Below are 68392 nucleotides of genomic sequence, written 5' to 3' on the forward strand. Positions count from 1 at the left end.
CCCACATGTCCTCTAAAATACTACAATGATTTGATCCAACCTTTAGGTAGGAGAGGTAAAATAAAAGCAAAATTGTCTTCCACCAGAGATAACTCAAAAACAGACTGGTAGTTTGTGTTAATTCACCTCATTAGTACTACAGGTAAAAGAGATTTGCTTATGTATTAATATCCAACAGAAAACATATGTGCTTGAATAATCTTTTGCTTCTTTCTATACTACTACAGGTTTCTTTTGGATTCACTGTGAGATCTTGCTTAGCTGACATTACCGGTTTAGCATTTTCTGTTTTATTTGAAATAACTGACTTCCATGCAGTTTGTTTGATTTCATTAACTTGTTGGAAAAGAAGGACATTGGCTGCAGACAATTTGAAGCTGAGCTATCTTGGCAGATTTCCCTTGTGATACAGGCTAGTTGCTCACCTTGCTCTGAATGTCTGTCCCTCTCTACTGCCAAAAAAAATAATTTACCAGCACTGCCCTACTTTTTCAATGACAAGGGAACAAAGAAGTGAAGTGGCCCACCCACAACTGAGTGTGTTTATTTCCATCTTTCACTTGTAATGATTGTAATTATCCCCTAAACTAATGTCTTAGAAACCATATATGGTCCACAAAAAGGGACCAAATTCAAAATAAGGAAAGCATGCCTAAATGTGATGTCATCAGAATACAAAAAAAATGATTTTATATGACAGCGTTGGATGTAGCTCTTCAAAAACTTTTTATATTCAGATAAACATGCACCAGTATTTCACTGCATGTGTGTTACGAGCCAGCTCAAGGCACGAAACAAGAAGGGGAGGCCACGCAGAATTTAGGATAATGATAATAACAATAATATATTTATTAATGATTTTACAAGTTTATATAGTTATCTAATAATTATAGCAAACGTGTGGTGAAGATCAGTGTTGTGGAGAGAAACAAAAGATGTACTGTAAAGTCAATTAACTGGTAATATTAACAAACGACGACGATAATCCAAAACCAACAACAACGACAATCCCAAATCCAATTCACTATCCAAAACCAACGATAACCAAAATCCAACGACCAATCCAACGCTCTCCCGACTTCCATCTGAGCAGGGCTTTTGTAGCCCAGCCAATCACCCATACACCTGGATCCAATTACCTGTTGTAACGACAGATAGAGAACAGGCATGCAAATCTCATGGGGCGGGGCCTAGACCCGCCAGGGTCGTAACATCCCCCCCCTTAAGACAGAAGCCCACCTAAGTGGGATTCTGCACCATCCAAAACCCCCATTCACCTAAACCATCTTCTTCCCCTATTTCCTTATTCACCTATTCACCTATTCACCTATCCCCCTATTCACCTATTCACTCACACGCTCACCATTCATCCAGCTCACCAGTCACACAACCTATTTTCCCCTCAGCAATCCCAGTGGGCCTGGAAAAGCAGTCTAAGAGGGACAGGGGAGGAGACCGGAGAGGAGATAAAATAGTTAAACAGGCAAGCAATAACACCACACAACTTATCCCCACATCTGGAGCGTGGGACAACGCATTAGTCCATGCCAACTGGACCTCTTTTTTATGAGGTGTAAAACCACTGTGGACCAGTTTAGTCAGGCCATTCTCCAATAAATACTGGGCCTCGCCCTCCAGAACTTTATTTTTCTGGGTCAGTAGCTGCTTTTTCAGATCCTCAATCTGAGTGTCTTTCTCTGATATCTGGATGTTAAGCTCTTTTACAAGGCGCTCATAGTCTGCCAACTCCATGTCCATGAGAGAGCTCTGCTGAGCATCCTTGCAAAGCGGCTCGAGCTCCTGTGCAGTCTGCTGGAGATGCTGCTCCTGTTGGCACGGCTGATCCTGGAGTTCCACTAGCTTTTCCCTATGAAGAGACCTCTGTTGCTCAATTATTTTCCCCGATTCCCCTTCTTTCTCATTCATCTGAGCTTGAAAGAGTTCCTTTTTATGTTCCAGATCATGCTGTACCTGATCTTCTCCAGACGCACAGCTCACTAAGCGTGTCTTGCCTTTTTCCTCTTTATTCTCTGTTAGCTGTGTCATTAGCTGGGAATTGTGTGCCTGTACTACACTCACCATTTGAGTCAACTCCTTAACTCTCTCTGAATGTGCCTGTTTAAAAAAAATCAAACAATAATATTCTATGATGGCATTTAACAGCAAAGTCAGTAGTAATCCTGGTGCTAATATGACGTTAAGTGCAACAGACTAAGCCCTGACAACATCAGTTCACAGGCGTTGTTTCAGTGCCCTGGTGAAGGAGACAGTGACGCACTGTTGAATGCCTGGGATACGACTGTAATAACACACTGCCCTAAAGTGCTGAAATTAGAATTATTAATAAGTCATTGATTTATCATTCTGACATGTAGTCTAATTTCCCCAAGGAGTGGAGGGGTTCCAAGGGTATTTGAGAGGGATGAATGCACTTCAATTAAAAGGGGATGTAATGTGTTGTGTAGAGCATTGGGTCGTTCTCTGAAGAGGACTTTATCAGCTTACTCCTCGAACAGGGGAGCTTGTCAGGGTGAAAGCAGGATGGAGCACACCAGCTCAGAGCAAGATACACTCTTAACCATTCTCACACGAAGTACAGAGGTAGCCTACAACATAAGAGTATATCTCTTTTCTTTTCCTTTAACTTAGCCCCCAGGAAGTGGGTTTATAAGGTTTTATTTGTATGCACTTGTTGTAGGCTAAGCAGAAGAATTAAATGTTAGGGTCAGCCTACAAACACATATTGATAGGCTCGCCTAAGATCTAAGAATTATTCACCCAAATAGCAAAACCTCTACTCAAAGTCAGATTACTTCAAGCAAATGTGTTTGCCTGATATGGACAACCAGAGACTTGACAATACTGCCACCCACTTACCACAAATGGCGTTGCAGGTAAAAACCGCTCAAGTCACTCAGAGTTAAGTGTGGAAAAACAAATTAAACAAGATGCATGCATACAGGCTTGAGCATGTTAAAACAATATAGAGTACCTGTTCAGTGACTTCGACCAGACAAATACACGACTAACAAATTATTTGGATTTGTTGTCCTTAACGTTAGCTGTGTTGGCGTTTCAAACATCAGATGCTGCAGTTTTAAGGGGAAATGACGCAATCGGTACGTTTGCATTTTTTTTGGATGCAACCGCGGCACATTGGAACTCTATTTGGTGATAAATGATCATCGAACTATTTCCTAAATTAATCGTGCCAAGCTACGTCTGTGGTAAGACCAATAACTATTAACGTAACCTATTTATAAAATATTTATGTTTTACATTTCAGATTAGGTTAACTTACATGTGAGTAGTTACAAGAATACTGAGATCCTTAACGTTAACATGAGCTTCCTGACGTAGTGCCAGCAGACAGGGGACTAACTTCGTTAGCTAGCCAACTTGCAGCAATTTAGCAAGCATCTGACCATCAACAAAGCCTGGTGTAAGTAACATGTAGGGATAGCTAGCATACCTTACTATTGCGTTTACTCCAGTCTGCTTGCTGGCAAGTTAAGTTAGGCCATAGGGTTACTTCATAGGGGAGCGATATTGTGTCTAGACGGCGAGTTAGCTAGCTAGCACACCACCAAGGCAAGTTCTGGAACAGACTTGCTATCGGTTATCACTTGCTAACGTTAGTCCGGCAAATAACGTCAGCCGCTGCTAGATAAGGTTTGGTATCTTATTTAAGGTATGTGTATTTAGCGTGTGTTCGTATGTCTCTGTACTATATATTAGTTTTATGTTAGCTCACAGCTGAAGGATACCTCATTTGGTCACTCAGGTTTTTAGTCCGCTAGCTAAAGACGTTGGCCATTAACAGTAGCTGGCTAACTTAGCAATGTTATTCGTCATGTTTGTATTATGGAGTTTGCAGTTCATCTTACGGTCTTGGCGTGTGGCTTAATGTACCAGTAGACTCTGCACTATTGTTGTGTTCACCAAATCGACTTTTTGAGACTATGACCCTTCTGCCCATCCAGGTGTCCAAGAGTGAGTTTCTGACATCTAAGTTTCAATGGCCGGTCCCGTGCTGCAACAGCCCAGTTATTTACTGGTATGTTTTTTTTGTTCCTGTTGGTTTTTTTTCTCTCTGAAAATGTTATGTCTTAGTGTACATGATATTAATGTCGTGGTCTCTTTGATTTCACAGGCCAATTTGAGAGCTGACTGGACCACAAAGCCTTTATTACAACGATGCCAAGAACTGGTAAAGGTGATAGATGATTACCCTGCAAAGGTATGCCATGTCTAATTGCCTTCTGGTCAAATGATATGACTCATGGACCTATCATGGTCATGGATGTTGAATTGAGTGGATAGGCAGTGGATCCTAGTCACTACAACACTTGGTCCTAGTTCAAAGTTATTGTTTTTTTTCTTCTACATTACCCTTTGACCATTCTGAAGATTTAATTCCTGTGTAAGACATTTTTTGTCACACATGCAAACCTCTAGGATTACCGACACAACCGTCCTTTGCATCCCGTGCTTTAAATAAAACACCCAGTCGGGTACATCACTGGCAGATATATGACAGATTTCAAGGCATGTCAATGCCACCTCCTTTGAACAATACTAGACAGTAACAGCTGAGAGGGTCGGCAGACGCCTCTGTGTGTTCATGCGTGGCTCAACTGCCTTAAAGCTGACTGTCTGCTCTCCAATCTCACGCTGTGCTGTTGTCAATACCAGTCATTCTGTTGGTTTAACCTCTGCCTTGGCAAGTTGATGCATATGCTTGTGTGTGTGCGCCAGGAAATTCAGTTTAGTTATTGCAGAACCTAGTCTAAGGTTCCATTATCTAGCTAGGTGTCTTTTTTTTTTTTTATACGTTTTCACATTGGTGTGAATGTGCTGTAGTGAAACAGACGGTTATAGTTGTCTTATTTTCTCCAAATCGGCTGGTGAAACAGTTCTATTGTGACATTATTATTGATGGGAGTGGGCTTTCTAGCATGTCCTGATGCTTAACATGGCTGTTTAAGCTGTATTATGTTCTTGGATATTTGTCTGATCCCATTTAGGAGCTGCATCTCATCTTTCCTTGGTTGGTGGAGAGCATCTTTGGCAGCTTAGATGGCGTCATTGTTGGCTGGAACCTGCGCTCTCTGCCGCTCCGCACCAATGAACATGGGATTGTCATGGACTTTCTGGACCCGAGGTTCATAATGATATTACTGTGCTATTGTCTGGAAAAACTATTCGTTTTGGATATTTCATTGTAGAAAATCATTGTGTAGGATACCTTCTCAATGCATCAACTCTTTCCATTTAAACTTAAGATTATTTATGTATCTCTGAATGTTCATTTACAGCGGGCCAATGATGAAGCTGGTGTACAAATTACAAGCAGAGGAGTACAAGTATGAAATGCCTATCAGTTATCTCCCAGTAAGTCCTCATGAAATGACCACTGCTTATAATTATGTTGTGTTTGTATGTGTACCATATGTAGGATAGTTCTCTCAGTTAGTGCAGTCTTTGAGCTTGATCATGTTCATGTTCCTTGCAGGGCCCTGTAAAAGCATCTATCCAAGAAGGCGTCCTCCCAGACAGCCCTCTCTTTCACAACAAGCTCCAGTTCCCTGTGTCTGGCCTGCTGACATTCAGTATGTCTCTCAGTATCCTTAAAGCCTCCCGAACACTGGGATCAGAGTTGAAGTGTCCACACTTTTTTTTAGGCCAGATTGCCATACAGATAGCTTACTAATTTTGCTAAAGCAGGTAGACCGAGAAGCCATTGACTGCAGTGTGCAGTTCGGGGCCGTGCTCAACATGGGTGGACAGCTGTTGGAGCTGAAGTTACAGCAGTTACAGACTCTGGTTACAAGTCAAGTCATCCTCGGCTCAATGTTAGTCTGAAAACACAGTCTGTTAATGCATAATATTCATAATTTAAAGGTAAAAAAAACACATGTATAGTATATTTCAAGTGAGTAGCCCTCCATATAAATTCCTACCCTTCAGGTAGCCCTCGGTCCCAACAAGGTTGGAGACCCTTCAGGTAAACTATTGCATTTCCTTAACCTTTCCCAGATCCTTTTGAATACTACATGTTCAATTTTGCTTCAAGTTTACTCTCACCAAAGGTAAGTAGACACACTTTTCTGTTCAGGAATATAGCAAAAAATACTATTTTGATTAAATATGAGCCTTTAGCAAAACCCTTACAAACTGTTCACCAATTCAATGGTTTCAATTGGATCTTGCTGAACTCTTTTCCAAGACAATTACTTGTTTTTCGCCTGATTTTCATGTCCTCCCCTTATCACAGACCTACGCTACTACGAATGCCACCACCACAGACAATGCATACTTTGTGCTGGTGGACACCTACCTCAAATATTTCCTGCCTACAGAGGGCAATGTGCCACCTTCACCGTTCTCTGATACAAGAGGCACTGTGTCCCCTCCTGCGCCAAGGTAGCCGCTGGGCATGCTTACAATTATCTCTCCATCTCTCCCCCTCGTGTTTTCTTTATTGTGATTTCTAGAGCAATAGCCAAGTAACGTGTATACTGTGTATTGAGACGTTTTCCCCATAACCCTTAGGTCTCCCAGTGTTCCGTTTGTCGGGTATGGTGCACACAGCACCAGCCTGCTGAAGCGGCACATTTCCCATCAGCCTTCAGTCAATGCTGACCCAGCCGCCCAGGAAATATGGCGTTCAGAGACGCTTCTGCAGGTGAGCTGCTTTCATGATTCGTAGTTCCATTATGGTTCAATTGGTTGACTGTGTATTGATAAACAGAGGTGTGTGTGTTGTGGCTGTGTCATTTGCAGGTGTTTGTAGAGCTTTGGTTGCATCACTACTCTCTGGAAATATATCAGAAGTTGCAGTCTCCACAGGTGAAGGTAAGCGCATGATCAAACTCTTCACCACCAGGTCCTGCCCCGCCTGCTGCACTGCCCCACGCACGGCTGATTGGCTGAACACTCCATAGACACACCCCTAGCCCCTTACCGCCCAAAGCTGTCCTTAAACCTCTGCACAAGCTTCCCGTCCAATCCCCTGTGCCCTGCTGCTGACTAGTTCACACATCACGCAAACACATCCTACCAAGTATGGAGTTTACAGAAACATACTCGGTATCCCATTTAAGTCTTAAGTATACTCCTGCGGACGTGGTTACGTTTAGGTCTTCGCATGATGCAAATTTTTGTCACCGGGATGGTCCGCGCAACACCAACATTTTCGTCCACGTGGACAAGTTATAAAGAACTGGCCAAGGATCAAGAGAAAACAAAATCCATTTACGCTCTTAATTCATTTAGCATACGCTTTTATCCAAAGCAACTTGCAGTACAGACACACATTTTCATTACTAGGTTTGCTTCCCAGGAAATAACTGACTCACAGACCCGCTGATCAAATGAGAATTTCATGCTTCAGCGAATCATAGCTGATCAGATTACCAGCGATGGTATTTTGCGGGTATATGGGCAGAGAAAACTGTAGACCTATAAAACATTTTCATTAGTATGTTTGCTCCCTGCCACTGCTATTTTAAGGTAGTTAGCTATTGCTATTTAGATAGAGGAGTAAACAGTTATGAACAAGCAGAAAACCATAGACCTATAAAAAGTAGCAGTCTTTGCGGTAGATTCACACGAAGTAGCAATATTATTTCAAACATTGTGATTAAGCTGTTGTGCTGAGAGATGTTTCCGCAAAAGCAGACTAGTATACTATGGAGACGCCCATGCACACATCCATGTCCGCATTGCACAAAGCCGTGTCCGCAGAAGCATACTTGAGCCTTTAGCCATGTCTCTTCCCCAAGCACACTTTGTTTTCTAAGGTGTGCATACACTATCCTGTAGGAGGAACCTTCTCCCACACTCCTACAGTGTGTGACCTACACACGTAGCAGAGCTATGTGTGAGCCGCACACACTGTACACTGATGTGCACCAAAGTCGGCTCGCATTCCTTGAACTGTTGATTTTTTGCTTCTCCCTTTTTTGTTGCTGTAAATTTCTTTGGTAAAATGGACCGCATATGACTGCCATCTGCAGTCTGTCTTGGTTGTGTATATCTTGAATGAATTCCTCCATCTCTTCTTTAGTAAACGGGGTCATGTTTTGACAAAAAGGGCAATGCGTCTATGAATCACACACCTCTCTAGGCTTCATTTCAGTGATGTTCAAGCCAACCAATCCAAACTAGAAACATGGGAACTTCCTGGCTGAAGATGTTTTTGAATCACCTGACCGCGCTTTGATTTGGAAGATGGCTGGCGCTTTTATTTTGTATTTAATTTTTTTGGGGGTCAAAGTGCAGAGTGAAGGGACTCCACCAATTTGGCATGTGAATCTGGTAGTAACGCTGTGGCTCTTTCTGTCTCCATGTCTGTCTCTCATCCATCTGCTGGTCCGCTGTCCCTTGGTGTGTGTGTCCTCTCATCCTGCTCTCTGATCATGCATGCTGTGTCTGTGTGGCTACACGGTCTGCTCTGTGTCTCCTCTGCTCTGCTGTGTCTGCTGTGGTCCCCTGCTTGAGGAAGGCTCTCCTCTGACTCTCTCTGAGTTGTGCAGCTTACGAGCTCCTGCCATTTGACCGCCCCATTCCAGCTTCGATCAGTCACGATTTGTCTAGCACCCTCTCAGCAAGCACAAGTCCTAGTTTTTTTCCTGCTTCTCGCTAAGTGAACATGAAAAACGATGTCATGATATCCATTGAGCATCTTGAAGATGTGGTGTGTTGCCATGGTGACTGTGAGGTGCAGTAACCCCTTTATTCATATGTAGCACATCTGCCACTGCTTAAAGTAGGTCTTTGACATATATTTAGGATCTTGGGCCTATCATTAACTGGTTTTCATTACTGTTCACATAGAATAGATAAGCCTTTAACGCTAGGATGGCCTACAGCAGCAAATATCTGCTCCACAGTATCAGTGTATTATGTTGCTCTGTAGTAAAGACATACTCTTAAAATATTTAGCAATCACAACCACATATGAGGGAATTGAAATGCCGTAGAAATTTAAGAATCGTGACCACATTCAAGTTAACATTCAGTACTTACACGCTGTGCCTAAATTGCTTAAAGGTGGACCACCACTAACACCGGCATAAGGGGGTAGCAGTGGACAACCATTACCCCTACATAGTGCCAGGCTCCGTTTCAGCTCCAGGCTCTTTACAAATGAGAATTTAGTACTATATGTTTTTCATTTGAATTTCTAATTAACAATTAATTTCTTTCTAATTACAAAATGCAGTAATTTCAGTGGGCATCAGCCTTAGCCATTCCAGCGCTAAACATTCACTTATTGCCATGCCTTAGATTTTGGCCACAAAGTTGGCCAGTGCAATGTAAATATGGCCTAGAAGTCTGGCTCAAGAGACGAAGATTGAGCAGAATGATTATGTCTGCACGCTTTATCAATATTGATCAAAATAGTCTTGTAAAGTACCAGTCATAAAGGGGGGAGGCCTTCTTCATTGCACACCAGCTCCAATGCATTTTGTGTGGTCAGGATTGTTTTTGTGTTATCTCTGTTAAGTGTTGTGTGTTTTGTTTGCCGACATTTTTTTTGTTTAAGTTCTGAATGTTTCTTTTCTCTTCTTTTGTGGATTTGCACTCTTATTATCGATCTATCCTTTTTTTCCTTTTTCTATTCTCATGTTCAACCTCCTCCTCGTCCTCTTCCTCCCCCCACTCCTTTCTTCTCTTTTCCTTTATTTCTCCTTCCCCTTCCTACCCGTTTCCCCACCTCCTTACCCCTATCTCCACCCCTTCTGTGTTTGTGTCCTCCTCTCCCTCCTGTTATTGTGATGGGCGTGCTCCTTCAGTTGGCGTTGCTGCAGTATCGCCTCAATATGTCCAGCATGCTGTGCCAACCCCCTGCCCTGCCGGGCCCTGGGAGCCACCACACCTACCAAGTATTTTAACCTTTTCATTCCTCTCCACTGTTTTTGCCAACAAGCGGTTCGGGAGGAGTGCTTTGCTCACAGTGCTGTCGCTGTAACATGAGTGATGTAGGGTTTGTTTTTGACCCTGCTGGCTAAAGAGGTTTCAGAGATTGTGGATGGTGCAAGAGTAGAGAAAACAGAGTGTTGCCAGTATGGGTATTGCTATGTTTGTGGGTTTGTTTTCCCCTTTCTGAGTGCTTTTGTCCATTATTTTCTTTTTTCTTTCTTTTTTTGCTTTTAAAGAGCCACAAAATTGCCCATGCTGTTTTCTGTCCATCAATTGTAGTTATGAATTGAACTTGATATTGGCCAGTCCCAAGTTTAAACATCACTTACTTTTATTAATGGTGATGTGAAGGTTGAAACATGTGATGTGATGGTGAAAAATCTAATTTAGAAACTGCCAATGTGGTTTATTGGTTTAAACGTGTGTGGAGTACAAAAATAACTTCTTAGCTTACACTGGTTTTGAAGACCGGTCATGCCCAAGACACAAATGATACTCTGCTCTGATAAATGTGCATCTTCAGCAAATTATCCAACCCATGTGCTACAGATATACTGTATCACTGAGAGGGCGAATGCTGTCAATGTTTTGCAAAGCTAATTCTTGTAGTTAGCTGTTGTATGAAGAGGAGTTATGTTGATATGGTGGTCGCCTGTTTATTTGAACATTGGGGAGAGTTGTTTTGGGGCATTTGTGCAATTTATTTTTATTTCGTTTTTTCTTTTCGATGTGCACTGCTTTTGCCATGTGCAGACAACACACAGGTTAAATCCTATCAAAAAATAATGATAAAGGACTACACTTGTCCTCCTGTAAATTGATCTTTCTCGTGATCATGTGTGTGGTTGCAGGAGCCCTTCAGCCCCACGGAGGAGCACGTGCTGGTGGTGCGGCTGCTGGTCAAACACCTCCACGCCTTCTCCAACAGCCTGAAGCCTGAGCAGATCGCATCCTCTCCCTCCACTCACTCCCACGCCAGCCCTCTGGAGGAGTTCAAGAGGTGAGCAGCTAAAGACCGGCACTACTCTCCTTTAGTCAGTAGTTAGCACAGCCTCGTCCATAAAAGTAGTTTATTCTGAAATATTCACGATGCATGTGTTTATCTCTGAAAACTAAAATGTATTTGACTTTGTCAAGATGTCTTGTATACACCAATGCATGCATGAAATGTCAGTTGTTAGCCAACATACAGATTGCAATGTTGTACCTTGTGCCATTTCCTGAGTATTCCTGCATCTTTTCACCCTGTGTTCCCAGGGTGGTGGTCCAGCGGTTTGTTCAGCAGAAGCTGTATGTCTTCCTTCAGCATTGCTTTGGGCACTGGCCTTTAGATGCCTCCTTCAGAGCGGTAGGTCTTCCCTCATCCTTATGGAAGGACCTCATCATACATTTAGATGTTAGGCATATTACTCAGTATATTGTATTGATCGTGTTTGTTTAATTGTTTTATGTTAACATTCAATACTTATATGTTGAAAATATAACAATATATGGGACATGTGACCTGCTAGTAAATCAAGAGTGGTGTACTTTGAAGAAGAAATGTATTAATGTAAAATAAACATTTGGGTTCACTGTCTCTGAAGGTATTAGAGACGTGGCTGAGCTACATCCAGCCCTGGAGGTACCCAGGAGAGAAGAACCAACCAGCAGATGGCCTGATCAGAAGTGTTCCAGAGAAGTGGTACTTCAGCTAACTTGGCACCCACATATTATAACAGATGTATAAATAACCACATCAAATGGCTGTTTATACAAATGACAGCGTTTGGCTATTTCTGTCATGTGTGTTTATAAATAGGAGTTTTTTGATGTCTTGATATCTGTTCCTGTCAGGAATGAATGGATATGCAGGTTTGGAAGAGAGAGATTGATCTGTGGCTTCTCAAAGATTATACCTGTAGAAAGACTTTGAAGTGCTAATTTCCTCTTGTTGACTACCATCTTTTGTGAATAAGTCTGTATTTGCTGTTTTGAACTCGAGCACTTCAAAGCAATCCAGTCCACAAATATTCAAACTCCTGCAGCTGATCTTCTATTTTGATTATTAATGGACCCGCTTGCCTAAGAAGCCTTACCGATTGTGCTGGAGCCCTAGTGTTTGTTACCGGTTGGATATTTTTGATGAAGATCTTGAATTTCTCATCTTGAGTGTGTGACGTGGGTTTATTGACCTGTGGGTCAAGGTGAATGCTAGCTGTCAGATTAGCATCTCCTGTCATGTAACCATCAGTGTGGTGTGTAATGGCCTCCTCCATGTCTGTCCTTGGCAGGGCCTCCTTTGTGCAAGAAAATCTGCTGATGTACACCAAGCTCTTCCAGGGCTTTCTGAACCGAGCCGTACGCACAGACTTGGTCAACGCCAAGAATGCTCAGATGGTCTTCAGGGTGGCCAAAGTTTTTTCCCCTCCCAACTTGGCTGACATGATCCAACAAGGTCTGTAAAGATTAATGTCGTAATCACACATCAAATGTATTCAGTCCAAGTGAAACTCCCGAGATAAAATTCTCTCTTAAGTGGTCTTTAAACTTCATACTGACTTTAGACTTGTGGTTGGCCATTACAGGCAATGCTCAGTAAATATTTAGTACAGCTTATGAGAAGCAGTGTTGAATCAAGCATCATCACCTAGTTAATCTCTAGCCTTGCCCTTTAGTTTAGTCCTGCAAAAGACACAGAAAAAGCTGCATGTTTTGTGGCCGAGTCTTGGAGTCAGAAATGGTTCTCTCACTGGTACAAACAGAGTGTTGTCCTCCTCTTCCTCCTCCCCCCTCAGCTGAGCAGCTGTTCCTGGAGCCGGAGCTGCTCCACCACCGGCAGCACCGGGTCTTTCTCACACCGTCGCACGGCGGCAGCTTCCTGTCCTCCCGCCAGGCCGTCACCACCGACACCGTCTTCAAGGTGAAGAGCCACGTGTACAGCCTGGAGGGCCAGGACTGCCAGTACAAGCAGATGTTTGGCAATGAGCTGCGGGGCACGGTGAGTGACGAAGGGTAGAAGGATGATGGGCCATTGGCTGGCACCTTGAGATGTATCTGTTGGGAATGCTCTCACTGAACCCAGTAGAGGCATAGTGAAGTCAGTAGGAGATTCATCTGAGGAATTGAAAGCTAAGACATAGATGGATGGCACACGTTTTGAATTTCAAAAGAGAATGAGATGACTATGTCAGAAGACCACACCCTGGAACACTGGAACACAAAGACCTCCTGTCCTCTGTCTCATCAATTTTTTTCTTTTCTTCTCATTACCTGTATCAGGTGCTTAAGCTGGTGCAGATCATCGCTCAGGCGCGGCAAACGGCCAAGAGAATATCAGATCACTCTGCCGAGGTGGCTGCCAACAACTCCTTCTTGTCCTGGTTTGGCATGGGCCCATCGGAGCTCAACAACACCTTCAACGGGGGCGAGGTGGACGACATGGGCGAGTGCGTTAAGAAGACGCATGAATTCCTGGACAAGGCGCTGGACTGCCTGTGTCAGATCTTCAGAGTAAGTCCTTGTGATAGCTGATATTTCTTTGTGTTGAGTTCTCTGCCCCTTTACACAGTCCGAAATGGGCCTCCGTAAACACATGATCACAGTACTGTTGTATGTGAATTTGATTACTGTTGATTGTTCTTAATGAGAAATATGTACATGACATATTCTTTTATCTTGTAGCTGAATGCTGGACAGCTGTCTCAGGTTATGGCCAATATGGCTTCAGCAGAAGACGACATGGGATCCAAACAGATGCCCGACTGCATTGTGGGAGAGAGTGGCCCCATGCTGACGGACCTGGGCAGGATGCAGGTGAACCACTGAAGGAATATCAAGCTTAGTCATCACCATGCACGTTTCTTTCCCCTTTTTTTAAGTTGTGTGCATCTCTCGCTGCTAAGTCACACTTGATTATCTATGCTGCCACATCCAATGCGTCTTTTTATTGCACACATGCATCCAAGTGACTCGCCTTAATGAAGGACCTTTTGAAACCAACTCTTGCCTTTTGGAAATCTTGTTTCTCATCACAACACTCTTTACTCAACACACAACTTTATTTGCTATCATTGCCTCCTGGCTCTTCCCATTTTTACCATGGCTAATTAGAAATAACAGTATTTTATGGTATTGTTGGTATTGTTTGTACCAACTAGAATTTGAGAAATATAAACACTAGGTGGCCCAGATACTACCCTTACATTTTATAAAAGAATTATTCAGCCATATTTAATTATTAACCATATGATTTTACTAGATTCAGTAACTGTTGAAGTATTAATCACAGAATCTCAGGGACCCATTTGCAACCACGTTGAGCCTGGTTCTTTACCTTCCATTTAGGATTTTCTTTGATCTTTTCTTTTAACAGCAGACTCGTCATGACTTGTCGTATAATTTTGTGGCCATGAATACTGTTGAATACTGTTGTGTACAGTGATTCCAACCCCCCACCTCTGTTACAGATCATCAACGGACAACGCAGATTTGAGATTGAATACCAAGGGGACCCAGAACTTCAACCTATCAGGAGCTATGAGAATGCATTCCTTGTTCGCCTCCTCTACCAGATGTCCTCTTTCATAAACAGTAGGGTAGGTATTACAACCAAATGTCCTGTGTAAAGGTCCTGAAATGTATTAAAACAGATTTGTGCAATAGCCAGGCTATAGGTAATAGCCCCTACAATGTGTCTCCAATCAATATGCTGATTTGATGATCGTTTAATGGAACAGAACTGAATTGGGATGTGGTTTCATCTATTACCCTCGTGTGTTTTCTTTAAACCTGCAGTTTGGTAACCGCATGGCAGCGCTGTGTTCGCGGACGGATTTCCTTGGCTCTGTTGGACGCCACTACCTGAGATGCTCCCCGGCCTCACGCCACAGCCCACCCACGCGGCGTAGCCTGGAGAGTCACACGCGACCGCGGCTCAGTCTGCGCGGACTGGCGAGCTACCGCACACTGCTTTCAGTCCTGCTCCTCTACCTGCTGGCAGCCCTGTTGTCATTCGGCCCCCTCTCCAGCACAGCCCTCATCCTTGTGGCTGGCCTGCTCTATGAACTGCTCACCCACCTGTTGGTGGAGAAAGTCAAGTCCCAATAAACGTTAGCGTGTGTAAAAAGAGCCCAAGACAAACTGTGTAGACTATCATACACTGCACTATTGTGAGTGTGAGGGTCTAGACCAGTATGAGAAGCTAGAGTTTTTATTTATTGATCTGGGGGTTAGCTCTACCAGAGGAGATATGATATTTCCTCAAACTTTGGTCTTGTACAGTTTATTTTCATTAAAGGCGTTCCCTGACTTTGCTTTTTTTTTAAGCCACGTCTTCTAATGAAACCAAATAAGTGGTTCAGTTAATTTTAGCTCATTTTTAATCAAGTGAAGAGTGTTAATCAGTTTTGCATAAGAGGAGCTCATGGCTGATTGTTGTAAATTTAATACCAACTATGTGTTATTTGCATTTGTTGCTGAAACTGAAGCCTTTATCTTGACTGCCAAAATTTGCACTCACAATTTTTATAAACAAAATGAAAAAAACTTTGCAATAATGTTTGTTTTTGTGATGTCTAGTGTACTACAAATAATTTCACTGTATTCCAACTGCAAGGACATTACAGGTGTTAATGTTGACCTGAAGAGTGAACCAGATAGTTGAAACTATTTAAAGAGGATCTATTATGCTTTTCTGGTTTTTAGATTAACTCTTTCATGGAAACCACTTTTCTCAGCTGCCTGAAACGCCTCGTTGGAATACCAACCATTTTCCTTTGGTACAAGATGGCACAATCTCGTAACAAGCCTTATTACCCGCCTAGCTGACGAATCTCAGCACACCAGGCTCATTGGGAAGAGAGGGTGGGGGGGCTAAAAGATGCAGGAGCTTTAACAGTATTTCAGATAGGGTAGACAGACATGTACAGAACATGAGAAAAATTAGTTTTTGGAACACTGAAGTATGTAAATATTGTCTAGTAGACCCCAAAAATAAATTAATGAACATAATAGGTGCTCTTTAAATGTCCACGAAATTATCATGTCAGGGAAATGTGTCAGGTGTAGTGTAAGGACAAATCTGGACACGGATCCGCAACATAAACACGCCTGAAAAGAATATTGTGACCGTTTGTCTCCAATGAGGTGATTGTATGGCACCTACCCTAACACTGGAGTGACACTATTATGAAGTAATAGTCACGCCTTATAGATCGCTCGAGTTCAAGAAATGCTGAACAGCAAGATGCCGCCACCGGGGAAATGCTCTTCCCGGGGCCGTTTTTCTAGTTCTGTCATTGAATTAGACATGCTATGCCAGACAAGATTACCATCATCACGAACTCTGCTTTCTGATAGGCAGCTGGCAAAGTTGAGTTCTCGTGGCAAAGATTCGGGGGTTCAGCCTGGTCCAGCATTCAGCGACACGGATATGAGAGTGTCATCACTGGAGAGGGATATTCAGTTCTTAATCCAGGAGCACAGCCACACCCTGAAGCAACTTCATGCTGAAATAGATAGTCTTAAACGTCAAAACAAAGGTAAGACACTTACAGATAGTGATGAGATCGTACACCCTCTATAGCCTAATGTTACTTAAAGTGCAGCGTTTTCTCATGTGGTTCTTTGTGTGTGTCTATCTGCAATCATTGAATTCTCAATGCTGCGTTTTAATCAGCCTAAGTGAAATAATGTCAGTAGCCTATTGTACGATTGCGCTATGTTGGAAAGAGAAAATGCCCCTCTAAGCAAACTTAATGTCCCATACATGCTTAATGGCGGATAGTTCCCAAAGTGAACTGAGGATGAGACGGACGCTGAATGAAGTGACACCTTATATTTGCTGTTCACGATGGGTTGCCTGGTGACGAGAAGTTATTGAAGGAGGGAAACCACTGGTGAATGCAGTCAATTGTGTCTGTAAGCCCCCATGTAAGCACTGTGGGTGGCAAAGACCAGTATCACTTTACCTAACAGGCCAGCCCTCTCTCAGTATGGCTTCAGCTTTCAGATCCATCAGGAGATTTTTTCAATCCAGTTTAAAAGAAGCAAAAGGATTATCTTCCTTGGGCCGTGATGAAGCATTAATAGGCATACATGATACTGTTGTTCAGCAAGAGTGCTTTTACAAGAGATTAAATGCTGTTGTGTGTTTTATACACCAAGTCACAATGACATGTCCTCTCTCCTGTTACTAACAACGGGTCAGAACTGCAGCTCAAGCTGATCATGGAGCCCCTGAAGTCATGCAGAAAAGGTAAGTGATGACGCATCCCCCTCACTAGATTTTTTTCTGCATTTTAATCACTGTCCCACAAGTGTGGTACTGGTTACTGCTTCTCCTTCCATAATACTCACCTAATATAGGGCTGGTCTGATGTACTTCTCAGGACGTCATGTTTGGGTGATCTAGAATTTTCCATGTTAAATAGCTGATTATGGTAACAGAATATGACTCAGTAACTGTTGCAGACTTCGCATTTATCTTCTATGCTTGAGCCTTTTATGTTAAAAGTAGTCAGATATGAAACTTTCTTATATATAGAATAAACAATGTTTAGAAGAAACCCCTGTTTCCAAATTTTAACAGTGGTCCAGTGTTGTTAGAGCTCATAGACGCCTTCTGTACAGGCTCAAGCCACAGAGGTCCAAGGCCTCGACCAGAGGGCCAGAGGTTCCTGCCAGAGAGAGGAATCATCCTGGAGCAAGATCCTGGTCTACCACAAGACAGGACTGCTCTCAGGTACCACGAGGGAACTGCGTTTTATCTAGAGATGGGTGTCTGTTTTCTACACTTCAGTGGTTCTCAATTCAGCGATTGGAGTCCCCCCTGCTCTGCATACCTGATTTAGCTAAATAAGACCATTTAGAGCATTTCTATTACACTTGATTTTGATAAGGTGTGCTTGAAGCAGGGATAGATAGAGGATATGCAGGACAGTGGGGCTCCAGGACCCTATCTCGAGACCCTATCTCTTACGAAACCTAATCCCAAAGGGAAAACCGTGATAAATGTGTTCAAAGGTATATAGGCACAAAGCATGTAAGTTATGAATTTGTCATTACATTTTAAACTTTCATCATGACTGCTTAGCTGTTTCATTAAATATTAAGTTGTTTGTGGACATACACATGCTTATGCCAATACTTCTGTGTTTTCATTGTATACCTTCAACCTTATCTATGTCAGTGTTCCTGGAAATTCTGCGGTTCCCCCTGGAGGCGCTGAAGGCCCCAACCCATCCAGACATGGAAGCGGTTCGGAGCTGATGGGGGGTCTCATCACCTCCCTGCAGCCTCTAATGATCCACTGCAGCCCCTCACAGCCCCCACGACCCCCCACCCTGCAGGAGTGTGAGGTCATCATACGTCAGCTGTACAATGCCAACAGTCTGCAGTCCCAGGAGGTCAGTACCACGTCTGTCCAACACTAGTAACCCAGAGATACCGTATATTGTACTTCTGGGGTGAATTTGGTTCAGATGGAAGTTAGAATGGTTGGTGCTAACTGTGACTGAAATGGCTAAACCAGTGCAACTCCATCTGAAGGCAGAGTATGTATGTCTGACGGTGGTTCAAGCAGGAATCAGCAGCTTTGCTCTTGTCAATGTAGGGGAATGATTTCAGGACACAGAATAAACAGATACAAATATGTTTAGTCTGCATTTACTTACTTAGATAGAATGAACCTAACATGCTTGGTAACAGGTCAAAGGTGATAGTGTCAGAAGTTCAAGACACTGCCCAGCCCTACTTCTAGGTGATGGACTATCCTGCAGAATCAACCCCAATGTTTCTCACCTACCAGATATGGAGATGCTCCTGAAGGGCTTAATTAGTGGCACTTGTAACTTAACACTGCTACAAAGTAGATCCCTAAAAGGAGAAAGGAAAGACAATGCAATAGGTTACTCCAACAATAACCTTTATCATACATGCACCATGTGCTATAAATGTAGATTATCCTAAAGGTCAGATAGATTGTTTACATGGAACTCCCCCTTGACTATAGTGTTGTGGTTATTGTAGTCTTCTCAAAAGTCCCGTCTTGCATGCTACTAAAAAAAAAAAAAAAACCCGCTGCTGGAAGTACACTGACTTTGACATGTCATCTTCACTGAATACCAGTGCAGAACAGAATCCATAACTTACTGAGAACTTGTAACTCATTGTGGTGTGCATTCTGTGGTTTGTTTTGTGTCCTGTTCTCAGATTTTGCACATCAAGGCAGTCCTAAGAGATATCATCTTCAGTAGGAAGATCAGCCCAGAAAACTACATCATAACAAAAGCCTACCTTGGCAGCGGTGACAGGTAATGTAAGTACCACCATAGTTTTATTTCCCTGCTGTTAGATCTAAGAAATGAGGAGTTATCTTTTCAACATCTCTTCCAACAGAGCTGGCGACAAAGCAAGGTTTCCAAGTCTACCTCTCCGACAACTCCCAAAGAGAATGTAAGCCATTTCTTTTTAGAAAACAGTTACCAGTGAATTGCTCCCAGCATCCTTGTTAGAAATATTTTTCAGGACAAATCAATAACAATTTTGAGTAATCCTAGTGTGCCCCTCTCTGACTTAATTTAAGATTACAATTTATCCTTTTTTGTACAAATACATTAGTCCCTCCAGGATCTTGTGAGGGTTTGTCGTGGCCAAAAACATTTGTGGTAATTTTTTGAGTTAAATCAAATCAATGCGAATAATGCCATAATTCCATGACTTTGCAGCGATATTGTAGTAATAAGAGAAAACTGCAATTGTAATGGTGGGAAATACTTGTGTGAATTTGTAAAAAAAAAAATCTCAATGTCCTGGAGTGACTGAATTGAAAACTGTCAAGTATATACCTCGGAGAGACTACATCTAATCTTACATTACTAGTAATCCCTAATTATGTGGGCAAACTGGCGTCTGTTGGTAATGTTGTTCATGTGGAACTTATAGACCTACAAGTGATACTCATTTTGTGGCATTTTGAATGACACACAACGGAACATCCAGTTAAATTCCCTGTAACACCTCTTTCTCTCTCTCGCCGGGTAGCCCAGTTACCCAGCTAAGTTTGGCTAAGAGAGTGATCCTTCCTGCCCTGAGGCAAAGTCAGGGCACCAACAACGCAGAGAGACAGAGAAGAACACAAGCTTTCAGGGGACATCTGAAGAGGACTGTGCACAAAGACAGCACCCAAAGGGCAACAGCTGCCTTAAAGTATCCATACAACTTCAACACAGGCTAAAGGATGCCTCAGGCTATCATTACAGATTTTATGCATGACTGATATTAAATTGCATACATCATGAATGAATTAATGATTGTACAAGTGACTTTGTCAGCAAAAAAATTACCTGAAGTGAACATATAAGTATTTATTTATGCAAATAAAAAAAGAAAGGAGGAAAACGAATATTTTTTACACTCCAAAGTTTACACAGCAAAATGGACCCAAATAATAATACATATTTTTATCACAATTCCCTTGTGAATCACCTCTTAAGGAACCTGTAGTCCCACTTAGTGCCAGTCATTGCTATTATATATTTCGGGGCTGACTACATGGGAGCACTTTGTCAGGTCTAGCAGGCAGTGGGAAGAGATATGCTGTGGGATTGCATACAAACAGTACAATGTGATGTGCACCACCAGCAGAAGGACACTTCTAAGTGAAGTGAAATCAAACTCTGTCCTTGTGCAGAATGAAACCGACGCCTGATGTTTAGCAGAATGCTAAATGCGGTGGAACTGACTGCCAGCTCTGAGGCCTTAAAGGCTAACCCAGCTCTGACTAGAACATCTTAGAGAAGTTGCAGTGACTGTAGGAATAACGTCCATTTTTAATTCATGATGACATTATGCAGATAAGGATAAAAGTGAGCCTGATGCATTATAACTGTAAATCACTCATATCAAGATGTTTTATGGATGTAGGCCCTGGTGATGTAGTGTGTTCACTGGAGACTGGGAGGTGGACGTTCTAAAACTACAGGGAGACAGGCCGGTAGAGTCTGCTTCTTTCAGGCTACAGACAGGCAGGCTTGTCTCACACTCTGCGCCCACGTGTTCAGCACTGCGGTAACCGAGTGTTTGTCGGGTAGCTGCAGGAGCTTGGTGGTCATGTTCCTGTGAACCTTCTGCAGAAACGGGTTGGCTCCTGACGAGACAGAGAGACAAAAGGTGATTAAAGAAAAAACCTCTCTGAAGCGTAGTAAGTCATTAAGAACATGCTGGGGGGAGAGAGAGTCAGTTCTCGTACCATATTGCTGGCTATCGTCTGCCCACTGTGGACTCTGATCGGGGTAGTCTGCTGGAATGCTAAGCTGAAGAGGAGGTACACTCGGGAGATTCTTGTCATCTAGGAGGACAGAGGGCATAATTACAACAGGGCAAAACCAAATCGCATCACCAAAGACACCATAAGCTCCATCAAATCAGTCAGAGATAACAACAGATTTAATGCAACGGTCATTGTAGCACCAATACAAAGTAGTTCATCTTTTGCCAAGACATCACAAAAAAGCTTTACCTTTGTCTAGGATAACTCAAATGTAAAGCAGAGGATGCAGAGCTGTTCACTGAAAACTCACCTAGTTTGCAGATGAGGTGTACGGTTCCATTATTACTGCAGAAGGACGGGTCGAGGTTAACCAGGAATTTGGAGTTGAGGCGGGCCACTTCTCCCTGAAGGATATTGGGAATAGTCTGCCGCTCATCATCTTCATGTTTGCGTTTCCGTGCGGGAATTGAGGGCCCTCTATTAGGCAAAAAGACAAAGGGACACTTGAAAAGACCTTAAAAGCTGTGACAAAAATGCACAAATGCAGGTCTTGGTGAAGCACAAATGTATCAAGTGAAGCATTCCTGTCTGTTCAGTAACTTTCCTGATGAATAAATTAATGTTATAGTCTGTGGAAATAGTGAGTAAAGTGTTAGTTTCGTCCATGTAATTTCGACTGAAATCTACTTACGTAATTGGTGGACCGTGGATTGCAGTCATTGCTGGGGCGAATGTACGATAGAGGGAGTGGTTGAACACTGGTGAGCGGATGTTTGCTAGGACAGCATCGAGCAGAGGTTGGCAAAGGTACTGTTTTTTTGTGGTAGGCACTGGAGGAGGGGGAGGGGTGGGCTGGGAAATGAAGAGAAGTATGTAGAAAAATCATGAGTATGCAAAAACTCCCATGAACACCAGTCCAATATAGAGTTCATAAAAACGTGTGAGAATATTAAGACACTGCATAAAGCAAAATCTAAAAAGTGCAAGTCAGATGTTAGGGTCACTGCCTTACCACAGCCATGTCATTCTTCAGCTTTTCCAAGGCGATTTCACACTTCTGTAATGTCTTAAGAGGACATCTGGAAGATGAAGAACTGGGTAAGATCACTAAAGAAATGCAAGTTCTGCTGTGGCAGTAAAGACAACTACAGCTACTGAATACAAATGAACTCAGTTTCACCTTGTGTTGGGGTCAGTCAGGATGTTTAACAGGCTCTTCATCTTACTCAGATCCTTCTTGCGGTCTGTGAAGAGGGGACATAAGCGGCTTTCAGTACAGTTGTGACATGCACAGTACAAGATACATAAGGGAAGGACACAGAAGAGCCTTACCTTCATTTTTGTCGATTTTGTTGATCATTCGGCGCAGGGGCTCAATGTATTTGGATAGTTGCTTAAGTTTGTCCATGTACAGCTGGTCCTCTGACTGGTTGGCTCCAGCTGGACTCATGACAGAGTGGGGGTTGCCTGTGATCCATGAAATGAGAAAAATGAAATACTTCACACAAGATCCCCTTTAGTTGCGTAGACTAACATCAAAGATTTAGAGGATTGCTGGCAGAAGTTAAGAGTGCCTGTGGTTAACTGGACAGGATACACAGCTATAGATTTACTTCTCTCCCTGCTCTAAATATACTTCAGTCCAGGAGGGGTCTGACTTACAGGAGGGATGGGACTTACCTGGGGTGTTGAGAGGTCCAGGGGAGGGTACCTGGAGGGGGTAGCTCTGAGGGGTTCGTCCTGGCACAGGGCTTTGGGCAGGCTGGGGAGAGGGACTAGGTCCGAACCCCCCCGGAGAAGGTGCGGGACCGGAACTGCAAGGGATGAAGCGAGACTGAATTAGTGTCATGCTTCTTGTCCACTACTAATGAAGAAATTAATCAAATGAAAAAAAAAAAAAAAATCCACAAATACCAAAAAAGGAATTCGACAAATTCAACAGAAAGAGACCTATTATTTTTCATAAAATACAGAAAGAACCTGAAAGTGATGCCACTCCAGTTAATTGTTGTTAATACGTTAATACGTTAAGATCAGTTGTGTCGTGCGTGGCTTTTTGAGTCGCACTAGAGGTTCTTCTTCACCTGACGGAGTTGGGCTGGGAGGACGGGGGCTGTGGTGAGGGCTGGGGCTGAGGGGGCGGTGGCATGGACTGCGGCGTCTGTACCTGGACCGGGGAGGGCGATGACATCATCTGCTGTTGGGGCTGCCGAAGGGGGAGAGGAAGAGAACACAGAAGTTCATAGATTTTCAAGGCGTTGGTCTTTAATACTCAGAAGGGCCTTGAGCGAGTTGGCAGGAGACTCCAAAGCTGAAACCCTGAGGGGACAGGATGTGATGAGCTCGTACATATAACCATCCTCTCTTCCCAAAAGTTAATCTGGGTGTGCCACCAAAACCTACTGATAAACTACTTACTCTGTCAAGAAAACAAGTACACATTAGCTTTCCAGTACGTACAGTCATGCCATTAGCAAATATACCTCTGCAGGTCTTTCTGCAATTGGGAGTGCTTGTACCAGACCTTTTGTGCTGATTTTATTGTTTAGTGTTTAATGTATGCAGAAAACTACCAGACTGCAGACCTGATTCTAAAGTCAGAAGTAACTGTTGCTGAGCCTACATGAAACCTTCACATTGTTTGGCATTACCTTCACACAGTTTGATTGGGGAGAGGGGGAGGAGATGGTTGAGGGGTGCAGCAGACCTCACTTGAGGGCAGTGGGGTATATGAGCCCTGGCACTGTGTCAGTGTGCCTGAGCGTGAAGTACCTGTGGCATTTGCGGTCCTCCCATTTGTGCGGGGGCCTGAGGAATGGCTGGGGCCGGAGCGCGGGGCAACCGTGGAATTTGCATCCCAGCACGGGGCATCATCTTGGAGGACGACAAGAGGGGACAACAGACATGTCACGGGCCAAAACAATAAACACAGCGCTGTCAGCGCAAATGAGAAGAAAGCCCATGCACGCACGCATGCACACACACACAAAGCTATGGTTGAATATCACTGCAGGCCCAGATGCACATAGACACACACCCCAGCAAATACAAAATGAATGTATATGGAGAAGAAAATGCCTCAAGATTAAAAATTAGAAAACAAAATAAAACAATGTTGCTTTTTTTTTTTTAGCTCCAGAAAATGTCAGCCAAGGTGGGCATGCATCTCCTAGCTTTACATAGCATGTGGAGCGCAACATGAGGATCACCCTGTAGGGCACCTTGTTTTCAAGGGCTGTGGCAGGCCACCATCCCTGCAGTTAGCCATTAGACTATTCAGAGTTTGGTTCAGATGATTTAGTTAGTGTACAGAGAACGTTTCCCTGAGTGCCTCATACTGTAGCTCTTCCACAGTGGCAGCAGTACTCAACCATTGCTGGTTTGAAAAGCTGCCCGTATTAGCAATTTTAAGCAGCTTTTAGAAAGAAAATATATCCTTTGGAGGGTGTGAAAACATATTGCTTCTGCAAGTGCACATGCAAGAAACATCAACATCACAGTGCATGCAGAGCTAGCAGGCAACGCAACTTTTATAACGCTGCAAAAAGAAAATAATGACAAAATCACACGAAGCAGAGACAATGCCTCTGGGGTGGGGGGATGGGACAGATTCCACACGTCCCTCAGGCTAGGCGAGAACCTCCTCAGCTCCACTGTCGGTGGTCTTTTACTATAGAAGCCAACCAGGGAGGAGGGATGCAGTGCAGTGTCATGAAACACAGTTTTTATTGTGTGTCAGGGGAGTGGTGTTTTTTGGCAATGTGTAGATACACTTTTGTCCTTCCTAGATTTTCCAACATATGAACAGAGAAGAATTTATATTCTAACATAAGCCCACGTAAAGGACATGGCCAGACTGCTATGTAGCATTATGTATGTGAACAAAGGACCATCCCTATCTGATGTCACTCTTAACAAATCACACCATATAAGATTTGGCTTATAGAGTTCCTTTAATGCTTTACCCTTCATCTCTCTCTTTTGTGTGCACCACTTGCCACTGCGCCCATTAAAGAACACAGAAACCAGCGCTGGCCTGCTGAGCGGCTCACCCGGAGTGCATGCATAGCCTCTGGGAATGTTCTTGATCAGTGCTGACCACATCTGGCAGCTCATGGGGGTCTTACCTGACCAGCCAGCTGTGCCTGAGCTTGGGCCTGCTGGACCTGCTGCGCCTGTGCCAACGCTCTGGCCTGCTGTAGTTCACACACACACACAGACACCCAACACATGGACACAAGAGAAGAAAGAGCAAGATGCAAGCGGCTCAGTTTCTTTGCAAATCGATATACACTGTGAAAAAGAATAGGCAAACACAGCGTAAGATTTTTTTTGTTTATATCTTCCCCTTTTTCATCCACACACCTATAGTTTAAATTAAACCTAGTTTGTGAAGAGAGGGACAATCCTAGACTACAAATACAACACTACAATCTTCATCCAGCACAGGTCTAATCTGATGTTTACCTGCATGGCCTGAAGTTTAAGCTGCTGCTGCTGTGCCTGCTGCTGTGCCTGCTGCTGTTGTTGTTGCTGCTGCTGCTGTTGTTGCTGCTGCAGGCTGAGCGTGCTGATAGGCTGGTGTTGCCCTGGAGGCATCTGCCCAGCCAGGGACTGGGGCACCATAGACTGCTGCTGGGCGTGCGGCGGCATTTGGGTTGGCTGAGGCTGCGGCACCTGAGCTTGCTGCTGTTGCTGTTGTACCATGTGCTGGATGGACTGGGCCTGGGCCTGCGCCTGGGCCTGCGCTTGGGCCTGCGCTTGGGCCTGAGCCAGCTGAAGCATCTGCTGCTGCTGGAGTCGGGACTGATGCATCTGCAAAGAAGAATTACAACATGTAAATAGGTGGCTCTGCAATATGAAAACAAATTCAGGGAAATGCAAAGTCAGTGATTTTAATTGTGTTGTATTGACTTGAAGCAAACAAGAATGCATATGTTTCTATGTAAAACGTAGTCCACTGATAATTCACACACAAGCAGGATTCACCACTCCACATACTAAAGCCTTATCCTTCAACGTAACGGTTTGAACCACTGTAATTGATCCCCAAAGTGCTTGCCTGGTTCTGCTGCTGCTGTTGGTTCTGTGCCTGCTGCTGCTGCTGCTGCTGGTTCTGATGCTGGAGCTGTTGGTTCTGGTGGTGTTGCTGTTGCTGTTGCTGTTGCAGCTGCTGCAGCTTCAGCTGCTGCTGCACCTGGAACTGTTGCTGCTGCTGCTGCTGCTGCTGCTGCTGCAGGGCCGACTGCTGTTGCTGTTGCTGCTGTTGTTGCTGTTGCTGCTGTTGTTGCTGTTGTTGCTGTTGTTGCTGTTGTTGCTGTGCTACCTGGAAGTGCTGAAACTGTATGGACTGCTGCTGCTGCTGCTGCTGTTGCTGCTGCTGAGCCATCTGCTGCATCTGGAGCTGCCCTGGACCCCCTATTGCGGTAATACAGGGTACAATATCAAACACTCTATATTATTTAATTAATAACATTAACAGTAACATATCTAACATTTAAAAGGGCCATTCTTACTGGGCTGTTGATTTCCTGCTTGCATTGCATGTTGTCCCATCTGCATCTGACCCATGGCACCCATGGCCATAGGGGCTCCAGTAGGGCGAGGGCCCATGCCAATGCCAGGGCCTCCACCCGTCAAGGTCTGCAGAGCATTCATAGGGTCTGAAGTAAAACAAAAAGTAAGGGGCTGAAGTAAAACCGGATTTACCATTTCACATGCTAGATTTCCCCATCTTCAAAAATGCTTTAAATTCTCTTACCTGGGCCACCTTGTTGCTTCTTATCTAAAACACAAAATATTCAAATAAACAATTTTGTTCATTTCAACACCCTTGACCAAATTCACACCACAATAACAGATATATTGCATATATTTGTAAATTGTACTTACGAATGTCACGAAAGTGAATTATGAGCCTTGCTACCAGTGACAAATACTCCTCCTATTCATCAACAGATAAAAAAAAAAAAGTTATTTACAATTCAATATTCATAGAAAAGATGCTGTACATTTTACAGAAACATTTTTCAGATATCACAAAAGGACTTTAAAAGTGTTTTTTTGTTGTTGTTGTTTTTTAAGAAAAGCAAGCTTCTACTCACCCTAGTTTTTGCTTTTATGTAAACATGATTCTCCATCTCCTGACTGCTCTTGGTGTGAGGGGTTCCAGCTTTTCGCATGGCATCCTCGCTGTAAAGGATATTAGTGGACAGGATATTTCACAGTTGAAGCTTTAATTGTATGTGTTGGTGACGTCTAATGGCAATAATAATGTACACAAAAACGTATACTATGGTAGTGCTGGTGTCTAAAAAGTTTAGGGTTAGCCCACATGAAGTTGGCCTAACAAGTAATTACATGGTTTCAAAAACAGTTGACGTAAAACAAGTCACTGAGCAACTCGGTAACTTAAGTGTCATTCAGTATGTTAGCTATCTAGGTAGCTACAACTAACCTATGCAGCTAGCGAGGTTAGCTAGGCAGTAGCCATCACAGAGACTTCAAAAACAACTTATGGTTCAACCATACTGCGGAGAAATTGGGGGTAACAATATAATTTCACTTCCGTTTTCCAACATTATTCTAGGAATGCATAACGTTGGCCATAACTAATTAGCGACAACTATCTGAGCAGCCCACGTAGCTAGCTAATTCAGCTAACGTTACATAGCTAGTTTAAGACTTCTGGCTAAGCATTAATGTTAACAACATTAAAACTTAAAGCATTGCGAATGCAGTGGGGATGATGACTAGCCTTCTAAGCTGTCCACAGGATACACTGTAAGCAAATTGTGTGTTGCATGTAACGATGCATCCCCTCTTGCCAGAGAAGATGCCTCTCCCGTACAGCACAACAGCCATCTCAGGCCTGAAGTTAGCTAAGCTACGGCATGGTAAAGTATGTCTAATAAACATATTAAACGATGGTTAGCTTCCAACCATTGGCTAACGAGCGCTATAATGTTTAAATTCTTAATGTCTTACATTTGAGCAACAACTTTCTGTCGGAATCCTGGACTCCTCCAATCACTGTCTGCTCCTGGAACATCCATGCCTGACATCGTTTTCAGAATTATGACTAGCTAGAAAGCTATCCAAGTTAGCTACCAAACCCGTGCAAACAACTGACTGTAACGCGGAGCAGAGATCTACATATAATAGAGGAAACCAGGCCGGCTCTAGTATGCTATGCGAAATCTACATCTATGCCCTTATTTTGACTGACGACAGAAGGAACTACCGCAAACCTGAAACGCTAGACTTCCGAACATTTTTAATATATCTTCCTCATTATCGGATGTCCTACTTAAAGAGGTATAATATAAAAAGTAGTGGGAAGGGAAACAAATATAATTATATATAAATGTACCAATATTCCAATATTTGAAAGCAAACCAATGTTATATTTTCTTTCACTGTTAATACACACACATATACATCAGGCAAAGCATTTCAGCAGGTAAAATGACAACTGTTCGAGAAAACTTCATTGTAAATGAAATAATTGCAATGAAATACTTCAATGCCAGACATTTTTGGTTAGATTCAGTTGTCTGGATTGATTTGCAAGATGTGCCCATCATGCATAATACTAGGTTTATTATCATTCAACAAAGTCGTTTCAATTAATCTGCTAAATACCTAAACCGTAAACTTTAAACAATTAAGGCGAGAAACATAGGCTATATGTGATCAAAACTTGTTCAGGTGGAGCTGCTCAAGCCTTGTAGCAGAGAATTTATAATAAAGAGAGAACTTCCACTCGCAGAACTTCTAGAGGGCGCTCGCGAGATGAGAGGTATATTAAGCTTTGGGCCAAAATTCATTCATATACATTTGAAACATTTTCCTGGGAATTTTAATTCTGTTTTCGACATATTGCACTAAACAAATAAGAATAGCACTGCTTTACATGTTTTAAAGGCTGTTGGTCAGGTTTAAAGACTTAGATTTAGTGGTGCTGGTGACATCACTCGTTGCAAACCACTTTATGGCATGCGCTAGCCCACGCCGGAGATAAAGTTACAGACAAATCAAGTCGTCCTCAGCTCAATGTGAGTCTGAGCAAGTTTAACGTGTTTAAATTACATAGTTGTGTTTTAACTTTAAAGATATTTTACGACCCAAATCTTGAACTTGAGGAATTTTGGAATGCTACAGGTCAGACAGCGCCTGATGGCTTGCAAACTAACAACACCTAATATACCATATCACTTATTGCATTGCTTTTGTGTAGTTCACTTAATTTTTAACATTAAAAACACATTAGTAGTTTTTCATTTCATTATAACATATACTTGATATGCTATTTGCCAAAATGGCTTGGAGCAGGTGTAAATCATTATTTTAGTCCTTTAGCTCCTTTCTCCTATCTCGTGAGCACCCTTTAGATGAATTTCAGCCAATTTCGGTACAATGACATTAATAGGAAGTGAACAGGCTCTCTGTAAGCATCCTACAAATGTGGGAATGACCATCATCATTTGGTATGCGGTGGATTAGCATTTTTGCAAGTTCTGGTTTTAAACAAAAAAAGTTTATAGAAATCGTCAAAATAACACTTGTGGTAGCTAAATAACTACGTGAGAGATCCCGCTTTCGAGTCTGTTCAATAAAATGCATGTTTATGTCGTCTCCATAAAGACTTTAGATCCATGATATCCCTCTGATAACAGCAAAAAACAATGTCACCAATTTTACAAGGTGAGGTTTGGGGACCACACGCATTTAACTTAAGTAAATATCTGATTTATACTCTGCAACAGATTGTGGCTATCAAATCAATGTGCAGTCAGTGGGGAGCTGTAGTTAAAGTAGGCTACTATTTTCTCAACGATGGCCATAAATGTAATGTAAGTGTAAGTAAGTAAGTAAGTTTCATATTTAAGGGTTTATGATTGATGCTATGGTTTAGTCACCACTACCTTTTTGGTGGAAAACAAATTGTTATTTTTAGAGAATTAATAAAAAACATAAAAACTTGTTACTGTATATTTTTTTCTGATTTATTTTGGTCTTGTGGTCATTGCACTGGCCCGCTGACTTTGGAATGGAAGTCAAATGAGCTTTCTAAGCAGCTTGTTTAATCCAATTAGCCTTTCTCACGCTGCCATACTGGATAGCAACACAGGGTAAATTGACTTCCGGTCAACAATGGAGATACTGTCTCTATGATGTTCTCAAGATCTTTGACAAATCTGCCAAAATGCAGGGTCTCACAGTTTGCTGAAACGGTCGACATGTATAGCCAAACAAAATGATCCAAACAGGATTGTGGAAATAAACTGTTCCATGAGCAGTTTATGATCTTAAATTATGAAGGGGATGTCAGCTAGCTATGGAACTCTGCTCCAAGAACTGCTGCTTCTCTCGTTGGTCATTCGCAGTTACTTGTGATATTCGTTTTAGACTGCCCCCTGTTGTTGTGATGGTAGTGACATTGGTTTGTGTGTGTGAAGTCACCATCAGCTCTGCTTGCCTTTGAGTAAAAGTCACCGCACTTCACTGGTAACACTACTTTGTAAGACTTTAATGGAACTGTTTGATATCCAGCTCCTTCTTAAATCGGAGGTAAAAGTGGAGAGTCAGTAGGTTTGTGTCTCAGCGGACCGGCGACACAGCAAGACCATTATTCTAGTAGGATACCCTTACTCATTTAGGCTACTTGACAGCCTTCCTGTGCAACAAAGTGACACCTATAGAGCTTCCTTCCGCCTTGCTCGGAATTGGTCTCTGCTGATCAATCTGTTTCCTGCGAGAAGAAGAAATTACTCAGCACCTCATAAGAATGGCTTCAACCAAGCTCTTTACATGCTATTTAATCCAGGGTTACCTCTCTCTCTCTCTCTCTCTCTCTCTATATATATATATATATATATATATATCTGCCACTCTCTCTCTATCTCTCTGTCGCTCTGTCTCTGACTCAGTTTGGTTGTAAAATGTAGGCCTATTTGCTGTAGTTCAGGATCCTTACAGTATTGCAGAATCTCATAAAACACTAGGCTAGGCTTAACTATCTAGTTACTTGACAATTAGAAACATTGAATTATACAAAACTGCTCAGCGAATATTTCACCTCACTTCACATCATGAACCCATTTCTAAGCTGACTTTAGAAATATTATCATAACATCAAGTATTTTTCCATGTGCTATGTTGACCTATATTTTGTCTTATATTAAGCAGATCATTAAAACAAACACGCACACCAGCAAAATCACTGGAGAACCTTAAAATAATTTGCTAAAGCGATGCATGGAGGATTTGTGACATAGTCAGATCCTCTTTATGCCCCATCTCCCATCTTATTTGTGCTAGTTATCTGGTTTGTGTGTTTTATGAATACTACTATTACAAGATGCTATTGCTGCCAGGATTTGGGTTGTATAGAGTGGGGATGCACAGAAGGAAAAATGAAAGGGGAAAAGGAAAGGGTTTTCTCTTGATTGTTTTCATTGAACTTGTTGCGCCACTGAGCCAGAGTTGACTTGTGGGAACTGGCAAGCTTTTAGCAACTGAGACAAGGCAGAAATGGATGCAGATCTATTAACATTCAAGACAGTGTCGTAGAGATGAGGTGACCAGGCGTTCTGCCAGCCTCCCCTTCATAGGGTATTGTCATAGAATGCATGTCTAATCTCAAAGGAGAAGAGGAAGTTCAATGAAGTTCTTTGTCAATGTTTAACTGCCTCTTTCAGGACATAGTAGGCCTAAATCATTAACCATTCACACGGCTCCTGATCATTTCCCCTAAATGATTTTGACAAGGAAACACTAATTGTATGATAGGCTTGTTCACTTACACCGCAAAATGGTAAATAATAGAAAAAGTTTGTCCACTCTAACATTGTATAGAGGGATACGATTACAGACTGAAAGCAGGAGTTATGGTGTTGTGCCAGTTACTATTTTGTACTGTAAGTTTTTTGTTCTGTCTCTGATTTAAGCTATGTGAGCTGTCATGTTGAATGGTCTAATAGAAGATATGAAATACGATTTAGTCTACTCATGTATATATGTAGGTGTACAGAATGTATGTAGCCTATGTAAGTGCATGCATGCGTGTATACATCATACAACATTCAACAAACAAATACACAGATGAATAAATATAAGAATTACACACTGAATATTAAATAGAGAATATTGAATAAGAATATTGCAATCCCCGCTTTTTTATTTCAGAAGCTTGTTCTACTCCTTCCAACAAACAGATTTGAGCCCTAAATTGACGGGGGACATTTTTTATTTTTCCCAGTCTAACAACTTTTGCCTTATCAGTATATGCCAAATCAGTCAGAATAGCCAAATCAGCCAGAATAGTCAAATCAGCCAATAGAGGTAAATAGGCCTCGCACTTGAAAGGCTGAGGACACTAGGCAGCTTGAAACCATCAGATTTTACAGTCAATGTATTTTAATTTGAATTAGGCTGCCTCTTTAAAAGACAAAAGTAAGAACAACATTTTTGCATATTCAATTCTCAATTCATGTGCATAAGATTACACAGAACCACACTCTGACAAAGAATATTATCTTAATCAGAGTATGCTAGATTTAACACAGTTATGCTTGCCCCCATAGGCTACCCTGAACAGTAGGCTCCATTTGTTAAGAGGAACATCACATGTATATGCACGCTACATATATAATGCCCAATGTGTAGTGTTTTAGGAAGCAAGTGCTTATCAACATTATTATAATAATAATAATTTCGTTTACCCCAATTTGAGTCATTGACATGAGGTTTGAGCAACACCCGCTCAAGGCGTCAATGACGTGCAAGCAGACAGGGAGCGCGCAAACCATCTCCGCAGACCCGCCCTCTGGACGCCATTTCTCAGTAACACACTCGGCTGGAGGATAGGAGCCGAATACCAATAAGAGGAACGAAAATCTTAAAATACCAAGAAAACTTATTTTGTCAGAAGACAAAATCAAGAAGTAAACGAAACGGGAGGCCCGGACTCCAGGATATAATACTATTTAGGATGCCGACCTGGAGCACATTCACTTCATAGTGTATGTATTTTTTGTCTGAAGACGTGTTGCAGGCCGCCATTTTTGTTACTGCCTCAAAAGTCTGTCTGGAGTCAAAAAGGGGTTCGAGCAAATATCTCTAATCCGTGCCTTGAACGTACAAAGAAGACGGTCGTATCAAAGAATCCTGGGCGAAATTGCCAGACTTTAGATGCGTTGCATCGACATGTAGACCAGTTTGCAATTGTAAGTGAGGCGACCTTTTCCGTAGTGTGAACTGACAGTGACTGGATATAGCTATATTGTTTCATAAGCTAGCTAACGTTACTTTTTCGGAAGAGGGAACGGAAAGGGGAACCTTTACGAGTTATTGTTGCACGAAGCCTCTTGCACTCGGCTGACTTACTGGTGTTTTTACTTTAAGAACAAATCTTGCACCATTGGCGAGAGCTAAAAACCAACACAATGCATCAAAGTTGGTTCGTGCTAGTCCCAGCCTGTCTGTGAGACGTCAGGTTGCGATTCCAGTGTCCGGGAGAAATCACTGGAGAAAGCACTAGCTGTTCATTGGAATTACAGGGGAAGTGTCGTTGAATCTGCGTTTCAATTTCCTATTTATTCTTTAGTAGTAAATTGTATTTTAGCTATTATTCTGGTTGTTAATTTATATTGGTTTAAACATGTCATCGGCAAGGTTCGATTCTTCAGACCGTTCCAGTTGGTATTTTGGGCCGGTTTCGCGGCAGGAGGCACAAAATAGGTTACAAGGACAGAGGCATGGAATGTTTTTAGTTCGGGATTCATCCACATGCCCTGGCGACTATGTGTTGTCGGTATCGGAAAACTCAAAAGTTTCGCACTATATCATAAATTCTTTACCAAGCAAGAGGTTTAAAATCGGAGACCAGGAGTTCGAGCACCTCCCAGCGCTTTTGGAGTTCTACAAAATCCATTATTTGGATACGACTACTTTGATAGAACCTGCCCCCAGGTAAGACCCCGGCACTGGTACGATGTTTGCTTTTGACTTTCTGTCTTACATGCTAAACAGCTTTCTTCCGCTTTTCAAACTTAATTTGCACATAATTAAGCGCTGAACTTGTTCTGTCACACATCCATACAGAAGATTATATGCAGGAAATACTATAGGAATTGAGTTTGAGTATTATTAAGGAATGCTGTGAAAATATCCCGTTTATCAGCTGTTTGAGAGAATATTGTGCTGCTTATGTGGTCAGCTGATGACGCTCAATTCAAAATTCTGCTCAGTTTTCATGACTGACATGGTTTCGTAAGCTTGCTTGTTGAACTTTTTCTGTTGCAAGTGCAGACCCAAGGCTGAAGTCCTCAGCTAGGTGATGTATGAACGTTGCATAAGACCTGACTTTTTACCCAATAGGGGGCTGTTCAAAGGAGGCTGTCACTGGTGGAATGCACATGCTCTTTGCATGCATTTAGAAGTTCTATGTCAAGTTCTTAATGGTATTGCTCCCCTGTCAGTGACCTTTGTCAGAACCTTCCAGGTTGTTGAAAGCAGTGCCATAATTAGTTGTGCATTTTTCTCTGCTCTTCTAGGTTCCATAGCACAGTGCTAAGCAGTGGCCCCATCCAACCACCAGGCCTGCCAGGCGAGGAGAACCTGGAGTATGTGCGGACTCTGTACGACTTCACAGGGAGCGATGCGGAGGATCTACCCTTTAAAAAGGGCGAGATCCTCATCATCCTGGACAAGCCAGAGGAGCAGTGGTGGAGCGCTAAGAGCAAGGAAGGTCGCATTGGCATGATCCCTGTGCCCTACGTGGAGAAGCTGGTGCGGCCCACCCACCCTGGTCAGGTTGGGCACAGCGCCCGCAACTCTAACAGCTACGGCATCCCCGAGCCCGCACATGCCTATGCCCAGCCTCAGACGCCCTCACCACTACCTCCGGGCACACCTGGAGCCGTCATTACCCCTCTCCCCAACATGCAGAATGGTCCCGTCATGGCCAAGGCCATCCAGAAACGGGTGCCCTGCGCCTACGACAAGACTGCCCTGGCACTAGAGGTAAGGGGCTCTCTCCTAATCGCTCTCTGTCTAACTCACACTCTCACTCATATGTAGTATATAAACGTCATGCCATCACTCGTGCATGTCCTGTTTCTCGGTCTGCCTCGGACTGACTTGATTCCTTTTGCCAATGGTCAGGGAGTTATTTTTCCAGAGAGACAGCAGCCGGAGTGATTAATTTGACGGCACATTAATGTTTGATGGACATGTATTCATAGCGACAGGCGAGGAAAGAAATGTAGGTCAGTGTGGCCTCGTTTGATAACTTCTGATTTTTCCTCTTTGAGTGGGTTTCTCAGACTGACCATCTTCTAGGTCTGCTGGGAGGCAGCCTAGTCTGTTTGTGTTTTTTTTTTTTGTGCCCATCTGTCTCTGACTTAAGTCAGGGATGTGTTGAGTTGTTGGCCGTCTGTGGAGTGCAAATGTGAAAAGTAATTTAGCGGCACACGTTCTACCATCAAGTTCGCCCATCTGTCCACTGAACCTCCTCATTAAGTCCAGGGGGTGTTTACAGTGGCACTGCAGAGGCTCTATCAGTGGGCATGGTTTTTGAAAATGATGTAACCACCATTAGGGTGAAGCACAGAGTTTTCAGTGGAGCCCTCCTGGTTTTGGAAAGAGAAAAAAAAATGACCTCAAATCCTGAGATTACACTGTAATCAAGCCTGTCTTGATGGGCTTTGGAGAACTTGATTTTGAGCCCCTGGCTACAAAGTTGATACTAGTGTAAGTCGGTGAGACCATGATGGTTGTCTTGTGAAACACTGCACGTGTTTTAAGTTCACAAGGAAAGGTGGGAAGAAGAGAGTGTGAGAGCGAGATTAAGGCACCTCACACCATTAAAGATGTCCTCAATATCAGATGCGTTGACCAAATTGGATTTTAGTCAAGTGGGGCAGGAAATGATAATTTAACCATGAAGCCGCATTCATGGTATAGACATGCCAATAGCAGTGCAACTTCAATCCGTTTCACACTGTGTTCTTGATCGCAGTGTTAATATGGTTCTTTGTAGATTGATGTCAACCCGTACCCGCACACCCCCCAAAATGTGGTCTGTGTGGATGCGCCATTGGAGCGGTTTTGTCACTCTGAAAAGACCACAGTGTGGTGGTGTCTGTGATCGTACGTGGGAGGGAGAGCAATGAGCACTTCCAGCCATCTCACTACGTGGTGGCGCTCTTCTGCATCTGGGCCAGTAGTTCCTCAAGCCCGCGTAGAAGTTTAAGTGTGTGAGGTCAACAAGGGACTTTCCTCACAGTCTTACTCACCCACTCACCATGCCTGACTAATCATCCGCAGGCTGCAGGCATCCTTCTGTAATGAAGTGTGTGTGTGTGTGTGTGTGTGTGTGTGTGTGTGTGTGTGTGTGTGTGAGGCCTTTGTGTAGGTGTATACCTCCTCTTTCTTCCACCGTCGGCCCACACAGGGCTTGGTATCTTGCTTATGGAACTCAAGAAGTCACCATTCTCATTCTCCTGCATTGCTATGACATTGACTTCTGTCGAGGTGGCTGTGTTGACACCTCCTAAATTTGCATGTTCCCTCTCTGTGACACTTCTGTCACTGTGAAACTAGCTGCTAAAGTAATCAGTTATAGTTTGTAATGAACATATTAATTAGCTTACTCCTAGTGGCTGTGTTTGTTGTGTTCATTCACGCAAGAGTGAATTGAAATATCTGTTTTGTTGCCATGGCCCTTGTGCCAGCCATTATGTCCCCAGTCCCTGGCTCTGTGACCTGAGTTGTTATACTTGTGGTAAGAGAGCAGCTCTATTTTTGCGTGAGCAGGAAGGTGATGCCTCTCTGCGGTATAGGGTTCAGGCCAACGAAGCACACCCACTGGAATGCCTTGCCGTAAATCAAACTGTTTGTCCGGCTGGCTCTTGAACACACACACACACACACACACACACCTACAGGCGCATACACACACACTGCACCGCACAACACAACACATGTCTCCATCTCTGTAACAGAATAAGTGAGAGAGTGCTACTTCTACATTTCAATCAGCACCACCTAGATTAGAAAATATCCATGATTTGTAGTCCAGGTGTCTCGAGATGTTTGAACATACAATTGAGGACAACACAGGATTGTGGGCAAAGGATGGGTGACATATACAACCACACATTTTGTGTCAGACTTTGGAGCACAGGCAAACTAAAGTATTCTCCCAAGACTGAGGCCTTACAGTTCCTCTTTTTCTAGAATCTCAGAGCTACATCTCCAAAGCCCCATGATGATAGACAGATTTTTTGAGCATTGCGTAGCCATCCAATGAAAAGTATAGTAATAGGTAAGCTTCTGGTTCTTCAGAATTCTTCAGTTTTTTTCCTCATTTGTGTATGTTAATCATTTACAAGCGAGACCAACTGTCCCTACTCCCAGTGTAGGCTGCCCGTTGAGTAGTGAGTCTCCAACTCTGCATAACAGCTCTTATGATCTCTTTTCTAGTGACTGATTTAAACCCCCTACTTGCTGTTATTGTATACATAACAGCTTTCCGCTAACTCCTGGGTATGCACCCTTTGCAATGGCAAATATTCTGGTGTTGTGCAACTTCCATGGCCAGATTAAAATGGTACTTGACGCCCAGTGGAGACCTCTCTGCTTTAGTAGTGATGTGCCATGGCACACTGCACACTAACTAGTTTAAGCATTGAAGTGAGTATGCGAGCGATGGGGGTTGGGGGAAGCAGCTTGGTTATGTCCTTAAAACCTACTTTTCTTTTTTCTTGTTCATCGTTAGCAGTCCTTGGCTCACCTTCTGTAGCTTTAATCTGTAGTTTACCAGTGTGGACATATTGCCATAAGTCTGCAAAATATGGAACAGACCTTAACGCTGACAGATTAAGGTCACGTCAGAGCTTTAGATTGCCTGAGGTTTGACATGCTTTCTCATTTTTAGAACTATTTGAATGTATTGCACCGAACATATGGTTATTATTTTTTTTCTTTTTTGATGGAAATGTAATGTTATTAAACCCCTTGAGTGATCCACGGTTACACAATGCAGCGAAATATTATTTTTCCCCCCTTTACTTTGCTCATGTAGAGTTGTCAGCTGTTTTGATTATCAGATTTATGTGTTTAATTCTCTCTCTCTCTCTCTCTCTCTCTCTCTCTCTCTCTCTCTCTCTCTCTCTCTCTTCCCTGTTTGTTCAGGTGGGGGACATCGTGAAGGTGACACGGATGAACATAAGCGGTCAATGGGAGGGTGAGGTAAACGGCAGGAGGGGTCTCTTCCCCTTCACCCATGTCAAATTGTTGGACGCCCAGAACCCGGACGAAAGCGAATGACATGGGAGCACCTTTCCAGCCTGCCCTGCCTTTCAGCCGCCCCCCTTTCGCTTCACCCCTGGCCCCCAAGTACATGTGCATCGACCCCCTTTGCCCTGGTCCTCAGCTACTTGCAGAGCATCTCCTCAGAGAAATGAAAAGCATTGTGCGGCTTCTGATTGTTTACAGCCATCTCCTTACGGTTCCTAACCCATCTCCCTCCTTGACATGGGCACAAGAGAATCAGTATTTTTGGGTTGATTTGGTTTTGATTTAGTTTTTTTTGTTTTGTTTTTTCCCCTCAAAAGTGTCTGGATATATCAAGGGCCTCAAAGTGTTGCCCCTGTAGACTTTGGGATGAGATGTAAGTGTGCTTTAGCACCCGCAGTGATGTCTGTGAGTGCCCCATCCCCACCTTCCATCACGCCCCGTCCCCTTTCTCCTTCTCCTCTTCCTCACCTAAACCGTGGCTTATGACATTGAAACGAAGCATGGACTGGTCACCCATGGGCCAAAGTACGTTTGTGAGCCCGTTCATGGCCGCTACTGGATTAATGAGAACGAAAGAAAGAAGGGAAGGAAGAATATATTGCCTAGTCCGTGTCGGCGAAGAAGCAGCAGCAGCTGTAGCTGTCCTGTTTCGAGGCCATCTTGCCAAGCCCTTTACCCGAGCTGTCCAAATCATTCACGTTGTATATTAACTTTACTCAGATGCTGGCTGCCTCCACGGAGAAATGGAATTCAAGTGGTGTGTGAGTGAGTGAGTAAGCAAGTGAGCGAGCATGAGCGAAAGAGGAAATAACCCTGCCGGTGGTAATTGACAGAAGAAAAGAGACTTTTTGTGGGGAGTCAACTATTCATGTGTCCTGCTTCAGTAGAGTTTGTGTGCTAACTGGTCTGCCATTGTAGCCTTTTTCATTTCAATTGTGCCATAATAACACAAAGCCTGTTGATTGCAGGTGTACTGATCAGCTGGATGGATTTCATGTGCACTTTGAGGGCTTCTAATTTAATGTCAGTGAAGAGCAAGCACTGCTCCGTACAGGAACAGGAAACTCGGTACAGTAGCCAAATTAGTCAAAGTAATCTAGTTCGTTAGCCAAAACAAGACTCCTGCAGCCATCACAGCACTTGGTCCATGCCTTCATCTCAAATAGTCGTCGCCTGGACAACCTGTCTTTTCTCCTTCATGACTCTTGGATAAAATGTCGGTCATGCTGCCAGCGTCTTTACTGAGACGGACAAGGTCCCCACATCATTTCAGGGACCTGGAGCATAAACTCTTTGCCATGTCTCGTCCCGAATTGCCAGAGCTTGCTTGATTGCGTGCTTTGTCTCCAGTGGCTGGCTGGCAGACGGCACACAATCGGGTTTCTACTGTGACAGAGAAAAAGACAAAAGCAGTCCTTGCCACCAGAAGCTCGCTCATTTTGTAATTTGCTAGAGTAACACCGCTGTGCAATCTATTGTTTCGTTTGGCTCTAGTCTTCTTTCCATTTTTGGTTCTGTCAGCTGTTCAATCAAGCATTTACTGTATGTTTGAAAATAAAACGGTTGTAAAACATGTGTTGACCGAAGGTGACTTTCTAAAAAAGAAATAGAAAAAAAAAGAATAAAAAACACAAAAGGGATTCAAATGCCTGTTGGTGGCCTCTGTGCATGAACTCCTGGCCATTGAGGGGGGTGGAGTGTCCATCCTCCTGGTCAGATGCTGCTTTGTGTCATCCTTTCCTTACTGACATGACATGGAACTGTACATTTCCCCCAGTAGCTGATTCAGTCCAAACGTCTGACGTGGCACCCACAACCCATACCTCCAATCCCCTCTTCTTCTTTCAATACACAGGTTTTTATGCTCTCTTTAAATTGCTCTAATAACTTAATTTTTAAAAGCGACATTTTATTTTCCCAAAAGGCATTAACAGTATTACTTTGCTTTTGGTTGGTTTCACTCTCTAGACAAGCCTTTCCATTTGATCTTTCCTTAAGAAATTGTGCCTTTTTATGTTTTCTTATACCATTGTGTTAATAACTCTCATGGTTAACACCCGTGCCGGTATAACGCAAAATGTACAGAACAAGTAAATAAAATTTACATCTACTTCTCTAAGTGGCTTTGGCTTGCTTCCTGTTAACACTCGATCTTATCACGGCCTACTCTCTGCTTCTCTCCAGTTCACAAACCTATGAGCGACCGTGGTGTCATCAGTCGGACAGAAGGAGTGTGTGTGTGTGTGTGTGTGTGTGTGTGTGTGTGTGTGCGCTTGGTTTGAGTCACGGAGTGGAGGGGATCTGGAGCAGGGGATAGCTGTTGAGTCCCTTGGTGAATTTCCAGTAGCGCAAGTTGTGATTGAGAAAGAGCCCTGGAGAAAGGAAGCAATTAGCAAGTCTTAATGAAGTGCTAATAAAAGAAAACCACATGCACGGAACCTGACCCAGACACAGAAACTTCTCAAGGTTAAGCTTCTGTTTTATTGGGAGGTTCATAAACTTGCTTTGCTGTTAATTGCTGTATGATCAGTCAGGCCTGGCCTGGTATTGTGAAAATCATGACTTATCTGCCAATAATGCCATTGGTCAGCAGCATTAGCTATGGCTGTGTTGTTCACGGATTTGTCCTGTCAATATTTTGGACAACAAAAGTCCTGATATACCCACTCGTTTTTGTCTTTGGTAAAACTTTGAGGTCCACGCACGAGGGCCCCAAGGTGAATTCAGTTATTTTGTGTGGCGATGAGGTGGCATCAGTCTGCCCTCTGCTTGTGTGCCTCATGAGAACTTCCACTAGCAATTGGAGACTGGAAGAGGAGACGTGCCATGTTGGCACTGCCTTCTGGCTCGTCCCCTGGAGTTGGGTTAGAAATACTCTGTGGACACAAACAGGATTTGCATACTGCGTGTGCTCAAGCTGATACAGTAATACTGAAACCTCCCCGTCCCCATCTCTGGTAAACAAGGAAGGACTACCACAAGAGGGAACTGAAATAACTTCAGCAAACTAACTCAGACCAGGATGTGGTGGGGACTTCACCAATCAATAGCTCTGTATAAGATCAACTTGAAATGGAAGAGAGATTTGCAGTGGATTGAAATTCTTGCGGGATGGAAATGTGATACAACAGGGTCCCATCATTTAAATTTGGTCAGTGTGATTTACTTGCTGCTTATTTAGTTTTTCATAGGGTCTGTAGTACATCAATGGATGAGCTGTATCTGAGAAGGTGGGTAAGGAGACAGTGAAGCAGTGTTGGTAGTTTGCACACGTATGGCCTGCAGATGGTGATGAGGCTGTGTGTGGGTGATCTGTGTGAACAGGTGCAGACTGGCATGAAGGCTGGGCTGTGGGGGACAGAGACCACTGGCTCACCACGGCTCACAGCACACTGAGGCATCGCTTTGGTGGCTCTAAAAATATTTGTTGAGTTATGCAACTGCCAGGTTAGGCTTTTGTGTTTTGTTGCTTCACACGCCTACTTTGTGGTATAGAAAAACAGCACAGACAGAAGCAGTTTAGAGCTGTTATTTGAAGTAACTGAAGAACTTGTTTCCTTAGAAATGCACAAACAAGTGTCTCACACCTTCTGTTCAGCCAGACTTGTTCTCTGATCTGTCCAGAGGAGGGCAGGCCTTAGCTCAACTCTGCAGAGGGTCCTAAAATCTCATCATGTTGCTTTTGCTACTTTAATATCTTTGCCAGAATCAGTGAGGTTTGGTTTTATAGTACTTAAGGTCATGACTGCTCAACAACATCAGAGTAGGGATTTCTTGGATAGGTGAACACATTTTAAACTTGGTAGTGTTTTTTTATGGCATATTATATGATACAGAACCTCATGTCTTGTTTAAAGTCAGCATTGTTATAAATTGTCAGCTTTTTTCTCCCCCTTGAGTTTGACACCAAGAGTTCTGTCAGTTAACTCCCTCTCACTTCTATTCCATTTTCCACACTTAAAGGCCATCTCCTGCACCCACCCTCTGAGGCAAATCAAATGCAGTCAGCAAAGTCACTTCACCACAGTTCAAGAAATGTAGCTTCAAATAGGCAAGATTCAACAGTAGAGATTTTGACAATGTTTTATTTGTCCTGTGTGCTTTCAACTGTGAGTTTCATGTCCATGAACCCAAAATGAAATGATTCACGGGTAAGCCTAGAGACTATGATCAGATCTCCAAACACTCCCCCTACTGTGCAGTCCCTCATAAAGTAGCCCCAGGACTGGGTGGCCAAATGGTCGTGGTGCAGACCAGGAAGAAGTCTGACTGAGCCCAATCAAAAGACCACCAGGAGTGAGGGGACAATTTCCTGTCCCCTATCTCCCAACGTGATCTCACAGGATTTCTGGATGGTTCCTGGTTACAGTTTGCCATTTGGCACTCAGGACCAGGAAGTGGTATACCCTCAGCAATGCTACGGGTTGATTAGTTTGTCTATGATGTTCCTGGTGATCGGGGGTTTCCAGATCTCTCCAGGTTTTAGATTTGAACCTTCAAGTTTGTAAAATGTCACGTTTTCTCTCATCTTATCTTTTGTGATGTTTTTCACTTGTGAAAGCCAATGAAGATATCTCAAGATATCACATGCAAGATCAGTATATTTTGAAATTATCAGTCCAGAATCTACTACTCAAATAGAACCCCATATTTGGTTTATTTTTACTGTGGAATTAGACAGCAGAGCATCAGAAGCTAAGTGACCAATTCTTTCTGGTCACTGTCATAGAACTCATTTTGCACTGTGCCGATAAGCAGTATTTAATGGCTGGCTTGAAGCTCATATTGAACTATATTGGGCCAAAACCTCTAGTTTATACAAATATAGATAGATAGATGGATACTTTATTAATCCCGAGGGAAATTTAGGTAACAATTGTAAAAATGCATGTATGTATGCTTGTATGTATGCATGTAAAAATGCATATGCAAAGTATTTGACATTTAATCACGTTTAGAGTTTATTACACTACCTCTATCTGATCAAAAGTGTTCTTCAATGTAGTAATATTACACATAGCCTGCAAGCAGTTCATCTGATGCAATAGGTCAGGTGAATGCTATAGACATCTTAGTGCAGCAAAGGGGAAATGTTTTTTCTTCTTCTGGTCCTTCCTTAGGGCTCTCGTGCCATTCAAGTGACTGTATATACACATGTCCATCAGTGCTTTCGTAAAGAGAATGTTAGCTACTCGCTGGTGAAATGAATAGAATCATCTGGTCAAGGTCCTGTTAGACCTGTGCTCCTGGCTACTATATAGTAAGTCAGGTCATCCTGTTGTTTCCAGTCCATCAGTGGAGGGACCCACAGGCTAGCTCTGCATGGAACAGAATGAAGATTCTGGTGACAAGCTCCCTACAGGGCACAAGCTCAGCTGATCAACCCCCCCCCCCCCCCCCACCCCCTTGTTATGGGTAAAGGAACATTCTAGACACTAAAGAAGAGATACAGTACATCCGCTCTAATTGGCTATTGCATGAGTGCTTTTAAAGTGTTCACTTGAAATGCTAACACATATCATATAGTGATCTCGTGTTTTATTTTTGTTTTGTTATCTATGTTTTATGGATGAGTGTTTGTCTGGCCATTATTTATTCTGGTAGTCCATACAAATCAAACTGCCCTCCATCTCATTGGAAGTCTCTTCACCATCAGTTTCTCTTCTCTTTACTCAGCCTTATTGCCAGTCTGTCCATGTCTCTCATCCCTGGAGAAGACCCTGATTTTCTCCTTCAATGACTTGCTCATATGCAGCATAAAAGCACAATCATGGATGACTCTATTTTTAGCCAGTTTTCATTAGTTACGGTCAGGTGAACCCACGCCACATTTGGACAAAGTATTACCGGAGCAGCTTTTTAATTGGCTTTGCCTGCTGCTGAGTTAGGGTGACTGTATAGTCTTCATGCAGCACAGTCACCATGCAACCGTCACTCACAGTCTCATGCATTTAGATGTTTTTTTTTATTATTTCTTTTTCGTTGTTTACTTGGATCTCATGCTGCTTTCTTTCTGTTGCTCCTTCTGCATCTGCTGCTCCAGACTTTGGTTTTCTCCGTCTGCTTAGTGAGGGAGATTTGTGTCCACATGATGATGGGCTCCTGGGATCCCGCTGGTAGAGAGTGGCTCCTCTCAGTATACTCCCACTGCACCCAGCCTCATCATGGCACCATTTGTGAGCGCCCACGATTAAACATTTACAGCACAGACGCTGCAGCCTTCTGCTAGGGAAAGCAGGCCAGGCCATGTTCGCTCGCTCACTCGCTTTTCTCCCTTCCCCTCCCCTCCACAAACACCGCCCGCACTTGGATCTGGGTCAGGTGTGGAGCGGGGGCAGGGCAGGGGCAGTGAATGAAACCAACCGATGACCCTCATCTCTTTCTTTCTTACTTTCTTTCTTTCTCTCTCCATTTTTATTTTTCTGCCCACTGGTGCCAACCTGTGACCGAGTCATCTGCTCCCTCCCTCTCATCTCTGTATCTCCCGTCTCTCTCGCTACCCACCAGTGCCAGCTGCCTGATTCATTGGTCCTCACACTCCATTCCTCCCACTCTCTCTCTCTGATTTACTTTTCATCCATTTGCAGGATTAACTCATCATCAGCGCAGTTTCACTTCTGCTCTGTTAATCTGAGCAGTCTTGTTCTCCCCTTTCTCTTGTCTTCAGTATCTTATTTCCCAGTCACGGATGCTACATAGAGTCAACACTTTCATCCTTTCATCCAGCATATTCATATCTCCACTAGAGATTCTACTGTGTGGAATACCTAATACTCAATGGGTAAACTTTTTAGGGCTGGAACCTGTCACAGTCAGTGCCACAAGAAGGACAAACTCACAATTACCCCCCAAAGAGAGCTTTGACTCTGGATCTTATTTAGGATCTAACACCAGAGTCCTAATTACTCTAACAAGGCAGGGACACTTCACACCCACACAAACATGGGCAGCACAAATACACTTTCACTCAGTTTTTAGGTCAAGAAATCAACTTCCTGTTTTATTTAAACATTTCTTGAGAGGTGTAGGAAAATCCAGAGTGTGAGCATTAAAAATGCAAACAAAGAAACAATAGAATTGTACAAATGGTTCATTAGATTATTTAATCATGGATGGTAATTGTTTTTTTATGATCTGCTTTTAAGTTTCAACAACTGCAAAACTTTTTCAAGTTGAAGTCAAGTCACATTGTCACTCCTCATTCAATCTCACAATCACACTAAATAAACTACATGCACTACATGCAAATTGTTAGGCACACGTTTGCATGCACACATTCACACAATCTCACTCAAGTGTTCTTGTTAAGGGTACTGAAAGAAAAACGATGCATTTCTCCATTCTACAGTGCCGACAGGCAGCAAGATATACGCCCCTCAAACACTATTAATCACCCCTCGGAACCATGTGTGTGTGTCTCCCCTTTCTGTGCATAAGGGCACATAAATCTCTTTACACCGAGCTTTGAACCAGCTTTGTCTGGTCGAAAATCACTTGGAATCCATATTATGTTTCCAATGGTCTATTGGTTCCATACAGGCTGACATCACTTTTCTACAGGCAACTTTTATATCTGAAACATACTGATATGTTATTGGGTCTCAAAAAGTCCTGAGGGCTAAGTCCTGGCTCCATATTTCATCGGTTGATTGTCTGATCAATCCCTTCACCAACAGGAGTATGAAAACAGTGGGTACTGGCTCCACTCTGACACGTTACCATGGTGATGGCTGTGGTGAGGCCCGCCATGTTCCGCCGTCAGCCGGTGTGGATGGTTGTAGGTGGAGGTGGGGTATTGTGTGGGGATCGTTCCATTCCATTGTCCATATGGCTGCTCTGTGTAATGGCCATACATGGGCGGAGCAGCGAGTCCATGCTTGTTCTTAGAGGCCAGTGGCATGTGGCTGGGCACTGAGTAGTCTAGAGGCCGACCCTGAGGGGTTCCCATGTTGACAGAAATATGAGATCTGGTGACCTCCCTCTCTGGAACGGTGGCCACATCGACTGAGGGCTCGTAATGGCGGTGGTCAACGCGGTGGGATTCTGCGCTAGGGGGGGATGGCAATCGACTGAAATCTTCTGACCTAGAAAGAGGAGTTAAGAGAACATTTTTAAAAATCGGAACACTGTTTTTGAGTTTGTTTGAACGGGTATCTTCCATTATTCAATTCTCTAACTTGAAAAGTGCATGTTTGTGTTTATACCTGTAGGGTGGGTGGGTGGCCTGACCAGGCACTAACTGCTCAGAGCTGCTGAAGTCCATGGGGGCGTCCCCGTGCAGGCTGTGGGTGGGGTCCTGCTCTGAGTCCCAGGGGGACATGTGTTCATCCTGGAGGTTTGGACCCTGCTTGAGCCTCAGGGGTACCTCATCATCCTCTCTCTGGGGATCGTACGGCAGGCGCGGGTAATCTGTTAAGTAAAAAAGGCACATCCATGTTAACAGATGCCAGACACAAAGCAGAAACAGCCCTCAGACCACTGAAGGCCGCCGATGACTTGGAGACTATTGATCAGGGAGCTCTTATCCATACCTGCACAGGTTTGGTATTCTGGATCCTTCTCTGTATCGGTTCTCAGTTTCTTGGCTGGATTCTCTGGACCGGGTTGACCCTTGTGAGCACGGAATCTGCAAATTGAAAAGAAAAGAAAAAAGGTGAGCCTCATTTGAACCCTCTCTGGATGACACATGCAATCATTCATTCTTGTCTTTCGTCGTCATATATCAGTCGTCATCTTCACGAGTGTAATCACCTTTTGGCATGTGTTCCCTCCTCTCTGAATCCTTTGGCAAACGGGTTATGGTCAATCTTTAGCTTTGTGATCTGAAAAATAAATACCAGGAAAAGGCTGTTATTCTCGGGTTTTGGGGGATAGAAATGTCACATATTCTTGGACAGCATGGCCTGTGCCTAGGGCAAGTGCCTGCAGTGACTGACCTTGCTATTCTGGTAGGCTGTGACGGCAGTAAAACTGGTCTCCGTGAAGCTGAAGCTCTGGAAGGGTGCCCAGCGAACGCTGTACAGATCATCTGCCTGCACCACATGGAAGCGCGGCTGGTACTGGTGCATGGAGTGCAGGATAACCTGAGGAGAAATGGACAACGGCAAATATTACGTTAACTTTGCATGGAAAAGAACATAAATAAAGGTCATGTTTTTCTTTTCTTCTGAAAGAGGTCTAGCCTGTGTCTGGGTGAAGTCAACTGGAGTGCCATGGTATGAAATAGTCTCTGACACCAAGTTTAACTCACCACATGTGGTGTTGCTAAAACCGTAGATGGAATCTATGGGACACAGTATAGGGGTCCTGTACCTGGGCTTCATATTTTATAACCATCATGGCTGAATTTAAAATGGCACAGCTGTATCCAATAACATCACTGGAAACATCTATAAGTGCAGACATTGGCATGTGCATGCTGCACCAACTGCTAACTGAAGCTGAAAATAACTGTGTGAGACCAGTGGATTGACGATGTGGCTTAGGGGAAGATCATAATTAGGAAAATGCATTAACACCATCTTTCTCACTGTGAACCAAATCATATCATGGCTTTTTCTGTAAAAAAAAATGAGAAGAGGCTTACATGGCCGTGTGGGTCCAGTGTGTTGTTGGTAAGCTTGAGCTTGAGGAGGGAGATGGACTGCTTCATCCAGTGACTTCCTGGTGCGGGGGAGTCTGGGTGCACATAGGTCCTGCAGGGGGGTTGTGGCTCTGCTTTACCGGCCACCTCCCACTGGTCTTTATTCCACTGCAGAGACAGACAGACAGGGAGAGACAAACAAGAGACATTCAGACACCCATTGTTTTCATTTGCTTTCATTTCATTTCCATCTATATCACATGAATTTTCAGCCTTTTTCCATTTGCTTGGGGAATGTCAAAGTGATCACATCACACAAAGTAGGATATTATTTGTATTTTTAAATTCATGTACATGGTACATGTGCAGGTACAGTTTCATTTCAATGTCTGTTTTGTCCTAAGACTTTGCTTAGCCTTTGAACAAAACATATGGTCAAAACACAACTGCTATGGGCTGGGCCAGTCAAGTGATCTAAAGTGATTTCTCAGCAGTTGCTTTTCTTGGGGAGGGGTTAGCATATGGGGGTTGTGTGTGATAAAGTCCCCTGGCAGAAAAACAGGAAGTGATAATTGCCTTTGATATGCATTGTCTGCCCTGTCAGTACTCAGGATGGACAGCCCCTAAGGCCCCCAAAACTTTTGGCCTACTCTGAAGAAATTAATTCATTGTCCCTCGGGTTATCTAGGTCAATTTAAAAACAATGGTACAAATAAGTTCCAGAGGCCTGAGCTGAGATTATCTTACCTTATATCTGAAGTTGTCCACGGGAACCATATCCACCATGATGACATAGTTAGCATATGGAGACAGTCCGGATACACTGATGTTGCAGTGGGGAAACATTCTCCTAAAACAAAAGAAGCAACACTATTTGTGAAAGAATGTCACAGAAATCACTACCAGAGCACACATGATCATCAGTTTAGCATGTCTGTTATTGTAAACTTACTGTTTCAGTTCTAGACTACCGGTATATTAAATATGAATTACTCAGTCTAAGCAATTTATCAACGCAGTAAAAAAATGTTTAAGTGTAAAGGTCACAAGGAGGTGTTTCTTGGTCAATCTTTCTTCCTTACCTGCCAGGTTTGGTGATGATCATCTCTGTCCCCAGGTTATGGAAGGACCTCCAGAGGTCAGAGTTTTCCAGGGTCAACCTGATGTTGCCCTGGTGATAAGGCTCAGCTGCTCCAGCCGTGGAGGATGAGGGGGTCATGCTGGAAGAGTGCCTGAGGTCTGGACCATCAGAGGAAGAGGGACATAAAGTTAGGTTAAAAGGTAAACTAATAGAGATGGCAACTATATTATATACAATACAATTACACAAGTACTGTGTATGTCTAATTATCAAGCTTGTAAGGATGGACTCAGGCCCTGCACAGTACAGTGTATTGTATTATTCCCAGTTGTCACACACCTTAGGTATGTAGACCTTGAACTAGGAGCCACAAATGTAGGCATGTGGTGTGTTGAGAACAGAACTAGAAGCTTAACACAAACCTTACTATGTCACATTAATGCAATAACTTACCAGTGATGTGTTGCATTCCCTTGCACTCAGTTGTTCCAAGTGTATTCACAGTATTTGCTGCAGATTGTGAAGAGCGAAGGTGAAAGTGGAATTGAGGAGGCAGATCTCAGGTTCAGCTGCTAGTCCATACACCTCATGCAGCAGTGCTTGTCCTCCCTTGGTGAACAGATGTACTTTTCCTGACGTGTCCTTGGTTGCGACTCCTTTGGAAAGGCTGGGGTGACCTGGAACCCAGACTGGTTGAGATGCTCTGGAACTTCCCTGCAGCCTCAGAGAGTCAAGGTAAAAATATGTGTGGAGGTGGGGCTAGTGACCTCTCATGGGTGGGGTGTATTTCATTAAAAGTGAGAGGAACAAGGAGTCCCCTAAGCACCCTTTGAAGTGGCCCATTGACACCCCCCCTCCCATTTCTGTCAATGACTAGTTGGATGGGGAGGAGGAGGAGGGGTCAATGTCTGCCGTTGTATGGGATTAGTATAGGGATGGGGGCTTGTCCCCTGAGTCGCACTGTCTCTAACAGGAAGACCCAATGGTGTCATTGTTTTTGAGAAGGAATGCCATGATTTGCCATGAAGGACGAACTTGTGCACACCATCCATCCATCATTTAAACAGAAGAACCTCTAAAGGGACTATTTCATCAAGCCCTCCCTCCACCACCCCCAACAGCACGACTGCAGTAATGGCAAAGAATTTTATACATTAAATGTGTACTTCCCTATTTCTCTCTCTCTCTGTTTTAGATGCAGTTCATGCTGATGTTTTTACACCAATAACAGAAAAAAATCTCTCTGCAGTTGGTTATTTTCTTTTATAAATATACCTGTATTTTAAAGTCAATTATATCTAAATAATGAATGCCATACCACGTATTTCAGGTAGATGATACAATATTCCAAGGAAGAGCCATATATTTGTTTCAGTGTGGAGAAATCATGTTGACCTTTACAAACAGCAATGCTTTCATGAAGTCATGTTTTATGCCCTGACTAAGATTGATTCATAATCAGTAACCAGTAACCTTTAAATCATTCAATCTACCTTTATGTTTAATCATGAAATAACAGCGTGCTATTTCAGAATAAATGTCACCGGCACCGCCACTGGCTATGTTTGCATAGAAATTCATTTTTAGAGGAAGTACAGCAGTTCTTCACCCCATGCATTTCCATCCCCTTTCCACCCTTTTTGTTCTGTGTGTGTCTTGTTTGTTTAAATGGCCCATAGCCTGGGGCCCGACCCCTTTCTCCCTGTGTGTATTGGAGGATATGTCTGTGTGTCTAGCCTTGACAATGGGGGAGATGGTCTCCTTAATCTCATCAGGTCTTTCTTTGCTGCTGTTGCAGAGAGAGAGGGGGGGGTCTCTGAGGCCTGACACTTAGCAGCCTGTTAGAGGTAGCTCCAGCAGTGGGGGAGTCTGTGATCTGTGATACACCCCACCACAGGTGAGCCATTTGGGGCCACTCTGATCCTCTAATGGGGCAGTCCGAGTCTGAAGCACCCTGTCTCCACCGCCATAGAGATGCTAAATGGCCAGATAGCTGAGCCATGAGGGGACGTTCACACAGATGCAGCATATCCTCTCCACCGTCGCTCACCGTGCCTCAGACCAGACAGCCTTGCTCTATTGAGCAGTTTTAAAAACTGCAGTCTTGTGCAATAGCTCTATCTAAAGCACTGTACGTCTTTGCAAATGCTTAGGATTTAGGTATAATTCTCTTCAGCTGTCCACAGAAGAGGTATTGCTTGGCCAATTCAACCTCCAACACAAATCCACTAGATTTGCTTCAGTTCCTGCAGTGCCCTCTGTAAGCATTAAGTATTGATTTTTGCAATTCCACTCATATAATTATAGTATCATGGGAACATCCAGAGATCTAGGTTTGTTCTTAATAACTGGGATGTGTGTTTGTTTCAGCTCTCATGTACTCATGTACAGCACAGGGAATCACATAATTACACTACGTGGGAATTGTAGCTTCTGTGTGTAGAGAGCTAGTCTCAAACTGAGGAAATACTAAACCCTCCATTTTGTCTTTGAAAGAGTTTATCACACACATTAACTCTAATTTGATCTTCATGCACTAAATATACCCTCTTCAAGAAACACCATATTGAAATGAATTGAATTTGGAAAATGCTAGAAGGAACAATATCTTGATGACTTTCATTAGACATAGTCACAAAGGGTTTCATAGGCTATGTCCTGTTAATGCATACTTATGACCTTAATTACATTTTCCAAGGAGGATAATGAGAATAAATTAGAATTCAGTGAATGAACTTTAATGCACAAGTCAGCCTTTAGGGTTCAGTGGATATTGTTAACTCAGTTGAACTATCCCTTGGTTTAGGTTCAGTGTATTTAAGTTTCAAAACTATGGGCTCACACATCATCTGTTTTATTAAATATTACTGAGTAATGTATAAATAATTGGTCTGACCAATAGGAAACAAAACCAAAAGAAATGTTTGAAAAGAATCAGTTGAGGGTAGCAGAACTAACTAAATACTAACAAGCAGAAGAGTGCATAGTGGAACAGGGGCATGTATATAGGGCAGTGCTTTGGGAAAGGTGTGATGGGAATCTTGAGGTATGAATACGGGGATATAGGGTGGAGTTAGGAGAAAAGGACAAGTCTCAGGTGAGCATTCCAGCTGCAAGATGGTCTCCACTGACACACACACACACACACACACACACACACACACACACACACACAGACTGCAGTGCACACACTCTCAAAATAGCATAGCTCTGAGTCCTTTTTTCTCTAACATTGCAGATTCTTACGCCCGTCTGCCTATAATGCTGAACGCTCATTTCTATCAATAGTGACATCAATACAGGGTGGAGAACAGAAAACAGTCACTCTTTCCACTCATGTGATGCCTTCCTCTTTACCAGAAGCTCTGACTTTCACCTCATCTTTCCCGTAGAAATCACATCGATTTTCCTACTTGTCCTACTCGACTTAAATTGTCACGTGCGTCTATCGGTCGAGTCTCAAAGGGGAACCTTTCTTAGTTCCTCTGCATGTTTTTCAGCGTAGGCAGTCCACGCATGTGTCGGGGACAAGGGAAGACGAGTACAGGCACAACCCAGGGCCGTCTCCACCAGCTCCCTTCGCCTGACAGCTGGAATCTGGGTTTTGCCTGAAGCTAGAGTCCTCCCCCTGAGCCCCAATAACTCACACAGCAAAACTGCCAGAAGAGTAGTCAAACGCTCCTATGCAAATTGACTTGGATGTAGGGAGACCTATGCAATTCGTCACGGAGCAACATACACAGAGCAGACACAGACTGAGTGGCATATGTAGGAAAAGGGAGCAGCCATGATTTTTTTTTATGCCAGGAACAAAATAGGAGGGCGAAGGGGGGGGGGGGGGGGGGGGTGTAATTCAGTACAAAGGGGCATGTGTCTGCATATATGTTGTGATGGGAAAGCGCTTGTTTTTGCCCAATCTCTACTTGCATTAAACACACATTCAAACACAGTTCTGGACATATAACACATGTCCACATTATGCACATACTGAAACGGGCCCTCTCTCCTCAGGAGCATGTGCATGTTGGTGCATGTGTGCCGGTGCATTCCAGCCAGAATGGGCGTGAGAGGAGAATCAAAGTCTCTGTCTATGTATCCATCTGCTTTTCACTCTCGCTTTGTACCCCACAGTATCTACTGTATAACAGGCATTAATCACATGTTGTCAAACAGTAGGGCTAGCATGCAAGAGCACACAAGCATGTAACACTCCAATGACATCGATGATACGATGATCATCTATGTTACACATGTTTAAATCTGCTTAGTTTGTTTGGTAAACAGGATAGCACTTTATTTTAAGACGCCTTAGGAGAACCACACTGTTAATGTGGAGAGGAGAATATGATCTCCTTTAGTATGTAGCAAATATGGTGATTATGTATTAGGAAGGCATAATTCCCATAATCTGTAGCCTGTATTAATATCAGTTCATATGCATACTCTGCTACACTACTTGCTACAAGCTTGAGATTATTAAGAATTAAAACTCACTTCAGTTTAATGTGTTTTCGAAAACACAAGCTTGAGATTATTAAGACTTAAAACTTACTGCAGATTCATGTGTTTCCAAAAACACACAGATAAAGTATGGAATAAAACACTGCACCAAGCATTTAATTTAGCCTTTGCAGAGAAATAGCGCCCTCTAGTGATCTTTACTCTGAGCTCAACAGACTGAGGCAGTGAGAAATAATTTGACTGACAGCAGCAAATAATGTATACTAACATAGGTGTTGACAGACTCCAGGACATGAAACAAATTAACAACAGTTAGTGATATTGATACATTTCAGAGAAAGTCCCCATGCTGTTACCGTGTTCATTATGTGGAGGGAAATCCAAATAGTGTCTCGAACTTGTATTGTTTCACCAACAGATGGCAGTGTTGACTCATGAGCAACTCTGAGGATTTTGGTTAAAAGTGTCAAGATTCTAATAGTTATTTTCTTAAACAGCCAAGAAAGCGTATTTCTATTAACTTTCTATCACACTTCAAAGATTTACCTCTGAAACATGATGTCAATAGATCATTTCAACGACACTTTCTGCAGTAGTGAACTTACCAGGACAATGGAAATTAGCCTATGGCAATGGGCTGTGCTATAGTGCTGTGTCATTCTGCAGACTGTACTGCAAGGAGGTTTATGGGACAAGTGACAGGAAAAGAACCGACACTTCTACTTTGACAAATGCCACCAGTTACAAAAACATAGATGGGCAGTATACCCTAACCCAGTGTACACCAGCAACCATACTTTGGTATTTGAGTTTATTATTGATGATAACATTTATTTTGCAGTGTCATCAACAGGCTCAGTGGCCGTTATGTCTGTGTTACATCCTGTCTCATTACTTTCAAGTAGGCCTACCTGAAAATAAGATATTTTATCATATAGGTGAAGCATTCTTGGGAAATGTCAAGTGAGTCACCTTTGAAGCCGTCACCTTCTAATTTGAGTGACATTTCCACAAGAAATTCCAATCCTCTAAAATGTCAGAGTGATAGCCATGGTCTTTATCCGTTGGCCAAATGCAGCTGTGTTTTGTGTGCTTTCATGGTGTTATATTCAGTGCATTTCCCAAATTTGATCGTGTTTATACAACTTTCTAATTCTGGTAAAGTAGCTTAAATTAGACCATGTCATTGAGATCGAGGTGGGGTATTTGTGACATCCTTGTTGCCAAAGTGGATCTGTCTTTGCCTTCATCCCTTGCTCCAATCAGATTTTCAACACACACACACACACACACACACACACACACACACACACACACACACACACACACACACACACACACACACACACACACACATTCTCACTCTCTCTCTCTCTCTCTCTGAGACACACACACACACTCTCACTCTCTCTCTCTCTCTCTCTCTGAGACACACACACACACAGACTCTCTCTCTCTCTCTCTCTGAGACACACACACACACACACACACCTGTCCTTTAGTCTGTGAAGAACAAGAGCTGGTGCTAAACGTGGCCCTGGCCAGCTGCCATCATTGGCAGAGAGGTGGGGGTAGAGGGGTAGAGGGAGGGAGGGGTAGAGGGAGGGAGGGAGGGAGGGAGCGGAACAGGGAGCCTGATGAGCCTATCCTGCATCACAGGACAGCAGCCAAAATAAACTCACTGACCTCCTCTCTCTCTCTCTCTCTCTCACACTTTCTCTTTCTCCTTCTCCCTCTCTCCCTCTCTCCTGCTGCTGCGCCCTCTGACAGAGCTTACACAGCGCCCACGCATTGTGCTGAAATTACCAAACTAATGCAGAGGGGAGAGGAAGAGGGGGTAGGGAGGGAGACAGAGGGGGGGAGGAGGGGTGAGAAGAGGAGAGGAGAGGGATGATGGTGAGCAATATGAGAAGGAGAAGATGAAGATGAGTGTGGAGGACAGACAGAGAAATATGGAAGGAGGAAATGTGTTGAAGATGAATGGGAGCCAGGAGGAAACCTGCAAAGAGATGGGGTGAGAGAGAGAGAGAGAGAGAGAGAGAGAGAGGAGGAGAAGAGGGAGATAGAGATGAAGCCATAAGGAGGGGGGAATAGAATGAAAAAGTAGGAAAGTGGAGAGGTAAACAAAATGGTGGTCACTTTATTTTGCTGTGTCAGAGTGGCGTGCTCCGGATCAAGGATGGGCAGAACACTTAAAGGCCTGTGTGTAATATAGTGTTGTGTGTGTGTGTGTGTGTGTTTGAAAGAGTGTCTGTATCAGACAGTGAAAATGTAGTGTGTTAGCTGCTGATGAAGATAGCCACATTTACCTGCACGTCAACAAATGGTTTTGTCCGTAATTGTTAAAAAACAGCTTGTGAGGTCTTTGTATGTTACATCCGGAGCAGCTCTCCTCCAGGTCGGCTTCCAGCACTGGCAGAATAACATTGAAAGAGAGCGAGGTGAAAGTGGTAGGCTGTGGGGTGCTGTCAGTCTTTTTTTTCATCTCGTCTCATCCTCCTGTTCACTTCTTGGCCTTGCCCTGTGCAGCCACTGCCGCCATGGCCTTTTTCACGGTCTCCTCGTCTCCCAGGAACGCCATGGGCTTGATGGGCTTCAGGTCCTTGTCCAGCTCATACACGATGGGGATGCCTGTGGGCAGGTTCAGCTCCATGATGGCTGCATCAGACATACCTGACATGGAAGGGAAACAATGGAGAAAGATGTGAGAGAGAATGGACACATTCAGAAACATAAATGTCACATGGACTAGCTTTTCAAAAATGTTCACACATTATCCTACAGTTGTAGGCAGCTGATAGTGGATTGTGTCACAATGCATTGCTGCCTGGCTTTGCTTCTTAAAATGTGCCCTCAGCTTGAAAGGAGTACCAGTCACCTCTGCACGGTTCAGTTCTGCTGCTTTCAGCTCAGCTTTCATGGTTGACTTGAGATGTATTGTATTAGACGTCATGCTTCTGTGGAGTGCTTCTGGTCAGAGTCACTTCAGTGCAGGAGTAGGCTGCTGTAAGCTAAACCAGACTCCGGTAGCCTTAACCTCCTATTCGCTCCTTATCTGACAGTGACCTTACAGAGGCTCTTTGACCTTTTCTAACCTTTCCTCAAAACCTCCTAGAGTGAGCCTCCTCGAGGTCACTGTAATCTCTGCCGGTCTGTCCACCTCAGAAAAAGGCACAAATAAAGGTCATGACTGTAATGGGACTCGTGAGGCCTTTCCCTTTACCTCTCGAGGGCTGGGAGCAGCAGGGCGGTTCAGGGCTATTTATAAACACCTTGCAATCTGGTTATAGGGTATGGCAAATGGTCTCCTGGCCTGGCCACTCTACTGTACAGTGTGTGTCCATACAATGAGAAGTGTGTCCAGTCAGGGTTGACTTCTCAGCTTACACTGAGCTGAGGTCAGCTCTGAGGAAGTTACATAATAGGTGGCAGGAGTGTTTCTCAGCAGTGGCGCGATGTGTGACAGCTGCTGTTATGAAAACAAAGAGACCGGGTCCCAAGCTGGAGAGAGAGAGAGGAGACTGGAGGCCATTTCACAGCACTTGAGAGAGGTTGGAAATAGATGAGCTGATTTCTATCTCAAACTTTTTTGGCCTCTACTCTCCTCACACTTGGCCATAAGTTTCACGGAGGGGTGGACTACTCACCCTCCAAGTGCTTCACGATGCCACGGAGACTGTTGCCATGGGCTGCGATGATGACGTTTTTGCCAGCTTTGATCTCGGGAGCGATGACCTCATTCCAGAAGGGCAGTGCTCGTGCAATGGTGTCCTTCAGGCTTTCACAGGTGGGCAGCTCTCCAGCCTTCAGGCCTTTGTAGCGCCTCGACTGGTGGGATGAGCGTATTACATAACAGCACATAAGTTCAAGTCATACACAGAAATCCATAAGGCTGTTCAAAGATCAGTTATTCTAGAATAACAACATGCATTTGTTTTTTTTTCACTGAAATGACCATGAAGGCATGCTTTTTTCATGCAATTTGTGCTTCTAGTATATAATACTGTGTTTTTTGACAGCTGATTGCCTCCTCGTTAAAGTTTTATACAAAAGATAAAATAATCACAGTATTTGTTTGGTGGTTTTGAAAATTATTTTCAAACATGTATGTCTTTATATTGATGTTTAATTGAGGCAACACATGCCTGCTTGGGGTGCCTGTTTAAGACTGTTAGAAATATGAAGTGGGATATCTCTTTTGGGAATACAGTACAGTACAGGTTTACACTTCTACCTCCAGCCAGCTCTTTCTGAGCCTCCCCACTCTCTCACCTCACTGATGATCTTGTGGTAGTTGTGGTCCTTGTCCATGGGAGGTGGGGGGGTGTCGAAGGAGCGCCTCCAGATCTTGACCTGCTCCTCTCCGTGCTTCTCGGCGGTCTCAGCCTTGTTGAGGCCGGTGAGGCCGCCGTAGTGGCGCTCGTTCAGGCGCCAGGTCCTGATGACGGGCAGCCACATCTGGTCGGTGCCCTCCATGATGGTCCACAGGGTCTTGATGGCGCGCTTGAGCACCGAGGTGTAGCACACGTCGAACTTCATACCGGCGTCTTTGATGGCCTTGGCGCCACACTTGGCCTCCTCCCTGCCCTTCTCGCTCAGTTCGGCGTCGAACCAGCCGCAGAAGCGGTTGTGCTGGTTCCACTCGCTCTCGCCATGGCGGACGATGACCAGACGATGTGCTGCAGCCATTTTGTTTTACTCAGCCGGATTTCTGTATAGCCTAATAGCACAAAGCAGCCTTCCCCTGTGAACGTGCACCCACACACAACCTGTGACAAGCAGTGAGCCCCCTGTGCATAAGCTTGACTCTTTTTATAGCACGGTGGAATGTGGGTCTGCACAGATACCAGACAGCACTTGCCTTCCACCAATGGGAGGAACTCAAGTCTTGATGGACAGATGTTCTCAGCCAATGAGCCACTCTGGAGATATGGCGGAACATGTCTTGGATGGGAAGGGCATAGGTCAGGGATAGAGTGAAAATAGCAACTTGACTTTTAAACTGAGAGTGGTGGAATAAAAGTGTAAAGATCAGAGTTAGACGCTGAGGTGCTGTTGGTGAATGAGAGCTCCATGAACATGGCTTTGCCACTCTGTTAAAAGTCTTCCACACATTGTAGAGCAGGGGGAGCAATGAATAAAATAAACTCACAATCCAACCTTCTCCAATTCACAACTCACTTCCTCCATTTCATCTTTTTCAGCATTTGTGTGAGTGACAGAGGGTGCTCTGTCGAGAATGTAGCGCTCCATCTGTTAACCTATTGACTTGCAGGGTGGCATCAGCCGAAGAGGTCAAGCAGCATTCCAGTGGGGGCGGATCTTCTTCACAGACATTGATATTCAGAGAAGATCCAGCAGTCACACAAGGCAATTCAATCAACTGGCCGTGTCTGAAGACCTTTCAAATGCCAGGGTACTGTGCAGAGACGTAACGGTAAATCTGGCGCGGGACCTACTTGTGACACAATGCCTTACAACAACGTTACACTGCTCACACATTAAAATGAGCATTGCTCAGTTGTAATAACAAGGAACTTTCTCCTGACAGGAAACTTTTAATAAATAGATTCAAATTGAAATAATGGCGCCGTCCAAGGTCCTGGTTCTTCAGTGCATCAATGTGCATCAGACACACTCACACACAATAAAATCTTTCTCATTTATTCAGCTCACAGATACTGTTCTAAACTGATAATTTCCCTTCGTCTCTCACACAGACACACAGACACACAGAGAGTCCCCTCAGACACTGTGGTGAATACAACAGCCATCACAGAATATAAAGTTAATAAAGGTTCTGGTCCGGTGTCAGATGGGGGTTTTTAATCCAAAGTTAGTGTGGCAGTGCACCTGATAGATGACTAGCTTAGAAGAAAATTCTATTTGCCATGGCACCAGGAAAAAGGCTGACGCAGCACAATGGTTATTCAGCATTAAGACCTTAGGCAATAAGAAATGACTGAGCCACACCGTCAATCAAAATGTAAACAGAATTATTTAGAAAGGGGACGAAAAAATATATAACCTAAGTTATTATTAATTACAGTTTGGGCCTCTGGCTAATCGAATCAGCTTGATAGAGAACTCTTTAGAGCTGAAGGAAAGTGTTACGTGACTGTTGAAAGTAATGCTGCATTCTGGGATAGATAGCAGCTGCACCAAGGAAAGGAGAGAATGAAAGCTGACAAAAAAGATAATTGGAACATTGAATACAAACAAAGCCCTTGTTTGTATGCTCAAACTTTATTTATCACAACTATTCAAGCAACTAATGAAACACTCAGTCTCATCAAGAGGTGTCCACAGAGAATATGTGGCTGAAAACAATGACAGGGTTAGAGCTGGTGCTCCTTGGTCTGATAGTAATAGATATGCCAAGTCATTGTAGCCCTTGCACAGGGATTTGCTCGGAGCATTCAGAGGCAGCATCAGCACTCTACACCCCTTCCCTCCCTCTCATCCTCCGATTCCCCCTCTTTCTCTCCTTCTACCCCTATCCCTTTCCCTCCCTCTCATCTTCCTATCCCCCCCCCCCTCTCTCGTTTTACCCCTATCCCTTTCCCTTCCTTTCGAGGGCGGAAGTGCTGGTCAGCAACACAAGACTGTTGACCAGTCAGACCTCTATTGCAGTCGGATGGTGGTGATGGTTTTAAACAAACATAGCAACATAGCAACATAGCAACAAAGAAACTATAACTGTAACTAAGACCAGGTACAGTTAACACAGCCCCAGTCATTCGGCCATAACACAGCCTCGGGTTGAGAGGAACGGGAGAGGGGGTAGAAGGAGAGAGAGGAGGACGAGAGGGAGGGAGGGCTAGATCCATTTCATACTCAACAGGGACATGTCTAACACTAATGCTAATACATACATAACATACATACATACATACTATATACTTTATTTGATTCCATATAACAAGTCAAGTTTCATCAGGAATCACATTTTCTAAATATTATACAGTTCAGTATGTAGTATGCTTAAGAAATGCTATAAAAGGGACATCAAGTAAAATGTAGTATATCAAGTAATAATGTAGTATACTGATCATGGGAATAAACTGTACGTCCATGATGCACCACTCTTTTGTCAAACAAGTGTGTCACTGTACTGTAGGGCATTCAAGGTCTGTGGATGATGAACTGAAGATGACCAGCAGAGGGAGTGCTGCCGCATTATTAGAAATACAGCAACGCCACACCATCATCCTCATCCTTCTATGGCATACACACTTACTGCGCTACAGTTTCCTCTCACTGATTTGTATATTACTTCTAATTTCTTATTTGTGTGGGAAGTGCTTTATTTTCCGTCAGTGACCTTGGAGGCGAGCTTAGACTAGGCGACTGAGATGTGAAGGAAAACTAATCTCTTTTGGGATGAAACTGTGCCGCTCTTCCTCTTTTGGACTCTTTTGTTTCTGCACCTCTCTCCCTTCCCCTCTCTCTCTCTCTCTCTCTTTCTCTCCTCTCCATATTGATCGCGCAGAGTCAGGCTTTGGGAGAGGAGTGTGTGTGCGTCAGAGCCTCCCCACCTGCTATAAAAGCCAAGGCGTCTGCAGCAGAGAAGGCAGAGCTGAGCAGGGCTCCAGTGGACAACCAGAGGCAGAAACAGAGACCGAGAGATTTCAAGCTCACAGCAAGCAAGCCGCTCCTTCCTCCTCGCCGCCATGAGCTACGATCCGTACTACGCCACCTCCTCCTACAAGAGATGGTACCCCGACAGCGCCCCACGGCCGGCCCCGAGGACCCGCTCCTCCACCCGGGTGCACTACTCCACCCACAGCGCGGCGCCCCCCATGTCCTCCGGCTCCTCTCGCCACCACCACTACCTGTCCCCGAGCCGCGCCTCCGCCTCCGCCGCCGCCTCCATGGAGATGGACCTGAGCCAGGCGGCCCACATCAGCTCAGAGTTCCGGGTGGTGCGCACGCAGGAGAAGGCCCAGCTGCAGGACCTGAACGACCGCTTCGCCGGCTTCATTGAGCGCGTGCACGAGCTGGAGCAGCAGAACCGCACGCTGGAGGCCGAGCTGATGCTGCTGCGCCAGAGGCACGCCGAGCCGTCCCGCCTGCGCGCCCTCTACGAGCAGGAGGCCCGCCGTCTGCGCGACGCCGCCGAGGAGGCCCGAATGGAGAGACAGGCGGCGCTGGCTTCCCGCGAGCGCGCCGAGGAGGCTCTGCACAACCTGCAGGCCCACTACGAGCAAGAGGCGCTGGGCCGCGAGGAGGCCGAGGGCAAGCTACTGGAGACGCGCAAGGGCGCCGACGAGGCCGCCCTGCAGAGGGCCGAGCTGGAGAAGCAGGTGGAGACGCTGGTGGATGAGCTGGCCTTCCTGAAGAGGCTGCACGAGGGCGAGGTGAGCGAGCTGCAGGCGCAGGTGCAGTATGGCGCCCAGATGGCCGTGGAGACGGAGACGGTCAAGCCGGACCTGTCGAGCGCGCTGCGAGACATCCGGGCACAGTACGAGCGGCTGGCGGCGCGGAACATGCAGGCGGCCGAGGAGTGGTTCCGCGGCAAAGTGGGCTCTCTGACGGAGACGGTGGCACAGCACAGCGACGCCGTGCGCAGCTCCAAGGACGAAGCCGGCGAGTACCGGCGCCAGCTGCAGGCCCGCATCCTGGAGATCGACGCCTGCCGGGGCATCAACGACTCACTGGAGAAGCAGCTGCACGAGATGGAGGACAAGCAGAGTGCTGAGATCGCCGCCATGCAGGTCAGTGGTGGTACTGCATGTAGCGGTAACGACTGCAGGTAGCAGTGTTTCAGTGTAGGACTTCCTATTGGTTCATAGGATCATAGATCTGTATACACAGAAAATGTTGTCTTGTCTGAACTTGTCAATGCATTATGATGCCCCCTTTTTTGAATCTGAACACATTTGATAGATTATATACATTCCATCCATCCAGATTATGTACATTGCAGGAATATATCAAGAATTGTTACATGCTCATTTTCTTGCATTCATGTTTCCTTGTTATGCACTGTCCCCCATGCAGGACACAATCAGCCAACTGGAAGATGAGCTGAGAGGCACTAAGGGTGAGATGGCTCACTACCTGAAAGAGTACCAGGACCTCCTCAATGTTAAAATGGCCCTTGAAATCGAGATTGCTGCATACAGGTACTGCTACTCTAAACCTTCCATGGCTATTAAACTAAGACACACTAAAGGCTAGACCCTGAGAGTGAAAATAATCTCTAAAATGTTTCCCCATGATGCACCTGTATTTTCCAGGAAACTGTTGGAAGGGGAGGAGTCTCGTTTCAACGTGGGTGTGGGCGGAGGCGTGTCCAGCCTCTACTCCCACAGCCTGTCCGCTGGGCCTGTCTTCTCCCGGCCTCTCTTCTCCAGCCTGAGCTCTGGCTCCCCCTACCTGCTCAGCTCTCGCTTCGCCAGCTCCTCCTACTCCTCTGCTGACCATTACATCACCTCCGCCCAGGCCAAGAAGGCTGAGGCCAGTCCCACCAAGGAAGAGGAAGCAGAAGAAGAGGAGGAAGAAGAAGAAGAAAAGGAGGTGAAGGAGGAAGAGGAAGAGGAGGTGAAGGCAGAAGAGGAAGAAGGAGAAGAAGCCGAGGCAGAACCTGAGGCTGAGGCTGAGGCTGAGGCTGAGGCTGAGGCTGAAGGTGAGTAGCTTCCGGTTTGTGTTTTGTGTCTTTACTAGTGATTGAGGTATAATTCATGGAAAATATACTGGGATTGTTTATCACATACCACTCTGGATATTAGTATTTTCTCTAGATGTCAATTATGCCTATACAATAACTATGAAGGTAGTGGACACTGAAAAACAAAAACATTTGTATAGTAAATGGCAATAAATTGTAGTCTTAAGTAAGCCTTTTCCTGTTTTGATACAGTACACTATGGAATGTGTTCCAACATTCTTCTGTCTTTCTCAGGAGGTGAAGAGGAGGACCAGAAGGATGAAGGTGCTGGAGAAGAGGAGAAAGAGAAAGAGGGAGAAGAAGCAGAGGAGGGAGCTAAAGAGAGCGTAGAGGAAGGAGCCGAGGAGAAAGAGGACGCAGGAGAAGAAGAAAGCACAGAAACAAAGGAGGAGGAGAAAGATGAGACTGCAAAAGAAGAGGCAGAGAAAGAAGAACCTGCTAAGGGAGAGGGAGAGAAAGACGAACCTGCAAAAGAGGAGGTAAAAGAAGCAGAAGCCAAAGCTGAGCCTAAAGAAGAGAAAAAAGCTGATGTGAAGGAAGAGAAAGCAAAGGAGGAGAAGAAGAAAAGTGATGATAAGGCAGAAACAGTGAAGGATGAAGACGAGAAACCCAAACCGGCCCAGAAGGAAACTGTGAAACCGGAGGAAGAGAAGAAAAAAGATGACACGGTGAAGAAAGACGAGAAAGAAAAGGAAAAGAAAGATGAAAAAGACAAGAAGGATGAGACAGACAAAGCTAAGGGTAAAAAGTAAAGCACAGGATGCAAACCAGTTTAACCCCTTCTACACATAAACCATATCTGTACTACTGATAAACGAGTTTAGAAACCACAACTAAACCTCTGCAATGTGCTTGCAATTCTGGTGCTTTAACACAATAGCCTATTTTACGGTGTACGACTGTATCAAAGCACAGTCAAGTACAATAGATCAGATCGTACTCATTCTGTATAGGTTTGGCCTCACAATGGGCCTCTGATTATGAAACATTATTGTGAACCAGTTCTACAGAAACAGAATCTGTCCTCAGAATGCTCAACAATATGACTGCTAATGCAATAAAATCATACTGAACAAAAACAACAGTTCTGTGTCATGTCAAGGTCATTCTCTGTCCTCATGGTTATTGATGGGAATAAGTAGTGCAGATCATTTAGTATGTGTTCATTCTATTTAACCTCAGTTCATAATCATTATTTTTGTGCATGAAACTGTATGATGAGCAATGATCAGTGGCTGACTTTTCAGTCTGATATGAGCTAGCAACCCACTAAACACTAGACCAAAAAAGTTCACAGGTAAAACAGATTGTGGTTGATTCGATAATAGACACCTTGTCTCTCAAAGGAAAGAAGCCTTGCTGGCTTGGCACATAAGACGTTAAGACTAATAACAAGTACTTTCATTTGAAAGAAACATCTCCATATTTTCCTTAGTAAAATACATTACATTTCTGACAAATGGGTAGGCCTTCATGAATATCAGTAACTTTCAATGATTTGATATTTTATCTCAGTTTCTTCTTAAATATGTAGTAAGTTGGTTATTTAGATACATCTCATCCTATTGTTTTGCCCAAGTTTAGAACAAATGCACCCAGAAGTAGGGCAGACAGATGATGCAGCATTCTGCTGTAAGCCTCATGTCCTGGGCCAGAGCAAGTATGTCTGGTCCTGAGAGAATTTGGGGAATGGGTACACAGCAAACGAGCCATACCAGGAAAGAGAGTTTTCTGAACAAAAGACCATTCCTGGAGAACCCTCCTTAATCTGCATTTCTCCCCAAAATCTTAAATCTCCACATCTACTCCTGTAAATATTAGCCTTACATTAAGTACATCACTTTTTACACAACACACCCACATGGTAATTGGCATTTCAACAGATCAGTTCACCCTGATGCCCCTCCTGCATTTCAACAGATCAGTTCACCCTGATGTCCCTCCTGTATTGTCGGACACGCTCACCTTGGCCACTCATAAACATCTGATGACATTCCTGGCTGTGTCCAAGCAGCATCTGCACAATGTGTGAGTCTGCAGTGTTTGTCGTGCTGAATCATCTCTTTGGCATACTTGTGGTATCTGGGACACTTGTAGGGACAGTGCTGTAGTGCTACTGTGTAGTGGTCTTACAGAGAGAGAGTGATCTTCAGGGTGTTGTCCACCTAGTCCTCCAGCACATATGGTCTTCTCAAAACCACCTGTCGTAGTGTCTTCAACAGGACAACACTTTTGATAGCGGTCACTTTGATTGTCTCTGGCAGTTTGGAGAAGCTGCCAGTTTTCATAACCCTCCCCCAAAAGGAGTGTGCCACTCCCTATTTATGGTGCCAGTTAGAGTCACTCTCTTTAGTGCTTTCAGCAAGTATCTGAGGCCATGCTGAGATTTCAATTTATTTATCAGGATTACATTAATCTCTATCCAGATGATGGTGTTGTTGGCAGATAACTTAGCTCTATGTTCTCTCTCTCTCTCTCTCTCTGTGTGTGTGTGTGTGTGTGTGTGTGTGTGTGTGTGTGTGTGTCTGTGTGTGTCTGTGTGTGTGTGTGTCTGTGTGTGTGTGTGTGTGTGTGTACACTCCCCCAACACACACGTACACACATGCACACATCTCAGTACTGTTGTGAAAGGCAGTCCTCGCCTCAGGAGTCTCAGGGGTGATGTGGTTGGCACAGTGTGAAGCTGTGGTCAGAAAGCAGAAATGATAATCTGCAAACCGCCAGTCCACAGCTTTCAGAACGCTCTGCACTGGCACTGGTTAACTTAGGAGAGCCGTCAGCATCTTGTATTATGGGCTTCAACCACACATGAATATGAACAGGTCAGCTGCAATTCAAGGAAACAATAAAACTGCAATTAATGCAGAAGAGAGGGATCGTGATCCTCACTTGTTAGAAATATAATGTTTATGCTTGATTTGTTGCAGCTGAGAGAAAACAGCTTTTGTTTTGAAAATATCTCTTGTGTTGTCATGTATTGCCTTGAGGTAAAAGATCAATCGGCTTAGACTCTGCAGTCTGAAATTAAGATCACATTTTGACCAAGAAAAGCCTTGACATGAACCAGAGCCCCAAACTGTGGGTGGGAGTAAAATTATCTTTTCTCATCCTTGATACTGTGGGTCTGGCTCTTTAAAAAAGGCTGGAAACAGACCCCAGTGTCCTGAATCTGCTCTACTTCTCTGTTTGGGATTCAGGACATACCCTGCATTGTAGTGACAGGCAGCCTGACAGACTGCTTGTGCTGTGTAATATTTGATCTCATAGGAAACACAAATGTTGTCAGCTTCATGTTGTGTCTCATATGGAGTCTAATCAAACAGGCAAACTGACTGACTTTACTGACTTTAATAACCCTCTCTAATTAGTAGATGTGTCCAACTAAAGCAATAACACTGATCTAAGAGGGTTTTTAATTGCTGTAGACTGCGCGTTCAGCCGTAGACTGAAGTGACATCTAGCATATTTATATGCTGTAAGCATCTGGAGACGATAGGGCGAATCACAAAGATATACGCTACCACGGCTATATTTTACTGTATGTTCTTGTCTGAAACCAACAACTCAAGTGCTACACAGTGTTTCTCTCCAAATTTGCAAGTGCACCGCAGAAGTTGTTTTTTGTTTCCAGAGGATTCGGAATACAGTAGGCTATTGCGCAACGAACTCGGATGCTTTCCAACACTGGCAAACGATGACGTAAATAGAGCCTGCACTGCAGAGATGATCACCCGGTCAGCAAAGTCTGTTCGACAGCTTCGTGAAACGTTACAGGAATGACAGAATGCGTAAAATCTGCGACTCACTCGCACTGAACATATTAAGTTGTCATCGCGTACATCTATTTTATATATTTGGCAGCTTGTCTATCAGTCTTGACGTCTAGGTGATGTAAAAAAAACAGTACGTGGGTGGTTTTCTACGTTTCTCAGGCTTCATGATTCTGCTTGGGTATCTTTTCCTTCATAAATAGGCTATCAGTGGAAGTATTCAGAGATATGAATGTATATTTTAGGCATGTGGGTACTTTTGCTTTCCTCTGACACAATACAAACATATTATTTTTAATGTTTATTTATTTTTGTCATGTGGCCAGGTGATTGTTAAGTGTTTATTAATGGAAAAGAGCGAACCTATTAGTTTAGCAAATAAAAAAATTCTATATTTGTAAAATCCGTATATTTAAACGGGATCGTGTTTTTCCTCGATCCTTGTGGGTCATCTGAGGACAGAGGTACTTCCTGCTGGATCGGTGAATCGAGTTCAGCTAAGGACGCTTACTCTCCCTGAGCCAATCAATACAACAGAACAGTGAACACCTCATGGTCTTTTTTTAAAGATGGAAAGTGGACATAGTTCCATCTCTCCTAATGCTTTCAAGCAACCTTGACTGGAAATAGACGCCTTTGACATTTTTAGTTGCATTGCAAACAGGGCTATAAATCCTGGCCTAATTCACTTCATGTTTGTGAAATTGGAAGCCTCTCGAACACATAATGTCATTTATAAATTTTACTCTCTAGAAGTATTTTCTCTTATCAGACATTATGGAATTGTAACACAGTTTGTGTCCTCACCATTGCCACTGTCTTACCAACCGAATGTATTTGGTTCCATATAACTTTATTTAAAAAGGTAGCTACAGACATTTAAAGCAAATAAAGTTATGTTTTCTTGTCTTGCAAACCTTTATTTCAAGTTCCTGTTTGGTTATGTCCAAATGGAGCTGGTATCTCCATTATATTTGTCTTTTTGAGTTGGTATGTAGTTGTATGTGTATGTGTACATACAGAGAAAGACAGAAAACCAAGTCTTGCTAACCATGTTAATGTGAAAAGTTCCTGTTTGGTTATGTCAAAATGGTGCTGGTATCTCCATTAAATTTGTCTTTTTTGGGTTGGTATGTGGTTGTTTATGTATGTGTACATACAGAGAAAAGAGACGGTCAACCAAAGAACACTAGAGAGATAAAAGGCCTTTTAATATGACATTTATTGAGCAAATGCTGCTGAGAAATTCATCATGATGACTAAAGACATGGGATTGCAAACAGTAGCACCTCATTTTATATTCAGTATTTAAATTCAAGTCCTGTCTAGGCATACA

General features: G+C 43.8%; 8 protein-coding genes across 11 annotated transcripts in view; 4 read left to right on the plus strand and 4 right to left on the minus strand.

Annotated features, from left to right (window-relative positions):
- Positions 1-2952: 2952 nt before the first annotated feature.
- On the plus strand, positions 2953-15451 carry smpd4 (sphingomyelin phosphodiesterase 4). Of its 4 annotated transcripts, none has more exons than XM_031577815.2 (20): positions 2953-3227; positions 3984-4057; positions 4154-4240; positions 5028-5164; positions 5319-5394; positions 5516-5624; positions 6040-6092; positions 6278-6426; positions 6556-6688; positions 6787-6858; positions 9804-9893; positions 10782-10930; positions 11188-11278; positions 11517-11614; positions 12204-12367; positions 12708-12910; positions 13192-13422; positions 13594-13725; positions 14379-14507; positions 14707-15451. In XM_031577815.2, the coding sequence occupies exons 2-20, from the start codon at positions 4019-4021 to the stop codon at positions 15016-15018; spliced, it is 2454 nt and encodes an 817-aa protein (XP_031433675.1). In that variant the 5' UTR covers positions 2953-3227; positions 3984-4018; the 3' UTR covers positions 15019-15451. The 4 variants fall into 4 exon arrangements, with proteins under 4 accessions (XP_031433675.1, XP_012672195.2, XP_031433676.1 ...); XM_031577816.2 differs by lacking the exon at positions 2953-3227 and adding an exon at positions 3322-3442; XM_031577817.2 differs by lacking the exon at positions 2953-3227 and adding an exon at positions 3449-3691.
- A 448-nt stretch (positions 15452-15899) lies between these two features.
- On the plus strand, positions 15900-20227 carry si:ch211-222n4.2 (uncharacterized protein LOC101885505 homolog). Its single transcript, XM_012842402.3, has 7 exons — positions 15900-16451; positions 17120-17167; positions 17542-17653; positions 18101-18317; positions 19123-19223; positions 19309-19365; positions 19954-20227. The coding sequence occupies exons 1-7, from the start codon at positions 16142-16144 to the stop codon at positions 20144-20146; spliced, it is 1038 nt and encodes a 345-aa protein (XP_012697856.2). The 5' UTR covers positions 15900-16141; the 3' UTR covers positions 20147-20227.
- A 34-nt stretch (positions 20228-20261) lies between these two features.
- On the minus strand, positions 20262-28697 carry med15 (mediator complex subunit 15). The gene is made up of 18 exons (XM_031578004.2): positions 28169-28697; positions 27286-27373; positions 27074-27125; positions 26943-26966; positions 26698-26844; positions 26244-26599; positions 25649-25996; positions 25309-25377; positions 23954-24055; positions 23266-23387; positions 22862-22995; positions 22514-22648; positions 22362-22425; positions 22194-22260; positions 21873-22033; positions 21492-21658; positions 21161-21259; positions 20262-21058 (listed from the first exon to the last, which is right to left on the minus strand). The coding sequence occupies exons 1-18, from the start codon at positions 28243-28245 to the stop codon at positions 20922-20924; spliced, it is 2349 nt and encodes a 782-aa protein (XP_031433864.1). The 5' UTR covers positions 28246-28697; the 3' UTR covers positions 20262-20921.
- Positions 28698-32969: 4272 nt separating this feature from the next.
- Positions 32970-40607, plus strand: crkl (v-crk avian sarcoma virus CT10 oncogene homolog-like). Its single transcript, XM_012815089.2, has 3 exons — positions 32970-34156; positions 34741-35209; positions 38384-40607. Exons 1-3 carry the CDS (start codon positions 33846-33848, stop codon positions 38516-38518), a joined length of 915 nt encoding a protein of 304 aa, XP_012670543.1. The 5' UTR covers positions 32970-33845; the 3' UTR covers positions 38519-40607.
- A 3839-nt stretch (positions 40608-44446) lies between these two features.
- On the minus strand, positions 44447-49290 carry LOC105908932 (T-box-containing protein TBX6L-like). The gene is made up of 8 exons (XM_031577907.2): positions 49154-49290; positions 48819-48921; positions 48075-48239; positions 47425-47571; positions 47240-47310; positions 47020-47114; positions 46693-46957; positions 44447-46632 (listed from the first exon to the last, which is right to left on the minus strand). Exons 1-8 carry the CDS (start codon positions 49288-49290, stop codon positions 46155-46157), a joined length of 1461 nt encoding a protein of 486 aa, XP_031433767.2. The 3' UTR covers positions 44447-46154.
- Positions 49291-55733: 6443 nt separating this feature from the next.
- On the minus strand, positions 55734-58412 carry pgam2 (phosphoglycerate mutase 2 (muscle)). The gene is made up of 3 exons (XM_012815100.3): positions 57886-58412; positions 57261-57441; positions 55734-56286 (listed from the first exon to the last, which is right to left on the minus strand). The coding sequence occupies exons 1-3, from the start codon at positions 58300-58302 to the stop codon at positions 56117-56119; spliced, it is 768 nt and encodes a 255-aa protein (XP_012670554.1). The 5' UTR covers positions 58303-58412; the 3' UTR covers positions 55734-56116.
- A 2420-nt stretch (positions 58413-60832) lies between these two features.
- On the plus strand, positions 60833-63296 carry nefla (neurofilament light chain a). Its single transcript, XM_042709419.1, has 4 exons — positions 60833-62330; positions 62617-62741; positions 62856-63163; positions 63283-63296. The coding sequence occupies exons 1-4, from the start codon at positions 61287-61289 to the stop codon at positions 63294-63296; spliced, it is 1491 nt and encodes a 496-aa protein (XP_042565353.1). The 5' UTR covers positions 60833-61286.
- A 4964-nt stretch (positions 63297-68260) lies between these two features.
- The window catches only part of nefma (neurofilament medium chain a), a 5173-nt gene continuing 5041 nt past the window's right edge, over positions 68261-68392 (minus strand). The window contains exon 3 of the mRNA XM_031578077.2: positions 68261-68392. This exon is cut by the window's right edge and continues 2298 nt beyond it. The gene's annotated coding sequence lies outside the window, so the exon portion shown is untranslated.

Source organism: Clupea harengus, chromosome 12 (genome assembly GCF_900700415.2).
Source record: "Clupea harengus chromosome 12, Ch_v2.0.2, whole genome shotgun sequence".
In the NCBI taxonomy this organism is placed as follows: domain Eukaryota; kingdom Metazoa; phylum Chordata; class Actinopteri; order Clupeiformes; family Clupeidae; genus Clupea; species Clupea harengus.

Excerpts from the sequence above, each read along its gene's own strand:
- smpd4 (XM_031577815.2), top strand. The coding sequence starts at position 4,019 with ATGGCCGGTCCCGTGCTGCAACAGCCCAGTTATTTACTG. Across the intron at positions 4,241-5,027 it reads TAGATGATTACCCTGCAAAG|GAGCTGCATCTCATCTTTCC; the intron begins GTATGCCATGTC and ends GATCCCATTTAG. Across the intron at positions 10,931-11,187 it reads CCTCTGGAGGAGTTCAAGAG|GGTGGTGGTCCAGCGGTTTG; the intron begins GTGAGCAGCTAA and ends CTGTGTTCCCAG.
- si:ch211-222n4.2 (XM_012842402.3), top strand. The coding sequence starts at position 16,142 with ATGCTGAACAGCAAGATGCCGCCACCGGGGAAATGCTCTTCCCGGGGC. Across the intron at positions 19,224-19,308 it reads TACCTTGGCAGCGGTGACAG|AGCTGGCGACAAAGCAAGGT; the intron begins GTAATGTAAGTA and ends CTCTTCCAACAG. Across the intron at positions 19,366-19,953 it reads CGACAACTCCCAAAGAGAAT|CCCAGTTACCCAGCTAAGTT; the intron begins GTAAGCCATTTC and ends CTCGCCGGGTAG.
- med15 (XM_031578004.2), bottom strand. The coding sequence starts at position 28,245 with ATGTCAGGCATGGATGTTCCAGGAGCAGACAGTGATTGGAGGAGTCCA. Across the intron at positions 23,388-23,953 it reads GAGGACCGCAAATGCCACAG|CCCCAACAGCAGATGATGTC; the intron begins GTACTTCACGCT and ends CCCCTTCGGCAG. Across the intron at positions 22,426-22,513 it reads CAAAATCGACAAAAATGAAG|ACCGCAAGAAGGATCTGAGT; the intron begins GTAAGGCTCTTC and ends CCCTCTTCACAG.
- crkl (XM_012815089.2), top strand. The coding sequence starts at position 33,846 with ATGTCATCGGCAAGGTTCGATTCTTCAGACCGTTCCAGTTGGTATTTT. Across the intron at positions 34,157-34,740 it reads TTGATAGAACCTGCCCCCAG|GTTCCATAGCACAGTGCTAA; the intron begins GTAAGACCCCGG and ends CTGCTCTTCTAG. Across the intron at positions 35,210-38,383 it reads AGACTGCCCTGGCACTAGAG|GTGGGGGACATCGTGAAGGT; the intron begins GTAAGGGGCTCT and ends CTGTTTGTTCAG.
- LOC105908932 (XM_031577907.2), bottom strand. The coding sequence starts at position 49,290 with ATGACCCCCTCATCCTCCACGGCTGGAGCAGCTGAGCCTTATCACCAG. Across the intron at positions 48,922-49,153 it reads ATCATCACCAAACCTGGCAG|GAGAATGTTTCCCCACTGCA; the intron begins GTAAGGAAGAAA and ends CTTTTGTTTTAG. Across the intron at positions 47,572-48,074 it reads CACTGGACCCACACGGCCAT|GTTATCCTGCACTCCATGCA; the intron begins GTAAGCCTCTTC and ends ATTTCTCCTCAG.
- pgam2 (XM_012815100.3), bottom strand. The coding sequence starts at position 58,302 with ATGGCTGCAGCACATCGTCTGGTCATCGTCCGCCATGGCGAGAGCGAG. Across the intron at positions 57,442-57,885 it reads ACCACAAGATCATCAGTGAG|TCGAGGCGCTACAAAGGCCT; the intron begins GTGAGAGAGTGG and ends TCATCCCACCAG. Across the intron at positions 56,287-57,260 it reads CATCGTGAAGCACTTGGAGG|GTATGTCTGATGCAGCCATC; the intron begins GTGAGTAGTCCA and ends CTTCCATGTCAG.
- nefla (XM_042709419.1), top strand. The coding sequence starts at position 61,287 with ATGAGCTACGATCCGTACTACGCCACCTCCTCCTACAAGAGATGGTAC. Across the intron at positions 62,331-62,616 it reads CTGAGATCGCCGCCATGCAG|GACACAATCAGCCAACTGGA; the intron begins GTCAGTGGTGGT and ends TCCCCCATGCAG. Across the intron at positions 62,742-62,855 it reads ATCGAGATTGCTGCATACAG|GAAACTGTTGGAAGGGGAGG; the intron begins GTACTGCTACTC and ends TGTATTTTCCAG.